Below are 66,903 nucleotides of genomic sequence, written 5' to 3'. Positions count from 1 at the left end.
ATTCAAAGAGTAAACATTTCAGCTGCTCAGTTTGTAAAAAAGCTTTTCATCAAAGAGCTGCGGTTGTGATACACATGAGAGTCCACACAGGGGAGAAACCCTTCAGTTGCCCTTTCTGTGGTATGACATTTGCACAAAACTCAAATTTGACCAAACACATGAGAGTTCATACAGGAGAAAAACGATTCAGTTGTTCAGTTTGTGGTAAAGGATTCTCACGAAAAGCACATTTAAGAGGACACCTAACTGTTCACACAGGAGAGAAACCATTTAGTTGTTCAATTTGTGGGAAAGGGTTCACACGAAAGGGTTGTCTGACGCGACACTCAACTCTCCACACAGGGGAGAAACCCTTTGTTTGCTCTGTTTGTGGCGTAGGATTTGCACGCAATGCACATTTGAGACAACATTCGACTGTCCACACAGGGGAGAAACCCTTTAGTTGCTCAATTTGTGGTAAAGAATTTGCACAAAGGGGTCATTTAAAACAACACTTGACTGTTCATACAGGGGAGAAACCCTTTACTTGCTCAGTTTGTGGCAAAGGATTTGCACGAAAGGAGCACCTGAAACTACACTCAACTGTCCACAGAAGGGAGACGCCATTTAGTTGCAGTGTTTGTGATGAAGGATTCACTCAACTCAACCAGTTCAACAATCACAAGTGTGCTGGTGAGACCAGCAAAAATAAATGAAGCTGCAGAGATGCTTGATGAGTCAATTTCATCTAGCAGGACTGAAGTACTAACAACATGACTTGGCTCAACACTCATCACTTCAAAACTCTGACAAGGAGTCCAGAATGAGTTGCACTTCTTTTCAGCTAAGGATGGTTTTATTTGTGAGGACAATGGTTGTGTCTAAAATCATTTACCTTTCAGTGGATTCCACTTAAAAATTACTTTGACTGAAAACACAAAACATTTAAAGTCACTCTACTGTACAAAGTTTCAGGGAAATTAAAGCTACTACAAGGAACTTCCATATTTTGTTGATTTTGGAGCCCCCTGTGGACAAATGCAGCTATCTTTCCACTGTAATAATCAAAAAATATATCAAAAATAAATTTGTATTAAAAAATCTTTCAAACGTTTTCAAAAACTCCTTGTAGTAGCTTTAAGGTAAAATCAGCTCAAATGTCAAAATGTAATTGAGGAAATGCTCATATCGGACTTCTCATGTATACTTTTAATTTAGAAGTTTTCTGATATTTTTGGTGAATTCCTGCTCAGGATGACCATTACTGTAACCTCATAAACTCTGTTGTTCTCATTTACACTTTTGAAAGATGTTTTGAATAGAGGTTAAATATTACAATGCACTGTTAAACATAGTTCTGTCATATGTGAACTCTCCATGAAACCTTTTCCTGTAAAATGTGGAGTTCTCATACAGAGTTGATAAAAGATTAAAGTAAAGCTACTTGCAGTGTCATAATGTATCATAAAACACAGCCAACTCTGTCCCATATTTTTTGAAGTGTAGTTGTATGAGGTACACCCCCAGTCTGGAGAAGCAGCAGGAGTACTGGTGTAGGAACCTAAATGATGTACTGTTGTAAACAACATCAGCAGCAAAAAGTACTTTAGGCACTTAAAAAATCAACATCAGTATAAGTGTACACCATGTAAATAATGTTTTTCACTGCTTTACCTTGCTGTCAGACAGCCCTCTCTGAACGGAAACCACCTTTATATAAGCCAAATGTCACTTTCCCCAAACTAACCAGACTCCTTTGGCAAAAACAGTCATTTTACCTTGTATGACACAAGAGTTAGTGTTCTTGTGTTACCTCGATCTGTTAGTTTGTGTGTGTTGTTGTGTGGCCTCAGTGTTTTGAAGGGTTAGTTTGGATTCACTAAAGTCACAGCAACACAAAAGAAAAGGCTGTCTGACAGCAAGGTAAAGCAGAATATTCAAAATATAGCAATACACTGAAGCTGATATTGACTTTTTTTAGGCGTCTAAAATCCATTTTACTGTTGACCCTGTCCACAGCAGTACACCACTTAGCTTCCTACACTGGTACACCTGCTGTTTCTTCAAACCGTTGGTGTGCCCACCACCCTCTACTGTAGGTAATACACTGGCTATGGATAAGCACCTCATACAAGCCCACTTTTAATAATCCAAACTATCCCTTTAACATCTCATAAAAATGTATTCTCAACATTTTTGCTGTAAAGTCCAATGGATCCCTCTGCAGTCTGACTTTGACAGGAATGATATAATTTGTGAAGTCATGTTCCTGCACACCTTTCAGAAAATAGTGGAAAAATAAACTTCCACTCTAAGAACATTTTGTAATATTGTAATGTAAAATTACCGCAATGTAACTACATTTTATAGAAATAAAGAGTGCTCTAATATGTGAGGTCCCATGAAGAACTGTTTAATGCTGTTCTGTATGTTCTAGTGACCATAACTTCTCTTTAGCACGTCACATAAAATTTGTACTTTCCAGTTCAAGACTAATGTTAAGACCTTTTGCTTTGTCCAGATTGAATCACATGTGTGATGTATGACTTTTGACTTTATATATAAACTTGTCTTATGTTCTTATCTCAGCCTCAGATCTAATTATTCTGTGTGTGAGAGCTGGTGTCGCTCAGAGAGTCTTGATAACTCAGCTCACCAGTTGATTTGGCCACAAAACCTCTGCAACCTGTCGCAAGTTTTCAGACCTGTCAGGAAGTTAGCTTAGCAACACAGCTGCTGGTCAGACTGACTGTCAGAGACCAAAACTGTTTTTAACTGAGTCAGTCTGGAGAAAATACAGTTGGTGTAGCTATTATAAAACATCTTCAGTCCAAACGCTGAGACTTTTTGTCAACCAGTGACTTATGACAGATGCTGAAGAGATATTTGAGCTGTTTGAAAGAACAATGGCAGAGTACAAGGAGGATATTAAATATAGAATATTGATATATTGCCTAGTCCTTATGTAATTATGTAATTAATAGGGGTTTGTTAAAAATAAATGTCTCATGTTTTTAGTTGGTAGTAATATATTAAGTAGAATAGTAGCAAATTATGACATTTTTCTCTCTTTCATAATTGTACATTAGCTGCTTTTAACAGTAACAAGTATACAGTTCAACAATGATAGCCCATGTTTTCAGCGGCTCTGGTTCTAGAGATGAATTTCATGTTTATTCACTTCATTGATGTTTCAGAAAATCATTGTGTAAAGAGTTTTGAGCCTGAAACCAAACCAATGGAAATGAAAATAGTTAAATGACTGCACATATGACAGGTGTCATCAATTTCCAGATGACTTGAGCGTTATAGATCACAGGGCCGTTGCAGAGGTCCACCTTGTTAACATGTATAAACATTTATTTTGATAATCAACTAATAGTTATAAATGCAGGTTCAAATTTGAGGATCAGCTGTTTTATTGACTTTATTGACATGTAATCAGTAATGTAAAAACAGCAGCTCAATTCTGCAGCTTCATTTCCCGCCAATCTTCTCAACAACATGAATTGTTTCTCCTGTGTGTGAAGTTAGGTGTCGCATTTCACATGGTTTCTCTTCAGTATCTTGTCAGACTTTGCAGGCACGTTGTTAAGTCACATTGTGGCCGACCATGAGACATTGCATAGTTGCTTTATGTGCATATTTTTACAACAAACTGGGCAATGACAATGGTTTCTCTCCTGTACGAGCTCTGATATGTATTTTCAGATGAGACTTATAACTACATCTGACCAAAAACAGGACAAAGAATTGTTTCTTTGTCTCCCTGCTCTTTTTTCTGAGTGAAGTCTCATGTGGTATGTCAAATGGTGAAACTGGGGAAACTTCTGACCACACTCAGAGCAGCTGTGTGGTCTGTTGTCTATCTATACCATTGTCACTCTCAGGTTCAAGAGACTCTGAAGCATCTTGCCAGAATCACATCCATTAACACTTTGAGAGATTTCATCATTTTTTAAACCTGATGGCTGTTCTCTGGTCTCCTTCCAAAAATCACTGTCAACACTGTCATCAGTATTGGGTTGTAAATGTGTATCTGGATGACAGTTCCTGGCTGATTCTGGTCCTCGACAGTCCTCTCCATCAGCTTCTGTTTTAATTTGTTCAGATGAGCTGCTGGTTTGAGGGTCTTTGTTTTTCTCAGTTGGACTCTGAGCAGTTACCAAACAAAAAGACCACAACAAAATTCAGTTTTATAGGTCTAAATTATTACATCAAACAAGCAAAGCAATATTTATATTTTTGTGTGTTGGGGGGGACCCACCACAATAAGAACATCTGCCACAAATTGGTTGTGTCTACAAGGGAACCCTTGATTTGTAAATGTCTTTTGAGATGTACTTAAAATTTTTTTTATCCCTCTGAAAAGTGAAACCATGTGCAATTGTTTAGTGCACAATAACCCCTCAGTCTACCCCTCCCTCACCTGTTCGCTGTTCTGTGAAGATATTGAACAAAGGTTAAAAGCAAAAAAATAAATGCTTCACTGTAACTCTGGTCTATATGAATAGAACATATATAAACTTAAGCTATGCTTGTACAAAATACCATCAATAATTAAATTTTCCAAGACTTCAGAGACTACTATCATTACAATATATTCCTAAAAACAAGTTATGACGGTTTTATTGTGAAGGTCCTGATTGTAGCGGAAGTTGTAGGTTTGCTTCCGGGTCGTGGCTGCTCGTTCTGGCGAACAGTCAGCAGTCGGTCTCCGTGTTGTGATGTGTGTATATGTATGTTCATCAGCAGGGTGAATCTGTCCTCTCAGTGTCCACTTTGACTCTGTCCAGAGTGTAAAATGTCCTCCAGACTTCAGGAGCGGACAGATTCATTCAAACAGCAGCTGCTGACGGCACAGAGACGACATCTGATTGGACACTTGGAGACAACAATATCCGGTTATGAGGAGCAGATCGATCGACAACAGAAGCTGCTGGATGTGATTTTACAGCCTAAAATCAAACTGAGAGGAGCTGCAGGTTTGTTCTCTTTAGTTCTGCTGCTGGAAACATGTTGACTGAACTGATGCTAAGCTAACGTTAGCACAACAATCCATACTCTGTCTGTTAGCCGCAGCAGCTAGCTCTTGTTTCATTTGATGAATGATTGAATGTTTGTGATAAACTGAAGGATCCTTTATGTGTTTCTTTAAAAACTACACTCATGAATGATTTAAACATGGTTTATAATTAAGCTGTTGATTAGGTTGTAAAAACTGTAATAAAAAGTTAAAGATAGTTATGAACAAGTTAAAACTAGGGCTGAACACTTAATCGCAATATCAGTGAAATTACACTTTGGCCAAGTGCAATGTCCAAATCTAGAGAAATCTTGGTCTAAAAAGACGTTTTTTAAAAAAAAAAAAATCATATCGGCTTCACGGTATTTGATGGTATTTATTTTTTTTCATGCAACAGTGTTCTTACCCACATTTTCTTCTAATGAGAACAGAATTACTGCAGTTGATTGGCTTTAAACAGCCCATTTTACTGTCATAAGGACTGTATCATGTTTTTTTTTTTTCATTTTCCAGACACAGGTAAAAGCATGACCCCTTCAGAGTATGGCTGCCATCACATGGCGGGGACAACTATACGATTAAACGTCCTCACACACACTAGTCGGCACCAGAAATACTAGTAGTTTAAAATATTTAAAAATAAAATCTTTTAAATATTTATCAATATTTCATTAATGCACGATGCCAGTTATCTGTTGCTTCTAAGGTTTTATGCAGCTGCAGACAGCAGCTCCTCTCACACAGCGGGTATGAACCGATCACCCTGGTAACACCGGATGTTTACATCAGCGAAGTCGGACAGATGAATGTAGACTGTGACAGAATAAGCTGATATATATTCACCTGACTGGAGAAACATACACACACACAGACGTAAATCTGCAAGCGGAGCCTCTGCTGCTGCTGCTGCTGCTAGCACTGCTAACGTTAGCCACATTGTGTGTCAGGCTGGCGGCTAACATTAGCTCTGGGTCACTTACCTGCAGACACTGAGACCCTCTTCAGCCTGAAAAGGTGAAGCGTTTAGTGAGTTGTTGTCATGTTTTGTACATTAATGTGTAAGGCTTGTATTGCACAGCGCAAAGTAGCGCGCATCTCAGCAGCATTTAAAGTATGATTTGGCGATTGTAGACTGTGATTAACGTCTGCAAATGGCTCTTAATACACACACTACTTTTTTTCTGACAGTGTTTAACATTATAGATTGTCTGTGAATATTCTCATTCATCCCGGTCATAGTATTCGTATCAAGGTTTGTAGGAGGCAACTGGACTTGTAAGTGCCATTTATCATTTAGTGAGTTTATTACTGTTAAATGGTATTATTAATGTTGAACACAGTAAGATAATATTTAGATTTAAAGTCAGGGAATAGTAATGAATATTTGTAGGACTTAATTCCTGTTTGTTTTTACCCCTGAGTTTTATTTTGTTATTCTCTGCAGTTTCTGTTGACCTGTGTCGAATTCATAGGAAGTAGAATTTTATTGTGAAAGGTCTGTTCTGTAAATAAATGAGGATGGCGGAGCCACACGGTTGTTTTACCGTTGGCGTTGGCGTTGCCACCGACCCGACTCAACACGTAAAGCAGTCTCCTGTCGTCAGTGTCGTCCAGAAGTGTGGTTATATGTAGAAATAAGTAGAGATAAAAGTGAAGAAATGTTTAGACCAAAGATAGCCACTACAGGACTTGATAGAGTTCTTGCGAAACGTCTTCAAGAACTCCAGTTGCCTCCTACAAACCTTGATACAAACATTATAGATTAATAAATTCTGCTAAATTTTAACGGCTTTCTGAGTGTCTTTAGTGTTAGACTAGAATAAATTAAATTTTGCGTTTAATCGACAGGGAATTTAGTCGCCAGCAACATCTCTAGTGCACATGCTCAAGCAAGCACACCTGTAGTGTTGGTGTGTAGCAGTGAAATGGGTCCCCGCTGAAACACTTCCCCGCCGTGCATGTTCCGGAAGTTGTTTGGGCTAGTATAGCGGTATATGAACGAAAATAAAGACCGGTTTTCGGTACGAACCGGTATACCGCACAGGCCTAATCACATCATCACAATTTCAATCTTTTTTTCAGTGAAAATTAAAATTGTCATGAAGTATCAAAATTTCAGTTAAAACAGTAGCAATAGGGGCACCTCTGTAGCTCAGCAGTGCATGTGCCCCATTTACTGAGTCTGTCAGTCCTCTGCAGCAGCCACCAGTGGTACCAGTGGTGGTAAAGTGGTACTGAAGATTTTCCTCCTACTGCTAAATACATTCTTTAAAAACCCTCTGAGATCAGCTGGGAAATGAAAACAGGCTGTTTTCCTGACTTTTTGAGATACGTGGTTCTCACAGGTCAACCACGATTATTTCAAGATATGATGATCTTATAGACCATAGTGCTTTGCAGTAGATTAAACAATCCAACAGGATATAAAGTAGTTAAGAAGAGCTCAACCTTAAACATCTACAGCAGTAAAATGTAACATACACATTAATGCAGCAAGGCTTTTAATGCAGTAATTCTACTTGTAGTGGAAGATTTTCATAGTGAGACAAGGTGTTTGCAGTCTGCAAGGTCACCACTACATGCCACTAAATCCTGCACACTGGTCCTTTAAATTTGGTTATCTCTTGTATGTCTCAGCAGATATAATACTGATATTATGTTTACATTATGAAATCCAAGTGAACAGCTGTTTATGGTTTGTCCTGTCAAATTATTACCTGCAAAAAATCAAATATCACTGTTTCAAGCTTTAACAAAAACTCACCATTTTCTTATATGTGTGTGTTTCTGTATTTCACTGTTTCCTGCAGACGTCCAGCAGCTGTCTGTGATTAAAGATGAGGTTCTCCCTGAGCAGCAGGACTGGAGTCACAGTCAGTTTCAGGATCTTAAAGATTCATTCAAACAGCAGCTGCTAACTGCGCCTCGAGAAGATCTGATTGGACACTTTGAGACAACAATATCCAGATATAAGAAGGAGATTGATCGCCAACAAAAACTGCTGGATGTGATTCTACAGCCAGAAATAAAGCTGACAAGAACAGGTTTGTTTTGCTTTTGCTGCTGGAAGCATGTTGACTGAGCTGCTTATGTTGAAGGGCGCTAATGCCAAGCTAATGTTAGCTAAACCATCCATATGTTGTGTCAGTCCACAGAGCAACATCTCCATCAAACACTAACAGGAGATGAAGAAAATGTTCCTCCCACCAATAGCTGAAGTTTGTCCACTTTGTTGTTTAATGGTTAGACAGAAATATTCCCAGTTAGGGTGTCCAAAGTCCACGCTGGCAGAGACACATGAGCACACAAGCATTTCCTTTAAAAGATGACATAAAACAATTCAGTGATGATGAATAAGCTGCCAGTCCATTGTGAAACTGATCTATCTCCTGATCATTTCAGGTTTAAAATAATCATTTACAGAACAAAAGCAGTGACTTTGAGGAACTTTGTGCAGTTGTGGAAATTACAGCTCCAGCAGAGCCCAAATTCTTCAACAATCAACCAATGGCTCCATCTAGTGGATAAAATATGTCACTCAAAAGTTGATGTTAACAGAGCTGAAATAAAATATTTTGATAATCGCTTTATTGTTAACATTGTTTTTCTAGCAATGAGTTTCAGAGAAGAAATATGTAATCTTTTACTTCAGCTTGTGAAAAATAGGAGCAAAAACAAAGGTTTTGCTTTATATTTTGGTTCAGTGTAGATATGAGACTTTGTAAATCTCCAAATCTGCTGATATTAAAAAAAGAAAAGTGTGAGGCAGGGACATAAGTTTGGGTTGGTTTCTGGTTGTACTGGTCCAATATCGTGTACACACCTAAACTGGCCTAATTTTACTTTAATCTGCTGCACCAGAATTTATTTAAATTAAATTTTCTGGTAATATCCAGGCTATTAAAAGAAGCTTTTTACATCAGTAGCCTTAACATGACATTCAGTGCAGGAGCTATACTCACAATCATGTTTGCAAAATACAGCTTTCTTCAAGAAATGTAACACCACCACCTCAATCATGATTAAAACTGTAATAAAGCACAGAAATGACAATTATAGACAACAGCGTTTTGAACAGACACAAACAAAATGTAACATTTGCATTTTGGAACATAAAACAGCAAACTTTAAAAGCTGAAATGTAGTTTTGTTAAGTTTACTGATGTGTTCCAGCAGAAATGTCGGCGGTCTCTGCAGAGCTTGTTGCAGAGTAACATCACAGCTGAGCAGACAGTGCTAACTATTTAGTGAAATACATTGCTGGCAAGTTAAACAATGACCTCATCATTTTCTCTTTTCAATATGATTCTAATATAACCCTTCTTTCCCTAATTATTAGCTGTTTCATTGAGGTCGCTACAGTTTGTCAAATGGAAAGGAGAGCATGACACCTTGTTTTGATTTGGTTTGATCTGTTACACTTATTGCATCATGCTGATAATACAAACTCAAAACTTCCTGTTTTCATTTCATATTAAAAGCCCTTTAGCATTTCAGTGGACAGAACCTGTTCATTTCTTAACAAGTTGTGAAAATTTATATGAACACAATGTAGTAAACCTACTGTCTTCCAGCCCCACTAAGACCAGCCTAGTTCATGGCCTCCCTTGTTTGTATTTCAGTGGTTCCTGCAGCTGTCCAGCAGCTGTTTATGATTAAGGAAGAGGTTTCCCCTCAGCAGCAGGAGTGGAGCCCCAGTCTCAACCAGGAAGACCCAGAGCCCCCATTCATTAAAGAGGAACAAGAGGAAGTCTGGATCACCAAGTTATCACTCACCCCTGTCCCTGTGAAGACTGAAAATGAAGATGAAGAGAAGCCTCAGCCCTCACAGCTTTGTCAACTACAAACTGAACACATGGAGACAGAAGCTGATGGAGAGGACTGTGGAGGACCAGAACCAGAAGAGAAGCTATTTAGCTGCTCTGTGTGTGGTAAACAATTTCACAGAACCTCACATCTGAAGAGACACATGAGAATGCACACAGGAGAAAAACCTTTCAGCTGTTCACTTTGTGACAAATGTTTTTCACGGTATGAACATTTACAGTTACACATGAGAACACACACTGGAGAAAAATCTTACAGCTGTTCACTTTGTGATAAATGTTTTTCACAGCGTGGCAGTTTACAATTACACATGAGAACTCATACAGGGCAGAAACCATACAGCTACAACAGTCATAATGAAAGGTTCACTTGGAGTTGTCCACTCAAAAGACACAAATGTGATGGTGAGTCCACACAGCTTCATGAGCTCTCAAGCAGTCTGGGCCAGGAGGACCCGGAGACCCCACACATTAAAGATGAACAAGAGGAAGTCTGGACCAGTCAGGAGGGAAACCAGCTTCAAGAGCTGGAAGAGGCTGATATCAAAAAGTTCGCATTCAGTCCTGTCTCTGTTAAGAATGAAGATGATGATGATGATGTTGAGGAGGAGAAACCTCAGTCCTTACAGCTTCATCAAATACAAATTGAACAAATCGAAACAGAATCTGATGGAAAGCATTGTGGAGGACCAGAACCAGTCAGGAACTCCGATCTAGATACATGTTTACAACTAGTTAGTGAAGATAGTGATGGTGATGATTTGAAGGAGACCAGAGAATCTCAGTCAGGTTTGACATGTATCAAAAATAAGGGATATGATTCTAATGAGAAAGGATTCAGCTGCTCTGAGTGTGGTAAACAATTTCGCAATGGTAGAGATCTGAAGGTACACATGAGATTTCACACAGGCGAAAAACCATTCAGCTGTCAAGTTTGTAGTAAAAAATTTGCCCACAAGGCAACTTTGCAGAATCATTTTAGATGCCATACAGGAGAAAAACCATTCATCTGCTCAATTTGTGGTAAAGGGTTTGCCCAGAAGGCAACACTGCAGAATCATTTTAGTTGTCATACAAGAGAAAAACGTTTCAGCTGTTCACACTGTAATAAATGTTTTTCACGGTCCTACATTTTAGTGTCACACATGAGAATCCACACAGGAGAAAAACCATACAGCTGTTCATTTTGCGATAAAAGTTTTTCACAGTATCACCATTTTAAGCTACACACGAGAACCCATACAGAAGAAAAACCTTACAGCTGTTCACTTTGTGATAAATGTTTCTCATGTTCTGAACATTTACAGTCACACATGAGAACTCACACAGGAGAGAAACCGTTTGGGTGCTCAGTTTGTGGCAAAACATTTGCCAGGCAAGAAATGTTAAGTCGTCACATGACATGTCACACAGCAGAAAAGCCTTTCCACTGCACAGTTTGTAACACAAGTTTCATTGACAGTGAGTCTTTAATTCAACACATGAGAATCCACACAAGACAGACACAGTTTAGTTGCTCAATTTGTGGTGAAGAATTTGCATGGAGAAGATATTTGACTAAACATATGGAAATCCATGTAAAGGAGGGTCTCTACAGATGCAGTGTTTGTGACAGAGGATTCACGGAGAGATGTCAGCTCGATTACCATCAGTGTGTTGGTCATTCTTCGTCACAGCTTCATCAGAGTCCAACTAAGGAGAAAAGAGAGCCTCAAACCAGCAGCCCAACTGAACAGATGGAAACAGATGCTGATGGAGAGGACTGTGGAGGAGCAGAACCAGCCAGGAGCTTGCATCCAGATAAACATTTTCAGCCAGATACTGATGACAGTGTTGACAGTGATTTTTGGAAGGACACCAGAGAATGTCCATCGGGTTTAAACTCTTTGAAAAATGATAAAATCTCTGAAAGTATTAATGGATCTGACTCCAGCTGGGCCGTTTTGGAGTCTCTTGAACCTAAGAGTGACGACAGTGTTGATAGTGATTTTTGGAAAGACAAAAGACCATATAGCTGCTCTGAGTGTGGTCAGAGTTTTCCCCAGATTCACCATTTGGAGAACCACATGAGATTTCACCCAGAAAAAGAACAGAGAGAAAAAGAAGCATTTGTTTGTTCTGTTTGTGGTCAGACATATCTTTATAAGTCCCATCTGAAGATGCATATGAGAACGCATACAGGAGAGAAACCATTGCCACTGCCCAGCTTGTAGTAAAAATGTGCACATAAAGCAAATATTCAATGTTGAATTAACTGATTATTCTGTCAACTATTTTCAAATGTTTCAACCAACAGTCCAAAAAATATCCAACACATGTCAATAAACTCAATAAAGCAACGGCTTCTCTACTTCGAACCTGCATTTTTTTTGGCCATTTTGTTTCAATGACTGAAACTATTAGTTGATTGTCAATATAGATGCAGATTATTTTTCTTGTCTTTCTATGTATGAAGTGGTTTTGTTTTTGATTGTACCAAACTGATTTTAAACCTAAATTAAGCTTTTCATTTTTGCACATGCTTCCCCTTAAACTTATTATGTTCAAGTGTTAATTTTTGGAAAGCAGTGTTCCATCCATGTTTATGCATTGGACTGCCATGTGCAATCAGTCATCTTTGTGTTATATTTAATGTTGTTAAATGTTTTCATCTCTGTAATACACATATAATAATTACATGTAAACAAGGTGGACCTCAGCAAGACAAGATTCAGTTGACAATAAAAATTAAAACTTGAAACTAATTTTTTTGACTGTTAAAGACTTTATTGGAAAACCTATCCTGCCTATCTCTGCTTTATGCTGTTTATAACTACTGTCACACTGCATCATCCAGAGACATATCTAATCTATTGAAAATAGAATTTCTTGCTATGGATTCTGGGGCCTCATTTATAAAAATGTTCTTTGCTTTACACTCAGACTTAATCTTCATATCATTTCTGACTTACATTGCTTATGTTCGATTCATAAAACATACCAACCAGAAAAAAACTTTGCTTATATAGGTTCTATAAAGCTATTTGTAGCTTAACTTAAAACTGATGACACCTGCCTTACAGTCAGGCACCTAACATAATGCTGCACAAACAACCATGGACCAAACGAGAAAAAAGGAGAAAAAGAAAAGGCCAAACATGGGATTGTTGCAATTACTTTTTCTGAAGATTATCTGATTTGATCACAACTATGCTTGCTACTGTGAGCAAGGGCTTCACCCAATGAATTAGTTTTTAATCAATTAATCTAACAATTATTAATGACTAATTTATCAATTATTCTTAAGGTTGTTTTTAATTCCCTTAATATACAGTCATTTACTAAAAACAAATATCAAAAACTTGTCTCATTAAAATTTCAGTGTTTTATTAAGTCAGCATTCAACACAAACTGTAACAACAATCTGTAGCAGTAGCATAAGAAATTTTCTCACTCATACATTGTTATTAAAGTTAACAGAAACTGTAAAATTAATGAATATCATCATTAGATGATGCATGGTGTAAACACTAAACATTATGGTATTAACATGTCAGAAGTGAGTACTACAAACAGAAACACGTTCAGTATGTTGATGATCCTGAAATATCATGCTTGGGTGCTGACAAAAAGTAAACAGGATGGTGCTCTCTTGTTAGTACTACCATTTTAACAAAACACTCTGCTTTAACATCCAGTGTCTGTGCAGAGCCTACTGCTGAGATTACTTTAAGCCATGTCCATTTTGCAGAGCACCACATTGTTATGTTTTCTACAATTTAGATTTGTTTCCAGTGAGATGTTAGCATGCGAACAACAAATTATCATGGACAAAACTAAATACAGAAATAAAATAATCATGTGGATTCATTTAGTTGAAAACATGGAGCATAACATTTTTTGGAGTCAGTTTTGTACTGATCAGTGCTGAACTAATCCCTAATTTCCACTAGGTGCGGCTGCCCCGCGTCACTGCTGAGCCGTGGCACTCCGGCCAATTCACGGCCATTCTAGCTCTAACTCTAGCTTGTGTTTCCATCAGAAGTGCCGCGGCGTGTTTCAGACGCTTCCCAGAAGGGGCTCAGCGCTCCACTCCACGGAGAATGCATGCCAAGTCTATTTTTGACAGATGCCGCGTCAATTAGCACAGAGCAGGTCGAACGGGTAGGAAGTCAGGCAAGGAAAAGGCAGGGAGAGTCCGGTTAATTTTCAAAATGCAAGACCCCGTGCAGACTCACGATCATAAAGACAGACAGAAAATAAACAATTTAACTTCGTAGCCTGCTTATCCATGGTAGAAGCACAAAGAGCAAAGAAAGAGGACTCAATCAACAAAATCATAGCAAGTAAACATAATCAGACAGGCAAAACGCTCCGCTGCTGAAACGCTGCTGGTGGAAACTGCAGTTGCTCGTATGACGGAACAAAACCGTGGCACACACGCGACGTCACAAAGCTGCATCTGGTGGAAATCCCCAGTAAGTATTACCCTACATACTTCAATCTAACTGAAAAAAAAAATGTCTCAACAAGCATCTCTGTTGGTTCTTTCACTTCTGCTGCGTCATGTGGATTCTCATGTGACGTGTCAGATATCCTCTTTCTCCAAATACTTTACTACAAACTGAGCAACTGAATGGCTTTTCCCCTGTGTGGATTCTCATGTGTCGTCTCAGACATATCCTTTCTCCAAATACTTTACTACAAACTGAGCAACTGAATGGCTTTTCCCCTGTGTGGATTCTCATGTGTCGTCTTAGATTTCTCCTATCTCCAATTCCTCTACCACAAACTGGACAGCTAAATGGTTTATCATCTGTGTGGATTCCCATGTGTTGTGTCAGATAGACCCTTTCTCCAAATACTTTACCACAAACTGAACAACTGAATGGTTTCTCCCCTGTGTGGATTCTCATGTGTCGTCTTAGATTTCTCCCATCTACAAATTCTCTACCACAAACCGAACAACTGAATGGTTTATCATCTGTGTGGATTACCATGTGTTGTCTAAGATATCGGCTTTCAACAAATTCTTTACCACAAACTGAGCATTTGAATGGTTTATCATCTGTGTGGACACTCATGTGCTGTCTTAAATATCGCCTTTCTGCAAATTCTTTACCACAAACTGAACAATTGAATAGTTTATCATCTGTGTGGATTTTCATGTGTCGTCTCAGATATCGCCTTTCTCCAAATTCTTTACCACAAATTGAACAACTAAATGGCTTATCAGCTGTGTGGATTACCATGTGCTGTCTCAGATATCCTCTTTCTACAAATACTTTACCACAATCTGAACAACTGAATGGTTTCTCCCCTGTGTGGATTCTCATATGTCGTCTTAGATTTCTCCCATTTCTAAATCCTCCTCCACAAACTGAACAACTAAATGGTTTATCATCTGTGTGGAGAGTGAAGTGGTCAATCAGTTGTCCCTTTTGTGCAAATCTTTTATCACAAACACTGCAACTAAATGGTCTCTCCCCTGTGTGGAGAATCAAATGTCGTCTCAGATTTGACTTTTGTGTAAAGCCTTTACCACAAACTGAGCAACTAAATGGTTTCCTTCCTGTTAGGATTCCTTTGTGTTTCTGTAGATGTACGTTGTCGCCAGAGGTTGCAGTGCATTCAGATGAGCTAACTGATGTTTTTCCAGTATTACATAAACCTGACCGAGTCTCCCTGTTCTTCTCCCAATCACAACTGTCATCAGTCTCAGGGTCAGAGCAGTGTGAAGTCTTGTCATGAGTAGCTGATTGTAAATGAATATCTGGTTCTGATTCTCTACAGTCCTCTCCATCAGCTGCTTTTTTCAAATGTTTAGTATCTCTGCTGTGTTCAGTTTGGTTTTGAAGAAGATGTGAAAACTGAGGTTTCTCTTCATCATCTTCTTCACTCTTTACAGTTACAGGAGTGAATGAGAACTTGGTGATATCAGCCCCCTCCAGTCTTTGAAGCTGTTCTTCCTCCTGACTAGTCCAGAGTTCCTCCTGTTCCTCTTTAATGTGTGGCAGCTGCGGTGGCTTCTTGCAGTCCTGAATAGGGCTCCACTCCTGCTGCTTAGGTGGATCCTCTACTTTACTCACCAACAGCTGCTGGACGTCTGTGGAGTACAGTGAAATACACAGACATTTGAGAAAACATTCATTTGAAACCAGCATTTAAACCACTGAGACAGCTTCTTTCATCAAAGTGAAGATAAATGCGTTACATTTTGTATAAAATATTTGGAAGTCATTCAGACTAAAACAAACATGCACTCTGCATTTCATGAAACTGGAGATGCTATAAAATGACAATGAGATCAAAGCAGCTGCAATTCCATGCTCATTTTAGTCTCAACCAGAAGTCAAATAACATGGTACAAAGTTTATTTAGAATTCTACAACACAGAGTTGTAGTGTGATTATACTGCTCACTAAACAAAAAAGATATAAATAATAAAATAATAACACAATGATAATAATAATAATAACAAATATGGTTGGGTAACATGCACATTTGAACCAATGCTGAACTGATACCAGTACCAGTACCCAACAGGCCCTTTTTTCTGTACATTATTCTCTCTGTAATAACAAAAATGTAATTTCTATTGTATTAAAATAAGTCCAAATATCCCAACTGAAACACTGTTTTTCATTTCAAATATTTTATTTATTGAGAAAATTTTACACACCACACTAAATAAAATCCCTTCCTTTCCCCTCTCAATCTGTCTCTATGACCTGTAGCCTGTCAGGTTGTTACCAGGGCAACACTGTTGTTTCTGTTGCGGAGAAAGCATATTCTTTGTGTGCTGTTGTTGTCATTAGCATCACTGTGCTTGCATACTGTAATATTTCCTTTTTAATAGTTTTTTAAGGTTTTGGACATAAATCTCATACTGTTATCGTGTACTAAATATCATGTTGGTGAGGAGTCTAAGATGCAGCCAGTGAGAAATGGCTAATGCTGGAAAAATGCTAAGCCAACTGAGACACTTGAAGCAGCCAAGTTTTCTCCACCAACAACTTATCCAACAAGCTATTTCATCACTTGAAGATGATGATGATGATGCCTCACTTAAAGTTTTGTTGACCATGGAGGGTTATCAGTTACACTGTTAAGGCACTTGCTGTTAACTGTGACTGCTGTAGGTGATTTAATAATGAAACTATACAAACCTGCTTTGTGTAAATGGACTTCAGGGCTGAAAACAGGTTCTGATCCTCCACAACCCTCTCCATCAGCTTCTGTTTTCAAGTGTTCTGCAGCTCTGTTTTCTTCAGTTTGACTGTGATGAAGCTGTGAGGACTGAGGTTTCTCTTCATTGTCTTCACTCTTCACAGGGACAGGAGTGAATAAGGACTGAGGTTTCTCTTCATCATCATCTTCAGTCTTCACAGGGACAGGAGTGAATAAGGACTGAGCTTTCTCTTCATCATCATCTTCACTCTTCACAGGGACAGGAGTGAATGTGATCTTGGTGATATCAGCCTCCTCCAGTCTTTGAAGCTGCTCTCCCTCCTGACTTCTCCAGATTTCCTCCTGTTCCTCTTTAATGTGCTCTTGACTTGTTGAGAATTCATGAAGCTGCAGCAACTCACCACCACAATTGTGTCTTTTGAGCTGATAACGCCAAGCGAATCTTTCATCACAAATGTTGCAACTGAGTGGTTTCTCCCCTGTGTGGGTCCTCATATGTCTGTGTAAACTGTCAGGCCGTGAAAAACATTTATCACAGAGTGAACAGCTGGGAAGTTTTTCTTCTGTATGGGATCTGAAATGATCCTGCAGATGTGCCTTACGGGCATATCTCTTGCCACAAACTGAGCAGCTGAATGGGTTTTCTCCTGTATGGAATCTAAAATGATCCTGTAGATGTGCCTTTCGGGCATATCTTTTACCACAAACTGAGCAGCTGAATGGTTTTTCTTCTGTGTGCGTCCTCATGTGTCTCTTCAGATTTGAGGTTTTGTTAAATTGTTTACCACACTCAGAGCAGCTGAATAGCTTTTCACAAGATTTATGTCTGTCAGGTGTTAAATGTGCTTCAGGTCCTCCGCAGTCCTCTCCATTGGCTTCTGTTTCCATCTGTTCAGTTTGTCTTTCATAAAGCTGTGAGGACTGAGGTTTCGCTTCATCTTCACTCTTCACAGGGACAGGAGTGAATGGGATCTCGGTGGTCCAGACTTCCTCTCGTTCCTCTTTAATGTTTGGGGGCTCTGGCTCCTCCTGGTCCACACTGGGGCTCCACTCCTGCTGCTCAGGGAGAATCTCATCTTTATGCATCAACAGCTGCTGGACATCTGCAGGAACCACTGAAATACAAACACACACATTTAAGAAAACTGTGAGTTGGTGTTAATACCCGAAATGCAGATATTTTGATTTCCATTAGATTTTTTTCATACTAATTTGGTAAATGTACTATATCATAGTATCACCGCATTAAATTATAATTAAATCTGCTAAGACATACAAAAGATGACTGTATATTCCAAGGCTTTGCACAATGTCAGCTATCATCGCCAGGACTATAGTCACTCAATTCAAGACACATATTTGAGGGTAAACCCAGTGGAACCAAATTATATGTCCCTATAAATATACAGATATTACTTTCAGGGCAGCTGTTGGCCGTTTGTGTGCCCTTAGCATAAGGCAGTCTTCTTTAATCCGAATCAAGATGAAACATAAACATGATAGACCAATTTAAAATGTCTACAAATGAGCAGCAATTCAATTAAGCAATTATGTATATCTTGTGTATGCAATACAACCACCATGTTGGTCTGTATCAACACATTTCACTAAATTTAAATGTAAATTTACATTTAAGCCAATTCAAATGATTACGACTAGAATAGTTGAAATCGTAAGTAACATTATCAGATATTACAGCAGTAATGTGATTACTTTGAAGTGATTTTATTTAAGATACAGTTCTTTAAAGGACCAGTGTGTAGGATTTAATGGCATCTAGTGGTGAGCTTGCAGACTGTAAACACCTCGTCTCACTATGAAAATGCATAACTGTAGAATGTGATCATGAACTTGTGTTTTAATGTTTGAATGTTTGTCATCTTTGCTGGAAAAATGACCAGAATGATTAACTTTATGACTGACACTTCAGTTCTATTAATTTGAACTTTTGAGTGACAGATGTTATCCACTAGATGGAGCCATCGGTTTACTGTTGAAGATTTTGGGCTCTATGTTGGAGGTATAATTTGAACTACTGCACAAAGTTCCTCAAAGTCACTGTTTTGGTTCTTGGATGAGTGTGAATCATCATCAATCTAAAATGTTCTGTGCTCAGTCAAAGTGATGGAATCAATTATCAATTAATCATCAATCATAGATCATCAGACATCCGTCACTGACAACGATTCAGATATAATTTCTATGACAAACAGCTGAATTCAAACCAGCACAGAAGAAATAAAGTATAATTTTCACTTTTGGCAAACAAACCTGTTCTTGTCAGTTTTATTTCAGGCTGTAGAATCACATCCAGCAATTTTTGTTGCCGATCAATCTCCTTCTGATATCTGGATATTGTTGTCTCAAAGTGTCCAATCAGATCTTCTCGAGGTGCAGTTAGCAGCTGCTGTTTGAATAAATCTTTAAGATCCTGAAACTGACTGCTGCTCCACTCCTGCTGCTCAGGGAGAACCCGTTCTTTAATCACAGACAGCTGCTGGACGTCTGCAGGAAACACTGAAATACACAAACACACACATATAAGAAATTGTTTTTTGTGTCAAGGTTTGAAATGGCGATATTTGATTTCTGTGTGACTGTTTTACAGGTAATAAATATATCTTATATTATTTATTTATTATATCTTTGTATAATTGTGGCTATACTGTGAGAACCACGAATTTCTAAAAAGTCAGGAAATAAAGCCTGCTTTCATTTTCCAGCTGATCTCAGAGGGTTTTTAAGGAATTTATTTAGCAGTAGAAGGAGGAGAATCTTCAATATCACTTTAGTATAAGATCACCTTATAAATTATGTATAAATGGTTTATAATTAGATTATGAATTAGGTTGCACATGCATTATGAAGCATTAATAAGTTGCTACGTTACATTAGGTAAAAAGGCCATAAGTGACCTGTTGCTTGGCAAACTGAGCCCACATTTATCTCTTCTGTGAAGCCTCAGATCTGATTGGTTACTGAGCTCACTTTGTCTTCTCCATCAGCAGGATTTATACCTGTCAACTTCATCATAGATTTGTTAAGTTACTGTATTTACCCACCGTCAGAATATGTTAAGTTTCGTTTGGCATCAAATTAACATATTAAAGTAACAGATTCAGACACTAAAGCATTGTTTACATTTCCAGTTGCACACTTTACACTAAATCTCCTTCTGCCAGTTTTAAATGTTAGTAACTCATTAGTGAGATATAACTAGTAGTAAGCAGTAACCAAAACTTGGGTTCTGGTTCAGTGATTTGGATACTGCACTTGGCCATAGTGCAATTTCGATGATGTTAGGGTTAATTGTACACGTCTAGTTTTATCATGGTTATAACTGTTACAAATGATTTATGAAGTGTTAATAACCTAACCTTAATAGGCTCATTATAAGCCATTTATAAATCACATATAAGTGTAGTCTTATTGTGAAGTGGTACCAAATTTCCTCAACACATAAAGGATCCTTCAGTTCAGCTCCGCATCAGTTCAATCAACATGTGAAGAGAACAAACCTGCAGCTCCTCTCAGTTTGATTTTAGGCTGTAAAATCACATCCAGCAGCTTCTGTTGTCGATCGATCTGCTCCTCATAACCGGATATTGTTGTCTCCAAGTGTCCAATCAGATGTCGCCTCTGTGCCGTCAGCAGCTGCTGTTTGAATGAATCTGCCCGCTCCTGCAGTCTGGAGGACATTTTACACTCTGGACAGAGTCAAAGTGGACACTGAGAGGACAGATTCACCCTGCTGATGAACACACAACCACACATAACAGAAGTCTGACTGCTGACTGTCCGCCAGAGTGACCCGCCACTACCCGGAAACAAACGTACAACTTCCGCTACAATCCTGACCTTCACAATAAAACACCGATCTTTTGTTTTTTTAGAAATTAACTGTAACGACAGTTGTTTAAGAGGAGTCCTGATTATTACTACACTTTTATTTTATTTAGGACGTCTAATTCACAGATGAAGACATTTCTTCTCCAATCTGATAACAGAGTGTCATCATGACAATCTCAGCTGAATGAATGAAGCTGCTCTCTGAAGCCCCACTGACGTTTGAAGCGGCCGACGTCACAAGTCACGTGGTATTCTTCGTTTGACACAAACAGTGCGCTTCTTCACAGGAGAGAAACGGTGTCATCTCTGGTACCGGTATTTAGTTTCTCTCTGTGACAGTGTGATGAAGATGAAGATGAGTGTGAGCGTGTCTCGGCTGCAGAGTCTGAAGGTTGTGGTTGAGCAGCGGCTCACTGCGGCTGTCGACGACATCTTTGGACATTTTGAAAGAACAATCAGAGAGTTTGAAGAGGAGCTGGAGCTCCGGCATCACACACTGAACACACACACACCTGAGAGACAGAGGACAGGTGAGTCTCTGCACTTCTCATCATGATAATGTCACTGTGCGAAGCTAACGTTAGCTAAACCACCCGTACTCTGCAGCTCGCTGTTAGCCGCAGCAGCTAACTGTTAGCTCAGACTGCTAAAGAGAACAGGCCCAGTTTAAACAGTCACACCTGAACACACCTGACAGTTATAAAGAGCTCTGAACTAAATGAACTAAACTGAACCTCTATGAAGTTAGAACTGCTCTGTTAGTTAAGATTCAGGGCTTTAATTTCACCCCACATTATCAACAGTAACCATAGAATTATTTAATAGTTACTGATCTAATTATCACTATAGTTTGTACATAATTATTAAAACATTAGAAATAAATTGTTAGTTTTTGTAGCAGCATAATTAACCAGTATGTAAATATAATTAGGGAGAGGTATCATTAGGGTTTTATCAATCTGGTAATTTAACTGTAGTGTTATCAGTTCTTTTTCATTACTAATTAATGGCTTCTTCAAAAAAAAGAATTATTAGAATTTTGGTATGTTGTAAATGTTGTAGAGCTGCAATAGTAATGTTTATGACAGCAAAGTCACTCAGTAATATCTCCCTGGTAACAAAGCTAAATTGTCAATAAATTAAATCATGTTAAGAAAAGGAGAAGGTTGCTTTGTATATTCAGAAAAAATAAATCATTTTCCTGACATCACAATACTGACTGAAGAACACAGACATCAGTCAGTCTCAGTCCTTCATCCTGTCCTGTCCTCCTCCCTCACTGCCTGCAGGTACAGCTGGTAGAGGAGGGGCTACTTTCTCTCAGCCAGCAGTATGTTTACAGTAAATTGAAAAATTTTAAGATATGTGGCCAACTAAGCTTAACATTTATACTACATACAGACAGCTTTTATTTTAGCTTGTCACTGTTAGCTGAGCTATTGCCTTGTGCTTTTGTAAAACATGACAGTCTGCAGACAGAGCACACTGAAATATTTCACTGTTTCTGTCTTTTTTGATAAAGTATTGGCTTTTTACTCACATAGTTTTATTGCACTTAGGCTGCAGCGTGATCCTAAATTACACCAAAGCCTTATGAAGTACTTCTGAAAGGGCTGCTAACGTTGGAGCTTATCAATACTCCAATCTTTAATTATTTAGCCCTGTTTAATAAGTTTTCCATACCCATTCCTATAACTATTGTATGTGTGTGTTTCTCAGTCGTGTCTAGAAGGGCACAGTTGAAAATTTCTCTTGAGATATGTATTTAATTGAAAATTAAATGAAATTGTCACTCACACGCAACCGTTGATGGGTCTGGGGTTACCGTCTGGACATGACCATCTGTCTCTGTCTCTCACAAACACATGACAACAGACCTGTCTGTGCAGAGCATGATGTCTCACACTGCAATATTTCCCACAGGTGTATTTTGTGACTATTTAAATTCTTTTTATCCCTCTGAAGGAGAGAAACCATGTGCGATTTATTTGTGGACAGTCACCCCTCAGTCTACCCCTTCCTCACCTGTTCGCTGTGTTGTGTGAGAACAGTCTACAGTTACATACAGACTGAATGCAGAAAAACACAGAGAGATACTCCTGTTTAACATATGTACAAACATGCTGTTGTTCTGCAAAGGCTTGTAAGGTCACCTGGTTGCTTTCTAGATGTCATTCCCTACCCAGCAATGCTCTGCAGCCCCTCCTCCTTTCTTTTGTCTAATTGATAGAAAGTGTTGTTATACTTTGCTCCGTCATAAACTTATGGTTTTCCACAATGTGTCTGTCTGTCAGTGAATAAAGAAGAAGTTCCTCCTAAACAGCAGGAGTGGAGCTCCAGTCTGGACAAGTGGAACCCAGAGCCCCCACACATTAAAAAAGAAGAGGAAGAAGTAAGGAATGCCACATTCACATTCACCCCTGTCCCTGTGAAGAGAGAAGATGATGATGATGAACAGAACCCACAGTCCTCACAGCTTCATCAAAGACAAACAGAACAGATGGAAACAGGAACTGATGGAGAGGACTGCGGAGGACCAGACCCAGACAGGAGCTCAGATACACATTTAACACCAGATACAGAAGACAAGACCAGTGACTCTTCCAGACCTAAGAGTGATGAAAGGGATGGTGATTGGACACAGATCGGGCAACCTCAGTCAAGTTTAAACTCTCCGAAAAGTAACATAGTCCCTGTTGGTGAAGTATGTAACACTGACATGAAATCATTCAGCTGCTCTGAGTGTGGGAAGACATTCTGTCGCAGGGATCATCTGATGGGCCACATGAGAACCCACACAGGAGAGAAACCATTTGGTTGCTCATTTTGTGGTAGAGGATTTGGTGATATGTCAAATCTGCAGAAGCATTTGAAATACCATACAGGAGAGAGACCTTATAGCTGTTCGCTTTGTAATAAATGTTTTCCACGGCGCGACAGTTTACAGGCACACTTGAGAATCCACACTGGAGAAAAACCTTACAGCTGTTCACATTGCAAGAAAGGTTTTTCACAGTATGCACATTTAAAGACACACATGAGAACCCATACAGAAGAAAAACCTGACAGATGTTCTTCTTGTAATAAATATTTTTCATCGAGTTCAAATTTACAGAAACACATGAGAATCCACACAGGCCAGAAACCTTACAGCTGCAAAGTTTGTGACATAAGATTCACTTGGCACGTTCAGCTCAAAAGACATAAGTGTGGTGGTGAGACCTCACAGGTAGAGCAGCTTCAAGGGCTAGGGAAGGCTGATATCACTAAGTTTCCATTCACTCCTCTCCCTGTTAAGAGTGAGGCTGATGCTGAAGAGAAACCTCAGTCCTCACAGCTTAATCAAAGACAGACTAAACAGATGGAAACGGAAGCTGATGAAGAGCACTTTGGAGGATCAAAACCACCCAGGAACTCAGATACAGATACACATTTGCATCCTAGTACTGAAGACAAGACTGAAGACTCTTCTGAGACTGATGTCAGTGATGGTGATTGGGAGGAGAGCAGTAAACCTCAGTCAGATTTAAACTGTCTGAAACATAATGTCCCCATCAGCAACATAGGATGTAAAACTAGCAGAGACCACCTACTGAGCTACATGAAAACACACACAGATGAGAAGCCATTTAGGTGCTCTGAGTGGGGGAAAAGTTATTCAAAGAAATCCACTTTGAAGAGACACATGAGAATTCATACGGGAGAGAAACTACTTAGTTGTTCATTTTGTGGTAAAGAATTTGGTGAGAAAGAAACTCTACAGAAGCATTTGAAATACCATACAGTAAAGAGACCTTACAGCTGCTCACTTTGTAATAAATATTTTTCAAGGTGTTCACATTTCAAGTCACACATAAGAACCCATACAGGAGAAAAACCTTACAGATGTTCACTTTGTAATAAACGTTTTTCACGGCGTTCAAATTTAAAGTCACATTTAAGAACCCACACAGGCGAGAAACCTTATAGCTGCAATGTTTGTAACAAAAGATTCACTTGGCCTTCTCAGCTCAAAAGACACAAATGTGGTGAGTCCTCATAGCTTCATGAACTCTGGTCCTCTAAGGAGGGAAAGCAGCATCAGGGACTGGACCAAGTTCACATTCACTATGAAGAGTGAAGATGATGATGAAGAGAAACCTCAGTCCCCACAGCTTCATCAAAGACAAACAGAACAGATGGAAACTGAAGCTGAAGGAGAGGACTGTGGAGGACCAGACCCAGTCAGGAACTCAGACCCAGATACACATTAAACACCTGATATTGATGGCGAGACTAAAGGCTCTCCTGAGACTTAGATTATGGAAATTAAGACTGGAAGGATCCTGAGAGAAAATCATTTCCCTGCTCTTTGTGTGTAAAACATTTACACATATGGAAAGTCTGAATACACACATGAGAACTCATACAAGAGCTGAACCTGTTTGCAGCTCTTTTTGTAGAACAAAATTTACTCAGAAATCAGGTCCAGACTGCCACATGAGAACCTGTTTTTGCAATGAAAGATTCACTTAGCATCATCAGTTCAAAAATCATAAGTGTGGTGGTGAGACTTCCCTCTGTTTCAGATTGTAGTAAAGGATTTGTCAGTTAGCAGGTTAGTTAGTAATTAGCAGATTGATTGACCCTTCACTAAGTTCCCTCTTTAAACAGCAACTGTCCAATCATAGATCAGCAACCGGCACTAAGCCGTGCAGGCCTGACAAGCATTGCATGTCTCTCTGCTTTGAAGTGGTGTGGATGGAGCTCTTAAACGAGTCATATTCTGTGTCTCATGAGTTTGGAAGGTGGTGCCTTTTTTTGTCATCTTTCAAAAGCCTACAGCACAAGAGTAAATGTAAAGAATGGATTAAACTTTCTCTTAATCTGTGTAATGTTAGCTGTAAATGTGAGCATTTCCAGCTAACTAGCTTACAAGCTGCATTAATAGTAGCTCCAGAAAAACTTGTTACTTGTAACAAATTGCATTTTTCCCATGTTACACAGGGATTATAGGTGCGGTGATTAATCAATTAATCCATATTAACCAATTACAAATTAATTGCCTAATACTTTGATAATCGATTAGTCAGTGTGGCTAATTTTTTTAAGAAAATAAGTCAAAATTCTATGACTTCGGCTTCCTAAATGTGAATAATTTATTCTTTCTCCAGATAAAAAAATAAAAAAGTAGCAAAATATTAAATGCAATAGTTTATATATTTATAATGAAAAGTAATACTGCACATGACATTAAAACATGATATTAAATGTAAAAAACAAGTATTGGACATAACATAATATACATTAATGTGCCATACTTCACTTCCCAGCCAATTCTAGCTGGAATGTAGCTTTAGCTTCAGTCTGTTTGCATTAATGTTATATCACGTATACAGCCATTGTGTAACTTTACATATTTCAAAGCCTTTTCCGGGCTTCTCATGTTAAAATGCGTCTGGTTAAAAAGTCCGCTGGAGACGAACTTCTCAGCTTACTCAACAAGTATAAACATTACCATTAGCATACATTAGTTAGCTTCACTTATGAAATCTGCTCGTGGGAGTTATCATTTTAGAGTCAGTGGTTGTCAACTGGAAATGAGAAGCAGCTTCTGTTTACTTCTCTGTGGAATCAGACCGAGTGCTTCAAAACTTAAATCTGCCTTTAAACTGCACATGTGCAATGAGAGAGTGGAAAGCTTGCCAGACATAGCAGCAGTAACCAAGAAGGGCAGGACTTACCAAAGGGTCAGTTTGACGGCCAGTTAGCAGTTCTCGGGTCCAGAAAATATTATAAATATTAGCAGGTCACTTAGCTGGTCAATAAGGTCATATAGCACTAAAGGGCCAAATGCACTAGAAATATCATTGCATGTTTTGAAGTACACTTATTGTCTTGAATAGCTAAATGTGACCTTAAGAGTAGTTCCTGGGCAGTTCTGGTCATTGAGTGCAATAATATTTGAATTTCCATAACATGCGTCAAAGTGTCGCAATGAACTGCTGTGCCTGCTGGTGGATTCACCTGCAGGACAGGTGAATGGAATGACACCATGCATCACAAAACTGAGTTACTTGGCTGTGTTTTATTTTCTGTGTAAGTGTCACAGTCAAGTATTTTTCTAGCCCTGCACTTATGCAAAAATGCATTGCCAGTTATTATCTTAACTGCATATTACTCCAACAATGAAATAAATCTATGTCATGTACTTCAGTAAAAATACTGATTGTCCAGTTCTGGGAAAGGGTTGACAGTGATTATGTTAATATAGGTTGCAACCAGGCTATGGAGGGTTACCTTAAAGATGTATTCTGACACAGTTACTAGTTACCTACTAAAACATGTAGTCAGTAACGTAATTTAAGTATCATTATATTAAAGTAATGTAACCTGATTACTTTCCATTACTTTTGGATTACCTCAATACCAAATATGTTTGAATAGTTGTGCTTAATATGTTGCTAAGTTTATTGTCTGTCCAGCTGTTCCTTCCTGTGTTACTTGTAAATGAAAAATTAGACTAACAGGAATAATTATGCACATTTAAATGTTCTTTGTTAAGTAGTTTTTCACATTCAAACTTAAAGTAAATGGACAGAAATTCAATCTGCAGCTTGTATTTTAACCCACATACATCCCGGTCATGAGCATCACCTCAGTACCTCAGTCCCAGAATACTTTTAAGTAGTGATAGTATTGACTGTACTGATTGGTCCTACCTGTTAAATTAAATGTTCATTTAAATTAAATGCCCAGTCTTGGATGATGGCAGCATTTTCACAGCTTAAGGTAGAACTGTTACTGTACTGTGATGATGTTACTCTTTTCTGATTTAAAGAAAAAAAAATATATTGAAATTTCCACCCAGTGAAGCTTTTTTCATCACTAGAGGCCATGATAATGATCTGACTGTAAGATTAGCTGGTTTCACTCAGACCAGGGTGGTGTTATGAAACTTGTGAAGTGTTGTACTGTATGAACACTGTGTATGGTAGTATCTCATTCTAGATTTTAAAATGTATGTAAAATTGTAATCCTGCTAAGTAATCCCAATTTTTACTATATGTAACTGTAATCTGATTATGGCCTTTTTTTCTGTAACTGTAATGGAATACAGTTGAGAATGAACATTGCCTCTTTGGAATCGTTAATAGCGAGGCCTGTATTTACCAAGACACCTTTTATGATGCCTGGTCTAATGTTGTTATGCACATAAAGAAAGAAACATTAAGGACTGAAAATATTGCTGCATTTTTATTTGGAGATGTTCTTTGTACCGTCTTTTCCCCTTCTTTTTCTATCTCTCATTTTATATTTTTATTTTTTTTATTAGATCTTATTATTTATTATTATTTTTAGATTGTCCAGTGCCAAGATCAGTTGTTTGTTGTGTTTTACTTTACTTTGTTGTGTTTACTGTAATATGTTGTATTGTGCTGCTCTACATCTTTTGTAAAATAGAAACGTCAATAAAGAACCTGAACAATAAAGAAAATATGTTGATGTACATTAGAAAGACTATGATAACTTTCTTCAGCATTGTTTTTTATGTACACCGTTGTACTGTAGTGTGTAGCAGGGTGGGAGATGTAAACGTATTTCTAATTGTTTTGTTTAGGTTTTTGAATTCTTAAAAATCACAGCCTCTCATTAGAAGTTATTGGAGACAGGGTGATGATAGTAGAACTTGTTAAAATTCCTTTGAAGGGATAGTTCACCCAAAAATAAAAATTCAGTTATTATCTACTGTTATGTGCCAGTCAAGAAAAGAGCTTGTTTCTTGTTTTTCCCTCCTGTTTGCCCTTTTTCTCCCCCCTCCCCTCATTTGTCTCCAGGTGATAATGGTTTCATGGAGATTCACCTGTGAAGACATGGACAGGCTCCTCATTGGTCCCCTAAGCTTGGAGGTGTCCACTGGCTTACATGGGAGGGTCATCAGCTGATTGAGCTCACCTGGGCCTCTGAGCTTAAAATCTGGGCCCTCTGTTCACTTTTTCTCTCCCTTCCTCCAGCTGGCATCCACCTTTTTTTTTTGTGTGTGTGTTATGATCTGTGTTAGCTTTAGGTTAATAAATTATTCTTGTTTTTACATCAACCCCTTGTGTGAACTCCCCTTCTTGTTGCATTCTTTGAGCCCGTTTGTAAAATCTACTAACACTCATGACAATTGAAGGTCAGATTTAGTTTTTTAGTCCACAAAACACTGCTGGAGTTTCACAGCAGAATTTCTCAAGTACGATTGGACTGAATGGTGAACAGTTTTCTAATTTGTTTGTTTGTTTTTGTTTTGTTTTTTTTGGGGGGGGGGGGGGTGTTCTTTCCTTTTTGAAAACTGGTCACCATTCACTTACATTGTTTGGGATATTGCCACACTATTTTAAAAGTATAATATAATTTGAATTGCTGTATTTTCAGAAGGTCAGAAGTGTAGCAGAAGTTGTGTGTTTTCTTTTCCAGTGACATTTAATGTGATTAGTAATGTTTGTACATTTAGTCACAAAGATATTGAACCTCAGAAACATCTTTTATACACCTGTATCAATGTTAAACTAAAGACAGAATATATGAGTGGTTAGTGATTAGCTGTTGGCTGTTTTGAATTAAATATTTTTAAATTTGGTGTTTTTATGCAAAAAGATGAATTTTGTAATAGTATTTTGAATATAGATACATTTTAGATATTTTTCAGGACTTCAGAGACAATTCTGACATATTTGTCTAAAACCAGTCAGTGTTTTATTGTGAAGGTCAGAATTGCAGCGGAAGTTGTACGTTTGTTTCCGGGTCATGGTGGCTTGTTTTGGTGGAAAGCTAGTTGTTTGCCTGCGTGACGTGAAGTGTGCATGTGTGTATGTGTGTTCATCAGCAGGGTGAATCTGTCCTCTCAGTGTCCACTTTGACTCTGTCCAGAGTGTAAAATGTCCTCCAGACTTCAGGAGCGGACAGATTCATTCAAACAGCAGCTGCTGACGGCACAGAGACGACATCTGATTGGACACTTGGAAACAACAATATCCGGATATGAGGAGCAGATCGATCGACAACAGAAGCTGCTGGATGTGATTTTACAGCCTAAAATCAAACTGAGAGGAGCTGCAGGTTTGTTCTCTTTAGTTCTGCTGCTGGAAACATGTTGACTGAACTGATGCTAAGCTAACATTAGCACAACAATCCATACTTCTGCTAATTAGTTCCATTTAGTTCACTTGACTGCGTGTTGTGTATTGAATTAACTACAAATTAAGGTACTTGTACTTTACTTGAATATTTCCATTCATTTAATGTAACTTTGTACTTCTGCTCTGCTACATTTGACAATAATACTACACCTAATGATTTATAAATGGATTATAATCAGGCTGTTTATTAGGTTGTAAACACTTATTTTCACAATCATTACTTGAAAGAAATATGCACAAGTTAAAACTAGGACTACACAATTAGTCTAAGTATTAAATGGCAATATGGCCAAGTGCAACATTCTAAATCTAAGAACCGCAAAGTTTTTAAAAAAGAAAATATGCATGAGAAACAGTGTTATAGTACTGCAGAGATGGTCCTGGTCTAAAAATATTGTTTGTCAGATGGAGGAAACACACAGAGACCCCAACAAATGTCACATCATCATGAGTTTCATTTTTTCTTTTTCAGTAAAGATTAAAATTGCACTGCAAAAATGATCATTCCCATTAATCATATCACATATTGCAATATCAGTCCAAATGATTTCAATATGATTTTTTACCATATGGTGGAGCCCTAGTTAAAACAAAGTTCTCATGCATCAGTGTTTACTCACTATTTGACAAGATCCAATTTCTGCTCACTACTAATTATATCTTACTAATGAGTTGCTAACATTTGTAACTGGCAGGAGGAGCCTTATTGTAAAGTGTAAAAGAGTGCAGCTTACAATATTTAAGCTTTAGTGTATGAATCTGCTTATTTATTATGTTAATTTAATGCTAAATTAAACAATGTAGCTGTATATTCTGATAGTGGATAAATGCAGTAACTTATAAACAAGTCTGTGATGAAGCTGACAGGTCAGGCCTTTTTTCCTGACTTTTTAGAGATGTGTGGTTCTCACAGGGCACCCATGATTATTCAGAGATATGATGATCTAATAGACCATGATGCAATGCAGTGAATTAAACAAGCCAACATTGTCTAAAGTAGTTCAAATGAGCTCAATCTTAAATATCTACAGCATAAAATACAACAACAGACGAATAGAAACACTGCAACATGAGTATCATTATGACTTTAATCATATTTACATCCTTTTACTTAAACAAGCTTTTTAATGCAGTACTTCTACTTACGGTGGAGTATTTGCATAGTGAGACAAGGTACAAGATGACTAGATACCACCAAATCCTACACACTGGTCCTTTAAATTTGGTCATCTCTTGTATGTCCTAGCAGATATAATACTGATATATGCTACAGTACATTCTATAAAAATCCAAGTCACAAGCTGTTTATGGTTTGTCCTGATAAATTATTATCTGCAAACACATCACATAAAAATCAGAAATCACCATTTCAAGTTTTAACAAACTCAGTTTTCTTAAATGTGTGTGTTTCTGTATTTCAGTGTTTCCTGCAGACGTCCAGCAGCTGTCTGTGATTAAAGATGAGGTTCTCCCTGAGCAGCAGGACTGGAGTCACAGTCAGTTTCAGGATCTCAAAGATTTATTCAAACAGCAGCTGCTAACTGCGCCTCGAGAAAATCTGATTGGACACTTCGAGACAACAATATCCAGATATCAGAAGAAGATTGATCACCAACAAAAACTGCTGGATGTGATTCTACAGCCAGAAATAAAGCTGACAAGAGCAGGTTGGTTTTCTTTCTGCTGCTGGAAAGATGCTGACTGAGCTGCTTATGTTGCAGGGAGCTGTTGCTAAGCTAACATTCACTAAACCATCCAAATCAAGTATTGATCCACACAGCCATGCCTCCATGAAACACAAAACTGAAGATGAAAAAAATTCTCTGTTTTTTCCATCACTAGCTGACGTTCGATGTCCAAAGTCCACACTGGCAGAGGCATGACCAAACTGTAATTTTCTTTAAAAGATACATAAACATAAAACAATTCAGCGATGATGAAAATAGTTGCTCGTTGTCTGTCGTGTCCTGTCTGCTTTGTGGATTTAGATTCTGTTTCTTTGTGAGGTCTTAAGTTACTGATTAATACAATTTATAATAAAATTTTCTGATGAAGTTGAAAAAGTTACAGAGTTATAGGGTTCAATGGACAAAAGTTCAAAGGTGCAAGAGGAAGCTCACACATTTTCATTGAGGCAATGCAACACAGTAGAGCAATCTTGTGGGTGAAAAAAAAGATCCTGTAATTTATTATAATGAGGAATGTTCTCAAAATAATGAGTTAAAATCTCAAAATAGCAATTTAGTATCTCAAAATAATGACTTGACATCCCAAATTGCTGAGAAACTTTCTAAAAAGGATTTACATATGAAGTCATTATTTTGAGATGGGGGAGACTGAGGGCAATTGTGACTTTTTTATGTTTTTCTTCATAACTTATACTTCTTAAAATACACTATAGTCATCTTTTGGTGTGAGAAACATATATGTATGTACACTAATTAATACAAAATACAACCAACTGATATATTTTCACCAATACGGAGTGGTCTGTAACATTAAATTTAATGCAAGAAGTCAGAGTGATACCATTGTACCCATGGTGGGCACAGTTGTTACAGTGGTAACACTGAAAAAATACATCATATTAACCCACTGTATCTAAAATAAAAGCACACATCTAAGTAACCACCTAGTATCTAATAATGTTACTTGGATTTTTTTGTTTTGTTTTTGGTTATGCATTGGCAAAAAAATGAAAATGGAATGAAAATCCAAATATCTCAGTTTCAGGCATTGACACAAACTCAAGACTTTTCTTAAATGTGTGTGTTTGTATTTCAGTGGTTCCTGGAGATGTCCAGCAGCAGTTGGTGTTTAAAGATGAGGTTCTCCCTGAGCAGCAGGAGTGGAGCCCCACTGTTGACCAGAAGGAGCCAGGGCCCCCACACATTAAAGAGGAACAGGAAGAAGTCTGGACCACCAAGATCCCATTCACTCCTGTCCCTGTGAAGAGTGAAGATGATAGCGATGAAGCGAAACCTCAGTCCTCACAGCTTAATCAAAGACAAACTGAACAGATGGAAACAGAAGCCAATAGAGAGAACTGTGGAAGAGCAGAAGCAGTCAGAAACTCATATCCAGCTACATGTTTAACACCTGATAGTGATGACAAAACTGGGGACTGTTCTGAACTGAAGGTTCAAGTCAGTTATAATGACGAAAATACCAGGGAAGCTCATTTGGGTGGAAGCTTTAAGAACAATGACAGCTACAATTCTTTTGAGAAGCTGTTCAGCTGTTCTGAGTGTGGTAGACAGTTTAAGCAAAACTCAAATTTGAAGAGACACATGAGGTCACACAGAAAGGAAAAACCATTCAACTGCTCACTTTGTGGTAAAAGATTTACTCAGAGGTCACGCCTGCAGGATCATTTTGGATGCCATACAGGAATAAAACCTCACAGCTGTTCACTTTGTGGTAAACGTTTTTCACGGCGTGACAGTTTACCGATGCATATGAGGACCCACACAGGAGAGAAACCATTTTGCTGCCAAGTTTGTGACGAAAAATTCACTTGGCGTGGCCAGCTCAAAAAACACAAGTGTGGTGTTGAGTCATCACAGCTTCATGAACTCCAGACCAGTCAAGACCAGGAGGACCCAGAGCCCCCACACATTGAGGAGGAACAGGAGGAAGTCTGGAAAAGTCAGGAGGGAGAGCAGCGTCAAAGGCTGGAGGAAGCTGATATCACCAAGTTCAAATTCACTCCTGTTCCTGTTAGGAGTGAAGGTGATGATGAAGAGAAACAACAGTCCTTACAGTTTCATCAAAGTCAAACAGAAAGGAACAAAGATGCAAAACATGACAAGATTTCAGACTCCTCTGACTCTGACACTAGTAACAGTTGTGATTGGAAAAAGAACAGGGACACTCAGTCAGGTTTATCTAATACTGGGAAAACATCAGTTACCTCATCTGAATGCACTGCAACCTCTTGTGACAAGGTACATCTGCAGAAACATGAAGAAATCCAAACAGGAGGGAAATCATTTAGTTGCTCACTTTGTGGTAAAAGATTCACCCAGAAGTCACGTCTGCAGGATCATTTTGGATGCCATACAGGAATAAAACGTCACAGTTGTTCACTTTGTGGTAAACGCTTTTCACGGCGTGACAGTTTACCAATGCATATGAGGACCCACACAGGGGAGAAACCATTCTGCTGCAATGTTTGTGACGAAAGGTTCACTTGGCGTGGTCAGCTCAAAAAACACAAGTGTGGTGTTGAGTCATCACAGCTTCATGAACTCCAGACCAGTCAGAACCAGGAGGACCCAGAGCCCCCACACATTGAAGAGGAACAGGAGGAAGTCCGGAGAAGTCAGGAGGGAGAGCAGCATCAAAGGCTGGAGGAAGCTGAGATTGCCAAGTTTACATTCACTGCTGTCCCTGTAAAGACTGAAGATGATAATAAAGAGAAACTTCAGTCCTCACAGTCTCATCAAAGTCAAACAGAAGAGGACAGTGATGCTAAACATTTAAAAACAGCAGCCGATGGAGAGAACCCTGGAAGATCAGAATCAGACTTTCATTTACAATCAGCTACTCATGACAAGACTTCAGACTCCTCTGACCCAGAGACTGATGACAGTCGTGATTGGGAGACAAACAGAGAGACTCAGTCAGGTTTATGTAATACTGGGAAAACACCAGTTATCTCATCCGAATGCTCTGAAACCTCTGGTGACAAGGTACATCTGCAGAAACACAAAGAAATCCAATCAGGAGGAAAATCATTTAGTTGCTCAGTTTGTGGTAACAGATTTGGAACCAATCAGACTCTGAGACGACACATGACCGTTCACACAGGGGAGAAGCCATTTAGTTGTTCAGTTTGTGGTAAGAGGTACACACAGCAGGGATCTCTAAATCGACACTTGACTCGTCACACCAGGGAGAAACCATTTAGTTGCAGTGTTTGTGATAAAAGACTTGCACAAAAGGGAGAATTGAATGAACACTCCATTGTCCACACAGATGATAAATCACTTAGTTGTTCAATTTGTGGTAAAAGCTTTACCCACAAGTCACGTCTGCAGGATCATTTTGGATGCCATACAGGAATAAAACGTCACAGCTGTTCACTTTGTAGTAAACGCTTTTCACGGCGTGACAGTTTACTGATCCATATGAGGGCCCACACAGGGGAAAAACCATTCCACTGCAATGTTTGTGATGAAAAATTTGCTTGGTGTGGTCAGCTCAAAAAACACAAGTGTGGTGTTGAGTCATCACAGCTTCATGAACTTCAGACCAGTCAGAACGAGGAGGACCCAGAGCCCCCACACATTGAAGAGGAACAGGAGGAAGTCCGGAGAAGTCAGGAGGGAGAGCAGCATCAAAGGCTGGAGGAAGCTGAGATTGCCAAGTTCACATTCACTCCTGTCCCTGTGAAGACTGAAGATGATGATAAAGAGAAACTTCAGTCCTCACAGTTTTATCAAAGTCAAACAAAAGAGAACAAAAATGCTAAACATTTGAAAACAGTAGCTGATGGGAAGAACTGTGGAAGATCAGAATCAGACGTTCATTTACATGACAAGACTTCAGACTCCTCTGACCCAGAGACTGATGACAGTTGTAACTGGGAGACAAACAGAGAGACTCAGTCAGGTTTATGTAATACTGAGAAAACATCAGTTATCTCATCTGAATGCACTGCAACCTCTGGTGACAAGGTACATCTGAAGAAACACAAAGAAATCCAATCAGGAGGAAAATTAGTTAGTTGCTCAGTTTGTGGTAACAGATTTGGAACCAATCAGACTCTGAGACGACACATGACTGTCCACACAGGGGAGAAGCCATTTAGTTGTTCAGTTTGTGGTAAAAGGTACACTCAGCAGGCATCTCTGAATCGACACTTGACTCGTCACACCAGTGAGAAACCATTTAGTTGCAGTGTTTGCGATAAAAGACTTGCACAAAAGGGAGAACTGAGCAAACACGTTACTGTCCATGCAGATGATAAATCATTTAGTTGTTCAGTTTGTGGTAAAGAATTTGCAGAAAGGCGATATCTGAGACGGCATGTGGGAATCCACACAAATGATAAACCATTCACTTGTTCAGTTTGTGGTACAGGATTTCGAGATGGGAATAATCTAAGACGACACATGAAAATCCACACAGGAGAGAAACCCTTCAGTTGTTCAGATTGTGGAAGAGTATTTGCAGAAAAGGGACATCTGAAACAACACATCAGAACCCACACAAATGATAAGCCATTTAGTTGTTCAGTTTGTGATAAAGAATTTGCAGAAAAACGATATCTGAAACGACACATTAGAATCCACACAGATGAAAAATCATTTAGTTGTTCAGTTTGTGATAAAGAATTTACAGAAAGGCAATGTTTAAGACAACACATGAGCATCCACACAGATGATAAATCCTTCAAATGCTCAGTTTGTGGTAAAGTATTTGTTGAGAAGCGATATCTGAGACGACACGTGAGAATCCATATAGATGATAAGCCATTCAGTTGTTCAGTTTGCGGTAGAGAATTTGTAGATGGGAGAAATATAAGACGACACATGAGAATCCACACAAGGGACAAATCATTTAGTTCAGTTTGTGAGAAACCATATAGAGAAAAGGGATGTCTGACACAACACATGGGAAACCACACACATGATAAACCATTCAGTTGTTCAATTTGTGGTAAAGGTATTAGAGATAGGCGAAATCTAAGACGACACATGAGAATCCACACGGGGGAGAAACCCTTTAGTTGTTCTGTTTGTGGTAAAGTCTTTAGAGAAAAACCAAATCTGGCACGACACATCAGAATCCACACCACATAACTTTTGAAGATTCACCCAAGAGGAGCATCCGAGACAATACTGCTCTTTTAAAAAAAAAAAAAACACCAGCATGCTGGTGAGAGCAGCAGAAGTGAATGAACCAGTAGAGATGCTTGTCAAGCCAATTTATTTGAGCTAGATTGAAGTACCAAATATAAGACTTGGTTCAACATGTGGTGCTCTCTAAGCTTTGTAAACTGGACATAAAGTCATCTCATCAGTAAGTGACAACTGCTCTGCATGGATACTTGTAGTGAAAACAATATAGGACTTTGTAAAGATGATAGTAACATTAAGGCAGCACTGCCCTGTTTGCTTTTTGTTGGTTTGGACTGTAGTTTACTTACATGAAAAATAGAATAATGTAAAACATTTAAATGTGAAAACATGGCTTGGTTTAGAATATACTTTGTGATGAAAGAAAGAATATCTTGAATGATGTACCAGTACAGACATTTGTCAGTACATTCACTGTTGGTTTTGTGTTGTTGACAAGAAAATATTGAATATTACTAGACTTGCATCAACTTCCTCTTCAGAGAATAATTAAAAATAAATATTTTTTAAAATTTCATAATGCATATCATAATAATAAAGCAGACACAACATATGTGTGAATGTATATATTTGAGAGCACTTTTGTGAATCAAAGAGCAGGTTGTCTTTTAAAATGAAAACTGTTTGACACTGTTCAGTTGTGCTCTTAGCTGTTTCTGAATGTAATTTTTTAAAACTAAAAGTTTTAATATCTTATCTCAACATGTGTTATTTCTAATGTAGCATTAGTTATGCACATATAATACCTTATTCTCTGCAATGTGAGAGAAATACAATATACTACAGGAACTGTAGGAATGATGATGTTTTCTCAGTTGCCCACTGGATGGCAGCAGTGCCTCACTGAACTACACTCAGAAATGGTGAAATTCAACTTTTCTACTTTTTTTTCCCCCAAACATTTCTTTTCTCATTTGCAAAAAAATCTGGATTTCATACAAGACAGTACTTATCCTGCCCCAAATAAATAGTTGCATTTATATGAATGTATAATAACAATAATCAAAGAATAGATTTTGTATGCTCTAATACCCAGAAATTAGTAAAACACTACTAACCACTTTAAATGTGACAGTCCAATAAAAATGCCTAAGCAGACAACCAACTATGTGTTCCCGTACTCTATGCAATTATTTTTTTTTTTAATTATTGTTATAATTATTATTAAATTATTATTATTATTATTTAAGTTAGTGTTTTTCTTGAGCTCTGCTTTTGAGTTGTAGTACCTGTCCTGTTTTTTATTGTTTTTATTTGGTGATCACTTGCACTTTCTCTTTGTCACTATTGTATAAACCAAACGTTACTGTATTGTTTGTATTGTTGCTCAATTTTGAAAATATGAATAAACAGATTGTGAAAAAAGGGTTTTGTAGAACTGTTTAAGCAAAGTTTTTTATGCTCTGTATCTTTTATGAATCAAACAAAAACAGCGTTAATCAGAAATGATCCTAAGACTAAGTTCAAGTATAAATCAAAGAGTATTTTTAGAAATGAGACCCGAAATCCATTGTAAGAAATTCAGTTTTTAATAGAATAGATATGCCCCTGAATGATGTAGTGTGACAGTAGTTGGAAAATGCATAAAACTAAGATAGACAGGAAGTTTTTCAATAATATCTTTAACAATGAAAAGCTCCAAGTTTTAAGTTTTAGTTTTACTGTCATCTGCAGAAGCAGTACCAGAAATCATCTGAATCCTCCTCCGAAGTCTTGCTGAGGTCGACCTTGTTAACATATAAATTAGAGATAAATACATGATACAACATTCTGTAAAATGCACAGATGAATGTTAGACTGTTAGACTGAAGTCCACATAGCAATCCCATAAAGTATGAACATGGATGCAACATTATTATCAATATTTAAAAAACAAAATAAGGATGCTCCCATAGCTCAGTTGGTAGAGCGTTTGTCCCGTATACTGAGGCTATTGGTCCTCTGCAGTGGTCACTGGTTCAATTCCTGCCTGTGACCCATTTGCTGCATGTAATCCCCCCCCCCCCCTTTCCTGACATATCTTCAGCTGTCCCTATCCAAATAAAGGCAAAAACTCCAAAAAATAATCTTTAAAAAAAACTAAATAACTTTAAGGGTAAACATCCTTTTACGTAACAAAAAGCTTGATTTTGCTTTAAAATCTCTTTGGTATATTAAAAAACAAAATCACTTTATATAATGAAAGACAAGAAAAATTATCTTCTATTATTTTGATAATCAACTAATAATTTGTCATTGTAGCAAAATGCCCCCCACCCCACCCCCCCACCCCAAAAAAAAAATTGCAGGTTCAAATTTAAGGATCTGCTACTTTATTGATTTTATTGACATTACAGTAATGTAAAAACTTGTTTTTGTAGCTCAGCTCTTCTCAACATGAACATACATAATTTCTCTTCTATGTGAAGCGATGTGGCATTTCACATGGTTTCTCTTCAGTATGGTTTTTCAGGAGAACTCACCAACACACTGGTGGTATTTATGCCGTTATGCTTTTGTCACAAGCTTTGCAGGCACATTGTTTATTTACACTGTGAATGATCATGTTAGATTGAATACTTGTTTTACGTACAAACTGCAACAGAATGGTTTCTCTTTTGTATGAGTTATATGTATCTTCAAATGGGACTTACAGTACAAAGACAAGTATTATCAAACCAGTTTCAGCGTAAGACATATTAAACTCCTGTGTACTTCCTCCTTTTGATGTATGGGCAAAAAGATAAAATCTATGACATAAAGGTGTATCAGGATGTGAGTTCTTGGCTGGTTCTGGTTCTGGTTCTCCATGGTCCTCTCCATCTGTGAACATGGTGATACCAGCCTCCTCCTGCCTGTGAAGCAGCTGTCACTCCAGCTGGTCCAGAGTTAATGAAGTTGTGAGGACTCACCACCACACTTGTGTCTTGTGAGCTGACGACGCCAAGTAAATATTTTGTCACAAATGTTACAGCTGAATGGTTTCTCCCCTGTGTGGATTCTCATGTGAGACTGTAAGGAGTAACACCGTGAAAAACATTTATTACACCGTGAACAGCTGAATGGTTTTTCTCCTGTGTGGGTCCTCATGTGTAACTGCAAATGTACATGCTGTGAAAAACATTTATCACAAACTGAGCAGCTGTAAGGCTTTTCTCCTGTATGGCATCTAAAATGATTCTGCAGATGTGCCTTCCGGGCAAATCTTTTACCACAAACTGAGCAACAGAATGGTTTTTCTCCTGTGTGAATTCTCATGTGTATCTTCAGATGAACCCTGTGGCAGAATGTCTTCCCACACTCAGAGCAGCTGAATGGTTTTGTGTCATTGTTACGTCCTTCACTAACAGAAACTTTATTTTTCATTGCATTTAAACCTGACTGAGGTTGTCTGTTCTCTGTCCACTCATCATCACTGTCATCAGTCTCAGGATCAGAGGAGTCTCCAGTCTTGTCTTCTGTATCTGGTGTTAAATGTGTTTTTGGATCTGTGTTTCTGGCTGGGGCTGGTCCTCCACATTTCTCTCCATCAGCTTCTGTTTCCATCTGTTCAATTTGTCTTCGGTGAAGCTGTGAGGACTGAGGTTTCTCTTCATCATCATCTTCACTCTTCACATGGACAGGGGTGAATGGGAATGTGGTGACCTTGACTTCATCCTGTTCCTCTTTGATCTGTGGGGGTTCTGGGTCCTCCTGGTCCAGACTGGGGCTCCACCCCTGCTGCTCAGGGGGAATCTCTTTTTTAATCACTGACAGCTGCTGGACATCTGCATACATACAGAGACAGACACATTGTGGAAAACAATTAGTTTATGATTGAGCCAAGCTTGATAACATTTTATATCAGAGAGAGAAGAAAAAAAAAAACAATCAGTGTTAGTGTGTTAGCATACACTTTATAAGTGGTAGAGCCCCAAAACCGGGGCCCGGGTTTTGAAATTTGGTATCCAATGACAAGGTGTTTTTCAATACTCGGTGGTACTGAAGTGATTCAGTTGGTATCATAAAAGTATATAATTTCCATATCCTGCCCTAATTATGGATGATGATTATGCTGCAACTCATGATTGTGTTGATTATTAATTGATTAATTTGCTGATTATTTTCACAATTAATTGATTAAAGATTTAGTCTATGAAATGTCAAAAAAGTGTGAATAATCCTCATCACAATATTTCAGAGCCCAGCGCAGCATCTTTAAATGTTTTCTTTTATCCAATCGAATGTCCAAAATCCAAATACTCTTCATTTACTCTCCTAACATTTAAGAAACTGGAAACTGACTGGCTTGAAATAGAGATGTTAAAGGTTAATTTTAAATCAGTTAACTGCCAAGAATGTTTTTGACCAGTTACACATGTCAGCAATTTTGCATACAGACACTGTGCAAGACTCTAAAAGGAATCCCTAGATTTACAAATCTGTATGTCTTGTTTTTTCATTGTGTGCAGGTCAACAACAAATAAGATTAGGCACAGTAATACCCTAAAGATGTGGACTAGTATTCTGTTAAAACTCACTGTTACTATATGAAGGGAAGAAAGAGGAACAGAGAAGGAGCAAAGGCGAGATACTACACACATCATGTCTTTAACAAAGGTTTACTTGTTTCACTGCTATTTAACAATGAGCATCACATTTGGAACTACTTGTGTGTTTATTTAACTTAAATCTTCCCAACTTTATGCATTATAGCAGCACAGCTGCCAGGATGGTGATGCACTCTGTGCTCTCCAGTAGACTGACTCTGCTGCTGGAGCAGAGAAGCTGACAGAGTATGCTGCTTCTACCAAACGCACAGTAATTCAGTAAACACACAAATTGTTTCAAATGTGCTCTTGATTCTTGTATAGCAGCTAAAAAGTAATACTTCATCAAAGACATTGAGTCTATACGTCACTTTTCTTCCCTCTTGTTCCCTCCCTCTTTCATAACAGTGAATTTCATTTTATTTGAGTAGAATTCCACATGTGTAGGTCTACACTGGATTTTTTAATCTGATATTTGGCTGCACTGTGTAGAAAAAGAGCAGAGTTTAAAGTTTTAGGATTTAACCTGTTTTGCTATGCTCTCCACACCGATCAGCTGAGCAGACGGAGCAAACTGGATGTGGTGCCATGTGCACAGAGAGACAGAGACACACAGAGCCACCAGCAAAAATATAGGGAAAACATTTAAAACACAGAATACTAAAGGATTATGCTTCAACATGCCAACAATTTCATACAAACGTTAGTAATTAAAAACAAACTATTAAGTAATCTGATAGTTACAGTTGCTAACTTTGGGTGAAATTACAGCTCTGAATCTTAACTAACAGAGCAGTTCTAACTTCATAGAGGTTCAGTTTAGTTCATTTAGTTCAGAGCTCTTTATAACTGTCAGGTGTGTTCAGGTGTGACTGTTTAAACTGGGCCTGTTCTCTTTAGCAGTCTGAGCTAACAGTTAGCTGCTGCGGCTAACAGCGAGCTGCAGAGTACGGGTGGTTTAGCTAACGTTAGCTTCGCACAGTGACATTATCATGATGAGAAGTGCAGAGACTCACCTGTCCTCTGTCTCTCAGGTGTGTGTGTGTTCAGTGTGTGATGCCGGAGCTCCAGCTCCTCTTCAAACTCTCTGATTGTTCTTTCAAAATGTCCAAAGATGTCGTCGACAGCCGCAGTGAGCCGCTGCTCAACCACAACCTTCAGACTCTGCAGCCGAGACACGCTCACACTCATCTTCATCTTCATCACACTGTCACAGAGAGAAACTAAATACCGGTACCAGAGATGACACAGTTTCTCTCCTGTGAAGAAGCGCACTGTTTGTGTCAAACGAAGAATACCACGTGACTTGTGACGTCGGCCGCTTCAGTGGGGCTTCAGAGAGCAGCTTCATTCATTCAGCTGAGATTCTCACTTTGTCATCAAATCTGAGAAGAGATGTCCTTATCTGTGAGTGAGACGTCGTAAGTAAGAAGAAGTAAGAATTAAGAAGTAGTAATACACCAATCAGGACCTCCCAGAGTCAACTGTCGTTACAGTTAATTGCTTAAACCAACCATCAGTGTCTTATTGTGAAGGTTAGAATTGTAGCGGAAGTTGAAGGTCTGTTTCCGGGTCGCGGCGACTCGTTCTGGCGGACAGTCAGCAGTTAGTGTTGTGATGTTTGTGTGTTCATCAGCAGAGTGAATCTGTCCTCTCAGTGTCCACTTTGACTCTGTCCAGAGTGTAAAATGTCCTCCAGACTTCAGGAGCGGACAGATTCATTCAAACAGCAGCTGCTGACGGCACAGAGACGACATCTGATTGGACACTTGGAGACAACAATATCCGGATATGAGGAGCAGATCGATCGACAACAGAAGCTGCTGGATGTGATTTTACAGCCTAAAATCAAACTGAGAGGAGCTGCAGGTTTGTTCTCTTTAGTTCTACTGCTGGAAACATGTTGACTGAACTGATGCTAAGCTAACGTTAGCCCAACAATCCATAGTCTGTCTGTTAGCCGCAGCAGCTAGCTCTGGTTAACAAGTTGCATGTTTTTCTGACTGCGTGTTGTATATTGATTACTGATTATTGATTATTTATCATGCGTACGAGGCCTCTTGAAGGTGCCTGTAAGTATGTAATGTAACTAAGTAAAGTTTTTAAAAAATATTTCCATTCATTGTATGTTACTTTATACTTCTACTTCACTACATCTCAGAGGTAATATCAAAAACATTGTACTTTTTAGTCCACTATATTTGTCTGATGGCTTTAGTTATTAGATACTTTTGAAACTGCAGTTCCTGCACCCTTCCTGTCCAGTGAAAACCATGTATCTCCAACTGTGTTGAATGTTTGTGACAATCTGAAGATTGAAATACACCTAAGAATAATTTATAAATGGTTTATAATGAAGCTAAATCATTACTGTTAAATTCTAAATAAGTTCAGACTATGGCTGCACAATTAATTGAAATATCATCGTAACTGTGATTTGGTCAAGTGCAATATTCCAATCACTGAATCATAACTTAATTGCATTTTCTTGAAAAAGGAAAAATGTGCAAGAAACGGTATTATACTGAAGTACTGTAGTGCTGCCTCTCGGATCAGCTGGAAAGTGAAAGTAAGCTATTTTTCTGACTTTGTAGACATGTAGTTCTCATAGAACAGTTTCAATGCTAAAAACATACAATCATCTTACAGATCATGAAGCATTGCAGTAGATTAAACAGGCCACCAGATGCCACTAAATCTTACACACTGTTCCTTTAAATTTGATCATCTCTTGTATGTCTTAGCAGATATAATACTGATGTTACACTACAGTACATTCTATATGAATCCAAGTGAAAAGCTGTCCTGTCAGATCTTTACCTGCAAAAACAATCACATACAAATCAAATATCACTGTTTGAAGTTTTAACAAACTTGCAGTTTGCTTAAATGTGTGTGTTTGTGTATTTCAGTGTTTCCTGCAGACGTCCAGCAGCTGTCTGTGATTAAAGATGAGGTTCTCCCTGAGCAGCAGGAATGGAGCCACACTCAGTTTCAGGATCTTAAAGATTTATTCAAACAGCAGCTGTTAACAGCACCTCGAGAAGATCTGATTGGACACTTTGAGACCACAATATCCAGATATCAGAAGGAGATCGATCGCCAACAAAAATTGCTGGATGTGGTTCTACAGCCTGAAATAAAGCTGAGAAGAGCAGGTTTGTTTTCTTTCTGCAGCTGGAAACATGTTAATTGAGCCTGTTTTGTTGCAGGGAGCTAATGCTAATTTAACGTTGGCTAAATCAGCAGTCCACAGAGCCACATCTCCATCAAACTCTAAACTAAAGATGAAGAAGTTTCTCTGTTCTTCCCACCAGCAGCTGAAGTTAATCAATTTTATTATACAGTGAATGCACGTTAGAAAAGTCTACACTCTCAGAGACACACAAACACACTTACTAAACATTTATTTTCTTAAAAAGACAATATAAAACAATTCAGCAGTGATGGAAATTGTTGCCAGTTGATCAGCAGACTGATTGATCTGCTGATCATTTCAGCTCTGGTATAAATGCAGAAAGACTGCAGACATTTCACACAGTCCAAATGTGCTGAGCTCAAAAATGAAAATTATATTTAATTTCCACTGTGGTGGTTTGAATTCAACTGTCTGTCATTTAAGTAATATTTTAACTGTTGTTATAGACATCTACGATTTGATCTAAAAATAGATGCCCGCCTCAAGGTCCATCACTTTTGCATTTATCTTGAACAATGTAGTTGTGTTACACATCCAAAAACCAGCTGAGGCAGGTGCTGGACCAACAAAAAGTAGTAATGGCTTCCTTCATCATATAATTTATTTAGTATATCCATAAGTGACATTTTGAGCCCATGCACCTTGTCCCATGTGGTTTTCTAGCAAGCTGGCTAAGGCAACCATGCTAACTTCGCTAACAGCTGTGTTATCATTGGCCACATAGTCTTTTTAAGTCTGCTTTGTGAGTTTTGAGGTCTTAATTTTTTTATGAAGTTATCATATTTGACTGTTTGTCTCTCTTGCACAAAAACATCTGAGGTAATCAGCTTCTGCTCTAGGATATTGTGATCAGCATTTCTTCATTAATTTCTGATGTCTCATAACAGAAATGGTTGATCAAGAAAATAACTATCAATACTGGAAATAATCAGTTGCAGCCATGGTGGCAAGATCAGCAAAGTAATAGGGGACATTGGACAAAAGGATTTCATGTTAAAGGGGTAGCAACAGCTGTTTTAGCCTCAGGATACCTCTCTGTTGCCAGATGTTACTATAATTAAATGCAGTCATCTTTTGGGTGTCTTAGCAGATATAATTACACTTTTATACTGTGGTATATTTTAACATGCTACAGTACATTTAGCAAATTATTACATGCAAAATCTCAATTTCAGGTTTTAACACAAACTCACAGTGTTCTTAAATGTGTGTGTTTATATTTCAGTGGTTCCTGCAGATATCCAGCAGCTGTTGGTGATTAAAGATGAGGTTCTCCCTGAGCGGCAAGACTGGAGCCCCAGTCTGGATCAAGATTATTCAGAGCCCCCACACATTAAAGTGGAACAAGAAGAAATCTGGATCACCAAGTTCACATTCACTCCTGTCCCTGTGAAGAGTGAAGATGAAGATGAAGAGAAACCTCAGTCCTCACAGCTTCATCAAAGACTATCTGAACAGATGGAAATAGAAGCTGATGGAGAGGACTGTGGAGGACCAGAACTGGCCAGGAACTCACATCCAGGTACACATTTAACACCTGATACTGATGACAAGACTGAAGACTGTTTTGAACTGGAGATTCAAGTTGATAATGATGATGAAAATACCAGAGGTGGTCAGTTAGGTTTAAACGTTTTAAATAATGACAGATATAATTTTTGTGAGGAGCTATTTAGCTGCTCTGTGTGTGGTAAACAATTTAACAAAACCTCAAATCTGAAGAGACACATGAAAACGCATACAGGAGAAAAACCATTCAGTTGCTCTGTTTGTGGTAAAAGATTTGCCCTCAAGGCACATCTGCAGAATCATTTTAGATTCCATACAGGAGAAAAACCATTCTGTTGCTCCGTTTGTGGTAAAAGATTTGCCCAGAATGCACATCTGCAGGGTCATTTTAGATGCCATACAGGAGAAAAACCATTTAGCTGCACAGTTTGCGGTCAAAAGTTTGCCCTCAAGACAACTCTGCAGAATCATTTTCGATGCCATACAGGAGAAAAACCCTTCAGTTGTTCACATTGTGATAAATGTTTTTCACGATATGCACATTTACAGTCTCACTTGAGAACCCACACAGGAGACAAACCATTTAGCTGCAGTGTTTGTGAGGAAAGATTCACTTGGCGCCATCAGATCAAAAGTCACAAGTGTGGTACTAAGTCATCACAGCTTCATGAAGTCTGGACCGATCTGGACAAGGAGGACCCAGAGCCCCCTTACATTAAAGAGGAACAGGAGGGAGAGCAGGTTCGAGGGCTGGAGGAGGCTAATATCACCCAGTTCACATTCGGTCCTAATCCTGTGAAGAGTGAAGATGATAATGAAGAGAAACCTCAGTCCTCACAGTTTCATCAAAGACAAACTGAACAGATGGAAACAGATGATGATGGAGAGGCCTGTGGAGGACCAGAACCAGCTAGGAACTCACATACAGATACACATTCACAATTCAGTAGTGATGAAAAGGCTTCAGACTCTGCTGAGACTGATGTCAGTGATGGTGACTGGGAGGAGAACAGAGAACCTCAGTCCTCACAGCTTCAGCAACCACAAACTGAACAAATGGAAACAGAAATGGATGGAGGGCCAGAACTATCTAGGAACTCACATCCAGATACACATTTAACACTTGATACTGAAGACAAGACTGGAGACTCTTCTGAGCCCAAGAGAAATAAGTGTGATAAAGACTGGAAGAATCATGACAGAAAATCGTTCCTGTGCTTTGTGTGCGGTAAAACATTTAAACAAAAGGGAAATCTGACCACACACACAAGAACTCATACGGGAGAGAAACCATTTAGTTGCTTGTTCTGTAGCGAAAGGTTTAGTCAAAAATCAGGTCTGGATTACCACTCAAGAATTCACACAGGAGACAAACCATTCAGCTGCTCAGTTTGTTGTAAAAGATTTGCTCACAAGGCACATCTGCAGAATCATTTTAGATGTCATACAGGAGAAAACCCATTCAGCTGCTCAGTCTGTGGTAAACAATTTAAGCAAAACTCAAATCTGAAAAGACATATGAGGACGCATACAGGAGAAAAACCTTACACCTGTTCACTTTGTAATAAATCATTTTTAGAGCGTGCATATTTACAGGTACACATGAGAACCCACACAGGTGAGAAACCATACAGCTGCAACGTTTGTAGTGAAAGCTTCACTTGGCGTCGTCAGTTCAAAAGACACAAGTGTGGGAGTGAGTGCTCACAGCTTCAAAGGCTGGAAGAGGCTGATATCATCAAGTTCACATTCACTCCTGTTCCTGTCAAGAGTGAAGATGATTATAAAGAGAGATCTCAGTTCCCACAGCTTCATCAAAGACAAACTGAACAGATGAAAACAGAAGCTGATGGAGAAGACTGTGGAGGACCAGAACCAGCCAGGAATTCTCATCCAGATACACATTTAGAGTCTGATACTGATGACAGAATTGATAGTGATTTTTGGAAGGAGACCAGAGAATGGCCATCAGAATTAAACTATTTGAAAAAAGATAAACTCTCTGAAAGTGTTAATGGATGTAATTCTGGACAGAACACTTAAGAGCTTCTTTAGCCTAACAGTGATGACAGTGTTGAGACTGATTTTTGGAAAGACAACAAACTGTATAGTTCCTCTGAGTATGGTCAAAGATTTCCCCAGATCCACCACATGTCGAACTACATGAGGTTTCCCTTAGAAAAAGAGCAAAGAGAGAAAGAAGCATTAGTTTCATCTGTTTGTGGTCAAACGTCTTTTTAAGTTTTACTTAAGATACATATGATAACTCATACAGAAGAGAAACCATTCAGTTGCAGTTGGTGGTTAAAACAACACAATCTCACATGGTCATCTACAGTTTGAAAAAAACGTGAAATGCCACATCACTTCACTCACAAGAGAAATTATCCATGTTCTTGTTGAGATCAGCTAGAAATAAAGCTATGGAGTTGAATTGCAAAAAACATGTTTTTACTTTACTGATTAATCTGTGGACTATTGTCTAATGTTTTCACCAACAGTCCCAAACCCAAAAATATGCAGTTTACTGTCACACATGTCAATAGAGTCAGTAAAGCAGCAGATCCTGAAACTTGAGCCGGCATTTTTGCTTCACGTACTTACACTATTAGTTGATTATGAAAATAGTTGCAGATTATGTTCTGTTTCTTTCATTATATAAAGTGACTTTGTTTTTGTTTGTACCAAAGTTATTTAACTATAATCAAGCGTTCAGTTTTTGTAAGAGATCCATTCCCTTAAACCTATTTAATCTATGTTTTTATGTTTTAAATATTGATAACAATGTTCCATGTACACTCATTGGACTGCTATGTAGACCTGATCCTATCTACCACTTATCTTTGTATTTTATTGAATGCTGTATTGTGTATTCATCTCTGTAATTTATACATGTTGACAATGTGGACCTCGTTAAAACTTAAGAAAAGGTTTCAGATAACTTATGGTGCTTCTTTTGCAGATAAAAATAAAACTAAAACTTGAAACTTGGAGCTTTTCATTGTTGAAGAAATTATTTGAAAACGTCCTGCCTATCTCTGGTTCATGCGGGTTCTGAATTAATTTCTTACTACAGATCTTAGGCCTCATTTATAAAATGTTTTTAGATTTGTACTTGAACTTAGTCTTCAGATCATTTCTGACAGTGTGCTTCAGTTCAGAAAAGATACTGAGCATAAGACACAGGTTCTATGAAGCCCATTTGTAACTTATGTACCTGTGATCTATAAATCTCAAATTAAATTGAAATTGATGGCAGCTGCCTTAGAGTTCTCAATGTTGCCCTTGCATATTGCTGCACAAATGAGGGTAAAGCCAGAAATAGCCATGGACCAAAAGAGAAAAGCAGACTTTATGGATAATGAGATTATGGGTATGGAAAAGGAGAATAAACCAGGCAATATGTATTATTCTTTAAATAATAGACTTACACGTAAATCCAACCATGTAACTTGGAAATGTTGCATTTGATTTCTTATTTCTATCACATTGTTCAAAAAGCTAATGCAAAGTTGACCACAGCCTTGGTTCCCAAACTGCAATACTTGTACATAACCAGCAGGGAAGTCACATATTTCAAGTCTAGACTTTGCTTAGAGATGAGCTCATTTCCATGTCAAAGTAATACTCGTGCTTTCCAGCCTCATTGCCCTGCCTCACTTGCTACTTAAATGTACTTCAGCTTTTTCCACTCATATGCTTCACCCAGAGGTGGTGGACTTATCATTAGACAAAGGTCAACAATTGTCTTGGGCCCCGAGCTACCAAGGGCCCCATAAAACAAAGTAGTTTCCAATTAAAGTGAAATGAGCATGCAACCTGTTTTGACCCAACCACTCAAAGAATCAGAATCGAGAATCGTGAAGACTTGGAATCGATATGAAGAACAGGAATGAAAATTGTTAAAATCCAAACGAAACCCAGTCCTATGCAGGAATGTCCAAAATATTGCCCACCAATAACGATCATCTGTAAGATAATATTGGCTGACACCAATAATTTTTGGATTTGTTATAGCAGTTGTTATAGCAGTTTTCAGTTTGATATCAACATGGCTGTAACTCAGTTGTAGGCAAGAGGCTGCAGGAGTGTCAAAGATAATCACACAGTTCTACAAAGACCATTTATTAGTCAACAGTCATAATTGACAACAGATTATAATTGATTTTATTTTATTATTATTATTATTTTTTTTTTTTTTTTTTTTTGGCTCTACCCACAAAATGGATGATGGATCCATAAAACTGCCATTAGACTGTATTTAGTTTGGACTTCTGAAGAGACTATGTTAAATTTTTGAGACTCACTCTGGTGTACACCAAACAACAGGACTGAGACCATGTGAAAAGGTGGGTCTCGGTCTGCTTCTAAACAGACTCTGCTGGCTATCTTAGCAGTAGGTTACAACTGCTCTGCACAATACTATACTACAATACTTGAAGTGAAAGCTCCAAGTGTTTTGTCAAGATGGTAGCAACAACAAGAGAGCACCATCCTGTTTACTTTTTGTCAACAACCAAGCATGATACATTAGCATTAAGGCACTGATTGATTCGATGTCAACTGGTATGTGGCAGTACTGGCAAAAATCAGTCAGTAATATTAAGTAAAATGAAATTAATGTGTTTCCAAAAAAACTCTTAAGTTTAACAGTTTTAGCATTAAGTGTCTTGTCTTCTTACTTTATTTGTATGGTATTCAATTAACTAAAAGTCGAAAAGGATTTGTTAATCATTGCATTCTGTTTTTATTTACTTTTTTCACAGTGTCCCAACTTTTGGGAATTGGGGTTGTATAAGTACAATTTATAGCACTAGGTGGCAGCAGTGTCTCAGGGAAATCCAATGTTTTTCTTTCATTTTAACATTTCTGCAGATTTTTGTGGTGTTCTTTAGTTTCTGTGCAAGAAAATTCAGGACTTACTAACAGACACCTCTAACCACATTAAATGTGCCTTACTGAGATTGACAGTTCAATAAAAATGGTTATAAGACTATAATGTTTTAATAGATTTATTCAGGGGTTAATTCATAGTTATAGTTACTAAGTAATGTTTAATATTTTTTCATGTTTTTTGGGGTTGTTGGACTGATTATTTATTTGAACTGTCTGGGGTGGGTGCCTTCAATTCACTTCTGTTTCTACTTTCCTTTATCTGACAGAAATACTGTGTCACTTAATTGCAAATTTACTTTTTTTTTTACTACTTGTTTCTGGTAATTATAGTACTGTTTCTGAGTTGCTGTATTCACCTCCATTTATACTTGAGTTGTTTTGGCCAATGATGTTATTTTTACTTTGTAAAGTAACTTGTGACTGTTTTGTAAAAAGTTATATAAATCAAATATATATTATAATCTGTCTCTCCCTGCTTTCAGAAAAATTGTCTGTCACTTGAAGAGCTGAATGGCTGGTTTGAGACAAATTTGACCTGAACATAGACACAAACCAGGTGAGACATGACTGTAAACTCACAATCCAATCCAGTAATAATGTGTTTATTGACTTGCACTTGAAGCACTGTCAAGGTTAAAACAGATTTTTAATATTTAGATGTCTATTTTGAACTTGGCTCAACAGCATTCAGTGACTTCAACAATGTAATAAATATTCAACACTGGTGTAAAGAGTACTGAAAATCTGTATTCAAGTACAATTACTGTTGCATTACTAAAATATTACTCAATTACAAGTAAACATACTGGTGTTTAAAAACTACTTAAGTAAATTTATTCCTCATAAAACTACTCAGAGTATTATTTACTTTTTGACAGTTGATGCATTATCAAGAGCAGCCATTCAGTTGAACAAGGTTTCTGTTTCAGTCTAAATTACTCCAAACTCCTGCCCTTTTCTGTTAGTTTAATGCAGTCATGGTTAATCTGCTAAATTGTGTGTCAAATGAGAGAATGTCCAGTACCTGTACATGCAATAGTCTGAAGACATTATTACACTCTATACCAGTGGTTTTCACACCTTTTGTGGTCAAGACACCCCAGCAGATGAACCAAAATGTATTCATATCCATACAGTAAATTAAAAATTAATTCTTAACTTTTTGTGTACCTGTATATCTCTATAATAATATAATGTAGGGTTGTCAAAAAATCTCAAGGTACACCTGGACTTGCCTCACAGCATACCAGTCTGTATCAACACACCATTTAGGAACCAATGCTTTATATCAGTGGTTCTGAACCTGGGCATCCCAACCCCACTAGCAATCATATGGGAGTATGATTGCTATTTTGAAACTTGAATGTCGGCAGGTATGATTCATCATTCACCAATAATCATCACCTTTTAATTCATTAATACAGAGTGGCTCATCACTATCTACAGCAAAATCCTCGAATCACAGTATTCAGGAATTCATCCTTCAATTAATTCTTCTTCATATTTGTTGGGGTCTGTCCAAGATGATTTCTTTCATCTGAAGAACAAGAATTTTTAGACCAGGTCATCTCTGTAGCACTATAGTTCTTCATTATAATGTAGTTTCTTACACATTTTTCCTTTCTCAACAAATTGTGTGTTCGTGGCTGTGCGATTTGGATATTTGCAATTTCAGTGATACTGCAATTAATTGTGCAGCCCTAGTTTGAGCTTGCATCAGTTTCTTTTAGTAATAATTTATGACATGTTTGCAACCTAATTATAAACCATTTATAAATCATTTTTAAGTGTAATCTTATAGTGAAGTGCTACTGAATTTCTTCAACACATACAGGATCCTTCAATTTATCACAAACAGTTTTGCCTGGACAGGAAGGGAGTGATCACTGCAATCTGAAAAGTAACTAGTAACTAAAGCTGGCAGATAAATGTAGTGGAGTAGAAAGTACAATAGTTACCTCAGAGATGCAGGAGTAGAAACAAGTACAAAGTTACAAAATGAATTATAATATTGAAGTGAAGTATAAAAATCTTGAATTTGTGCTTAAGTAAATGTACTTAGTTACATTCCATACTTAGGGACATTTTCAAGAGGCCTTATTCACATGACCAATAATCAATAATCAAAATACAACTCAGAGTCAGACAACTTCTGTTGTCGATCGATCTGCTCCTCATATCCGGATATTGTTGTCTCCAAGTGTCCAATCAGATGTCGTCTCTGTGCCGTCAGCAGCTGCTGTTTGAATGAATCTGTCCGCTCCTGAAGTCTGGAGGACATTTTACACTCTGGACAGAGTCAAAGTGGACACTGAGAGGACAGATTCACCCTGCTGCTGAACACACATACATACACACACACACACACACACACACACACACACACACACACACACACACACATCACAACTAAGTGCCGACTGTCCGCGACGACCCAGAAACAAACACATTTCAAAATAAAACGCATAATTAGTTTTAGGAATAAGTGAGAAAGTCCTGAAAATATTATTACTGTCATTATTTTTGAATAAAATATTATCTTATCTAAGTTTTCTTCATATAAACAATTATTTCACTGAATCTTTATTCAGCATCTTCAAATAACAAAGTCATCTTAAACACATCTGATAATAAATCCAAGCAGCATAAATCAAAACACTAAACAAAAAACAAAACAAATAGAAATAATAAATATCTAAAAAGACAAATAACATGTAAACAAAAACAAATTTAATTAATTTAATTAACTTCAAGGGGAGTTTCATCCATTTATAATGCAAGTAAATCAAACAATCTTAAGGCACTTTTCTTCACTTTCTTAAGGATGACAGAAAATTAAAATAATTTCTAAATGCCATAAAACGTAGAGATACTCTGAAAAAAACAGCTACAATCCTGACATCTGTAATGAAAAACTGATAAATGGTTTTAGGTATTTAAATTATATAAATTATATAAATTGCCTGAGGTGCTGAAAAATATATCCATTTATGTATATAAAATTAACCTATAATCAAAATATTATTACATCAAAATTCACCATCGTTGCTTTACATGCAAACACCAAACTTAATAATAGGTGCGTTCGAGATGATCCAGGCCTCCGCAGAATCGATCAGCGGCGGTCAGCGCACAATGCATGCAGGTTAGATTTGTGTCCGACTTGATCCCGACTTGCTCTGACGTCATGCACACGTGGGCAACGATAACCTCACGAGATCGAGGCGGCCACAGTTTGTAGAGCCAGATGCCGCAGCTGCCCTCCATCGACTGCAAACGCCTGGCTGTCACCAGATTGACAAGCTGATAGGCTCTGATTGGCTCTTAACTTTGACAACAAACACCACGTGTTGTATAAAATACTAATTTTCTGTGTAATTGTAATATTTAATGCCCGACATATCCGTCTTCTGTTCTGCAATGAAGTTTTAATCTGTCAGAAAGCAGATATTTAGTGTCTGATAATAATAAAGGTTATATATATAGGACTTATCAAAAGAACAGTTTAGTGCTTTACAAGGCAGATAAAAGAACAGATGTTACATGCGTCAAAAGGAGGATCTCTTCTATTTTAACTTAAATTTACGATCAAGAACGCACTTTATTTCTTCAGGCATGATCATGATCTGCAGACTACAGGTAACCTACAGGTGATCTGACAGGATGTTCGTGTCTCTTCCTCTAGTCTCTCCTAAATCTGTTGAAAACTGTCCGACTTGACTGCAGCTTTTTGTCTCCACCTCCTGCTGTGGCCGCCTGATCTCGTCTACTCTCCAGGCGAGGCGCAGTTCATCTCGAACGAACCTAATGTGGTATTCAGGCACAGACATCACGTTCCTCCTAGTTTGTTTCCGGGTCGCGGCAGGCAGTTTGCAGTTAGCCTGCGTTTTACGATGCGTGCTTGTGTGTTCAGCAGGGTGAATCTGTCCTCTCAGTGTCCACTGTCCACTTGACTCTGTCCAGAGTGTAAAATGTCCTCCAGACTTCAGGAGCGGACAGATTCATTCAAACAGCAGCTGCTGACGGCACAGAGACGACATCTGATTGGACACTTGGAGACAACAATATCCGGATATGAGGAGCAGATCGATCGACAACAGAAGCTGCTGGATGTGATTTTACAGCCTAAAATCAAACTGAGAGGAGCTGCAGGTTTGTTCTCTTTAGTTCTGCTGCTGGAAACATGTTGACTGAACTGATGCTAAGCTAACGTTAGCACAACAATCCATACTCTTGTTTGTTAGCCGCAGCAGCTAGCTCCTGTTAACAAGTTTGATTTAGTTCTCTGACTTTGAGTTGAGTTTTCATTATTGATCACGTAAATTAGGTACCTTTAGGTATTGAAAGTACATCTGCTTATATACAAATTCATGGTACTTATGCCTAAACGTTTCCATTCATTTTATGTAACTTCATACTTCTACTCTACTACATCTCAGAGGTAAATGTACTTTTCACTCCACTACATTTATCTGACAGCTTTAGTTACTAGTTACTTTTCAAATTACTGAAGCTAAAGGATTCTTTATGTGTTGAGAAAATTCGGTACCACTTCAAAATAAGTCTAAACCTAAAAATTATTTATTGCAAGGCTATTAATTTGGTTGTAAACAATTTAAAAAGCATGACTAAAAAATAAAAACAAGTTAAATCTAGGGCTGCACAATTAATCACAATATCACCCAGGGTTCTTACACATGTTGCACTGAATTTTAATGTCAAGTTTTTCAAGGTTTGAAAAGTGTTTGGATTTTAGTTGAAGTGCTTTGAATTGCTTGAAATGAAGCCAGTCAAGCCTCACTTGCTACTGAACACCCACAACCTGCTCGGAGGTCGCTGTACTCCAACAATTAATCAATTATCAAAACAGTTAATGATTAATCGAATAATCAATTAATAACGGATTAATTGTTGCAGCTCCAATGGGGTGCTAAATCTACTTACAGACAAGTGTCACATTTTGAAACATGAAACTTTGTTGTGTTTTTCATTAATTTGTTACCTTTCTGTTGGAGCCACAGTACTATTTTTGTTTTATTTCTTTTGTTTCTTGGTTAATTAATTAGAGGTAATTATATGGAAAATGCAGAAATGCAGTTTTGTTGTTTGTACACGGGGTGGAGCACAAGGGCAGAAACACAGGTAATATAAGGTGAAGCTGATGAGCAGCAGGTGTGTGAACAGGGGCAAGCAAACAGTTTTTTGACTGCGTGTGTGGCAGCATGGAAGTTTGTTGGACAATGTATTGGAACTGAAACTGTTAAATGGATACTTGCCTGTGATGGAAACCTGTCAGAGAAAGAATAATTGACGTATAATGGTTTACCTGTGTGAAGGTGAGCACATGTGAAAATAAATGGCTCACCACATCCAAAGAGACCGGCGTATTGGACATTGGTTTATTGTAGTTGCCAAGAACACACGTCCGAGTAAGTTCTCCCTGTCCACCCCTCAGTGGACTTAAACGTAAATGTTTGAGTTTTTATTGAAAGACTCCACACTTTCTGTGCTTTTACTTAAGTGAGTTTTTTAGCGCAGTATTCTTCTTGTAGTGGAGGACTTTCATAGTGAGATGAGATCTTTGCAATCTGCAAGCTCACCACTAGATGCCACTAAATCCTACACACTGGTCCTTTAAATTTGATCATCTTTTGTATGTCTAAGCATAAATATTTCTGATGTTATCCTTAACTAAATTGTATATAAATTCAAGTGAAAAGCTTTGACCTGACAAATTATTGCTAGCAAAAAAACAAAAACAAAACTCTAATCCAAAAATCAAATATTACCATTTAAAACTTTAACACAAACTCATGGTTTTCTTAACTGTGTTTCTGTATTTCAGTGGTTCCTGCAGACGTCCAGCAGCTGTCTGTGATTAAAGATGAGGTTCTCCCTGAGCAGCAGGAGTGGAGCCACACTCAGTTTCAGGATCTTAAAGATTCATTCAAACATCAGCTGCTAACTGCACCTCGAGAAGATCTGATTGCACACTTCGAGACAACAATTTCCAAATATCAGAGGGAGATCGATCGCCAACAAAAACTGCTGGATGTGATTCTACAGCCGGAAATAAAGCTGAGAAGAGCAGGTTTGTTTTCTTTCTGCTGCTGTAAACATGTTGACTGAGCTGCTTATGTTGCAGGAAGCTGATGCTAAGCTAATAGGGGTGTAACGATTCACTCATGCATCCGATGCATCGGACTTTAATGTGTGAGATTCGAGTGCATCGGTCCGGACGGCCCTGCATCGATAAATAGCTGAACATGAATCGGAAACAAATCGATGCAGCACTAGTGTATCAATACATCTCATTGGGATGCGCATACGTTTAATTTTGGCATCAGGGAGCTGCAACTGTTAATTTCACTCCGTCTTCTCTCTCCTGCTGTCTCAGGCTGCACCACTCTCACTGGACGCCCGCTACTGCGCTCACAAAACAAGCGCTCCCTCCTTCCTCTCCTGTGTCTCCTCTTCATTTACTTAAAACAGACAGCACTGAAAACAGCAACAGAAGTGACATTGTACCGCGTCGCACCACCAAACTTTCATAACGCTCGAGTGTAGAATAAGTTTGGGTTTTATAAGAAAGATGAGAAACGCTGCTGCAGATCATTTATGCAAAACATGTCAGACAGTGGGGAACAGAGACACAAGTCTGACCCACAGAGACGTCATGTGACTGTGAGAGCAGGTAACACTTCACTGTTCCTCTACACTGATCTAAACCACAGCACTCTTCATATGAAACAGAGCAGTAGATCATCTTACTGCAAAAATACTGATTTTAAATAATAAAATAAATTTTCTCATTTATCTCATTTACACGAGACTCATAATAAGATATAAACATCACTGTTATGTCTTCTTCTCTCTGTCTCTACTGTTACTATATTTAGTAAAACTATCAGGATTTTTTGGCAACTAACAGCACTCTACAAATGTAGCATTAGTTGAATCAAAATGTAAAGACTGACCCATTGCATTGTCTTGTATTGCATCGTATTGTATCGTATCATATCGTATCGTGACAGAGCTGAATTGTATCGAACTGAATTGTTGGCCACTTAAAGATTTATAAAAGATATCGTATCGTTGAACATGTATTGAGATGTGTATCCAATCGTCTCAGTCAGTGAGATACACACCCCTATAAGCTAACTTTAGCTAAACTATCCAAATCCCATGTCAATCCACAGAGCCATGTCTCCATGAAACACAAAACAGTCACAGCCTAATGGTGGTTGTACATACCCACTGGATAACCTGTGTGTAATTGTGCATCACTTCCTGCAGACTTCAGAAACCCTTTCTGACTCTGGTCCCTTCTCACTTCAAAAGCTTCTCTTTTTTCCTCATGGTAATTCCAACATCATTCTGCGAACACTTGCACTCTGGGCACACATGCTTCTTAGAGGTGATGATAGCTTACAACATAAAGCACAAAATCTTCAACAATCAACTAATGGCTTTATCTAGTGGATAAAATCTGTCACTCAAAAGTTGAAGTTAATAGAACTGAATCAAAGATGAGAAACGGATATCTTATGCCAAATGTCCTGCCAAATGAGCTGCTATGCTAATTTCATTAATGCCTGTGTCACCCTTGGGCAAGTCTTTCTCACTACTATGTTTTTGTTTTAAAATGCATATGTTTTGCTAAATTTCCACCTAGTGTCCACACTACCCCAGCCTTTAAGGACACTTAAAATGGAGATGCTTGAAAACGCTGCTGGACCCGTTTCAGTTTAAAACTCCTGGGTTGCACTTTAGCCTGGACTGGCAGAAATGGAGACCTTTGGAAACAATAGATAATAGAAACTTCTTGATTGGGTCTGTCAGTGACTGTGTGTCATTCCCTGATTCATCACAACAAGAGCTTACAGATGCTGTGAGCCTGGCTGTCACTTGAACACGTCACTCTTTCACTCTTTTATTTAGTTTTAATGCTCTTTAAAAGTTAACGGGCCCTATTTTACACCCAGCACACACCAGATGACGTGGGTTATGCAAGCTCTCAAATAGTCCTCGCTAGATCAGTCACATGACTACTGGCGCAACCATAGTGTTTGTGCCAGTATGTTCATTGGGATCCAGAAAAACAAGATTAAACAATTATTATCTATAACATACAAAATGAACAAGAGCTTATGTCTGATCGTTAGTCTGGCCTGACCTCTAGTTCTGTTCTGTTCAGCCTGATGGTGGTTGTGTGCAACTGCATATCACTTCCCACAAACTTCAGAAACACCCTCTGACTGTGGGCACCCAAGCTTCTTAGAGGTGATGATAGCTGACTCTCTGATTGGTTTATTCCATGTTATGCCCCAAACACATCCAGAAATTAACCAAGGCATTTGGGTGCAGTTGATAACGCATGCAGGGGACACCCCTGTGCACCTCTAGCACAAGATGGCAAAGGTGAATTTGGACATGCCTTGAATAAATTAAAACCCTTGATCTTTAAACCATGCACTTTAGATCGCTTTAAGATTGGGCTCGGTGTCTCTGGATGTCTGATCTTCATCTGTCTTTTAATCTGTGCCTCGATATCCATACTGGACTTTACCGTCAGCCGAGTCACCAGCCATGAAAGCCAGTGTGCATTATAGCTAATCATACCACTGCTGGTGTTTTACTGAGAAAAGAGACATTCATCCATTCTATGGTGAAGGCGAATACCAGCCTACAATTCAGCATCACGCGTTGAGTTACTGGGTCTGATTCTGGCACAACATGGCTAATAGAACTAACACTTATTTACAAAGTTAGTTAGCATGTTTGCTGTGTTCCCTGAGTGACAAGGGAATACCCCCCATCTCGACAAGTTGTTTCAGTCATAAATGTGTGTGTGTGTGTGTCGATAATGGAATCATTTTGATGCACCATTGTTTTAAAGATGACTTCTATATGTTACCTGCTAGCTTTAGTTAGCCTGCTGTTAGTGTGTCCAACCACCGTCTTCAGACAGAAATGGACATTTTAAATATGATGGGAAAGAGAGACAAAGAACACTATGTCATTGACAATGCTTTAATATAAAAAAAAGTGGCATGAGACAGCTGCTGAAGACATTTATTGCCTACTCACCTTTTTTTTTTTTTTACCACTCAAGCCACGGCAATGACTGCTGTCATGATGCAAAGCCACAGGTTATGCAGTCATCTTTTATATGTCTTAGGATATTTAATTATAATTATACTGTGATATCATGCTACAGCACATTTACCTGCAAAAAACAAGCAAATAAAAATCAAGGCATTAACACAAACATTTAAATGTGTGCGTTTGTATTTCAGTGGTTCCTGCAGACATCCAGCAGCTGTGGGTGAATAAAGAAGAAGTTGCCCCTGAGCCACAGGAGTGGAGCCCTATTCTGGACCAGAAGGACCCAGAGCCTTCACACATTAAAGAGGAACAGGAGGAAGTGTGGACTAAGTTCACATTCATTCCTGTCAATGTGAAGAGTGAAGATGATGATTCAAAACCTCAGTCCTCACAGTTTCATCAAAGACGGACTGAACAGATGGAAATGGAAGTTTATGGGGAGGACTATGGAGGACCAGAACCAGCCAAGAACTCAGATCCAGATATACATTTAACACTTGATACTGAAGACAAGACTGAAGACTGTTTTGAACTAGAGATTCAAGTCAGTAATGATGATGAAAATACCAGGGAAGCTCATTTAGGTTTAAGCTTTCTGAATAATGCCAGATATAGTTCTTGTGAGAAGCTATTCAGCTGCTGTGAGTGTGGTAAACAATTTAACCAAAACTCAAATCTGAAGAGACACATGAGGACACACACAGAAGAAAAACCATTCAGCTGCTCAGTTTGTGGTAAAAGATATGCCCGGAATGCAGATCTGCAGGATCATTTTAGGTTCCATACAGGTGAAAACCCTTTCAGCTGCTCAGTTTGTGGTAAGACATATGCTCGGACAGCTTGTCTGCAGGATCATTTTAGATGCCATACAGGAGAAAAACCATTCAGCTGCTCAGTTTGCAGTAAAAGATTTGCCCAGAAGGTAACTCTGCAGGATCACATCAGATCTCATACAGGAGCAAAAGCTCCCAGCTGTTCACTTTGCAGTAAATGTTTTTCACGGCGTGACAGTTTACAGATACATATGAGGTCCCACACAGGAGAGAAACCATTCAGCTGCAATGTTTGTGATGCAAGATTCACTTGGCGTTGTCAACTCAAAAGACATAAGTGTGGTGGTGAGTTGCCACGGCTTCATGAACTCTCGACCAGTCAGGAGCCAGAGGACCCAGAGACCCAACACATTAAAGAGGAACAGGAGGACGCCTGGAGCAGCCAGGATGGACAGCAGCTTAAACTCTGGACCATTCAGGAGGGAGAGCAGCTTCCAAGGCCGGAGGAGGCTGATATCACCAAGTTCACATTCACTCCTGTCCCTGTGAAGAGTGAAGATGATGAAGAGAAACCTCAGTCCTCACAGCTTCATCAGAGTCAAACTGAAGAAAACACAGCTGCAGAACACTTGAAAATAGAGCCTGACAGAGAAGACTGTGGAGGATCAGAACCTGTTTTCAACCCTGAAGTTCAGTTACACAAAGCCGGTTTGTACAATATCATTTTTATTCTTACTTTTGACTGCTGGGAAACCAGCTGCCACTAAAAGAGCTCAAGGTCTTTACTGTCACATGATCAACAATAACAGTGAAACAGTCACTGTCAATGAATTCTTAGTTCTCAGCTCTGTCCAGCAATACTTATACATAATCATGCAAATAAAAATAAATAAAATAACTAATTGAAAAAAATAAAAATAAGAGATAAATGACATAGGACCATTACTGTATACTCCACCCACTCCATTACTGTGTAACGCTCTCTGAAAATGTGTATTCTGATTTGTAAGAATAAAACTCAGAATCTATTTTTAAATATGCAGCTGCTGATCTATAAATGTATATATTGGTATGTCAATGTGTAGCCTATACAGCTACCCCCAATCAAAACCTTAAGCTACTAGTCGCTCTTTTAAGCCATTACTGGACCAGTCGTTGCATGTTTATGATTTTAATTTAATTATTTAAATATTTCGGGGGCATCAGAAAATGGTTCAAGTTCCAGTAGGAGTGGACGGAATACTGCTGACATCACCATCACTGGTGCCACGCATGCCCACAGCACAGATTTTGCTATACTGTCATTATCTTGATAAAGGTTTTAGCATATTAAAATTAACATGCTTTACTGTGGCATGGAGGTAGAGGTGTACACACTAGGAATTAGACATTTAGAAATTAGACATTTTCTAACCCTGACACAGAAGCACCTCTTAAGGTAAAGCCTCAGCTACAGTCAAAATGCACTGGTAATATTTGATAGCTGCAATGATGAAATGCCAAGTTTACTGCCGGTGATCTGTTGCTGTCTGACTGAACAGCCTCATGTAAGTGATATTTCGCAACTGTTCATACTATAACCACATTTGTTAGTGTAACTCATTTGGTGTTTTCAAAATCATTAGATTAAGCTGAGATCAATCCCACATTCTGTTCATGCTCAGGGATTACTGTTATGTTGCAGCTGAGAGCTCGCAGTGTGCATGCAGCATATTAGATTTAGTAATTCTAATAAGTGATCATAAAGTTAAAAAGCAATGCTTGGTGATGGTATTGTTAGATTAAATGTTAACTTGAAGTTTACAGTTTTCTAAAACTTGTGTATGTATTTCACTAGTCTCAACAGACGTCCAGCAGCTGTTGGAGAATAAAGAAGACGTTTCCCCTGAGCAGCAGGAGTGGAGCCCCAGTCTGGACCAGGAGGACCCACCAGAGCTGCCACACATTAAGGAGGAACAGGAGGAACTCCAGACCAGACAGGAGGGCGAGCAGCTTGGAGAGCTGGAGGAGGTTGATATCACAAAGTTCACATTCACTCCTGTAACTGTAAAGAGTGAAGAGGGTGATGAAGAGAAACATCAGTCCTTACAGCTTCATCAAAGCCAAACACAAGAGAACAAAGATACAAAACATTTGAAAACAGCAGCTGATGAACAAGACTGTGGAGAATCAGAACCAGACATTGCTTTACCAGCTACAAATGACAAGACTTCAGACTCCTCTGAACCTGAGACTGATGACAGTTGTGATTGGGAGAAGAAAAGGGAGACTTGCACAGGTTTATGTAATACTGGAAAAACATCAGTTAGCTCATCTGAATGCACTGCAACCTCTTGTGACAAAGTACATTGGCAGAAACACAAAGAAATCCAGACAGGAAGGAAACCATTTAGTTGCTTGGGTTGTGGTAAAGAATTTACACTTAAGTCAAGTCTGAAACGACACATGAAAATCCACACAGGGGAGAAACCATTCAGTTGTTCAGTTTGTGGTAAAGCATTTGTAGAAAGGGCATATCTGAGACAACACATGGCAATCCACACAGATGATAAACCATTCAGTTGTTCAGTTTGTGGCAAAGGATTTGCACAAAAGGGACAACTGACTGAACACTCCTCTGTCCACAGAGATGATAAACCATTCAGTTGTTCAGTTTGTGGTAAAAGATTTGGAAATGGGGGAATTCTGAGACGACACATGAAAATCCACACAGGGGAGAAACCATTCAGTTGTTCAGTTTGTGGTAAAGTATTTGTGGACAGGGGATATCTGAGACAACACATGGTAATCCACACAGATGATAAACCATTTAGTTGTTCAGTTTGTGGCAGAGGATTTGCAGAAGGGCGATATCTGAGACGACACATGAAAATCCACACCAGACAGAAGGGAGAGCAGCTTCCAGGGCTGAAGAAGGTTCGTATCACAAAGTTCACATTAATTCCTGTAACTGTAAAGAGTGAAGAGGATGATGAAGAGAACCCTCAATCCTCACAGCTTCATCAAAGCCAAACAGAAGAGAATAGAGATACAAAACAGTTGAAAACAGCAGCTGATGTCGGATCAGAACCCAGCATTGTTTTACCAGCTACAAATGACAAAACCTCAGACTCCTCTGAACCTGAGACTGATGACAGTTTTGATTGTGAGAAGAGGGAGACTCAGACAGGTTTCTGTAATACTGGAAAAACATCAGTTAGCTCATCTGAATGCACTGCAACCTCTGCTGACAAAGTACATCTACAGAGACACAAAGAAATCCAGACAGGAAGGAAACCATTTAGTTGCTCAGGTTGTGGTAAAGGATTTACACTAAAGTCAAGTCTGAAACGACATATGAGAATCCACACAGGGGAGAAACCATTCAGATGTTCAGTTTGTGGTAAAACATTTGTAGAAAGGGGATATCTGAGACAACACATGTTAATCCACACAGATGATAAACCATTCAGTTGTTCAGTTTGTGGTAAAGGATTTGCACAAAAGGGACAACTGACTGAACACTCCTCTGTCCACAGAGATGACAAACCATTCAGTTGTTCAGTTTGTGGTAAAAGATTTGGAAATGGGGGGATAATGAGACGACACATGAAAATCCATACAGGGGAGAAACCATTCAATTGTTCAGTTTGTGGTAAAGTATTTGTAGACAGGGGATATCTGAGACAACACATGAAAATCCACACAGATGATAAACCATTCAGTTGTTCAGTTTGTGGTAAAGGATTTGGAGAAGGGCGATATCTGAGGCGTCACATGAAAATCCACACAGATACTAAACCATTAAGCTGTTCAGTTTGTGGTAAAGGATTTCGAGATTGGGGAAATCTAAGGCGACATGTGAGAATCCACACAGGGGAGAAGCCATTCAGTTGTACAGTTTGTGGTAAAGTATTTGGGGAAAAGATATATCTTACACAACACATGGGAGTCCACACAAATGATAAACCATTCAGTTGTTCAGTTTGTGGCAGAGGATTCGGAGATGGGAGAAATCTAAGACGACATATGAGAATCCACACAGGGCAGAAGCCATTCAGTTGTTCAGTCTGTGGTAAAAGATTTGCAGAAAGGGTATATCTGACACAGCACATGGGAATCCACACAAATGATAAACCATTTAGTTGTTCAGTTTGTGGTAGAGGATTTGTAGACAGGAGAAATCTGCAACGACACATGAGAATCCACACAGGTGAGAAACCATTTAGTTGTTCAGTTTGTGGTAAAGTATTTGGAGAAAGGATATATCTGAAACGACATATGGGAATCCACACAGATGATAAACCATTCAGTTGTTCAGTTTGTGGCAAAGGATTTGTAGAGAGGGGATATCTGACACGACACATGAGAATCCACACCACTTAACTTGCAGTATTTGAAAATATACTCAAAAGGAACATTTGAGACAAGACTGCGCTTAGCCAAAAACACAAGTGCTTAATGTGTCTCCTTTTTAGGATGATGATTGAATAAAATATAAGTTTTTTTTATGTTTGTTCTGGGTAAACTGTTACATATTAATCAAGTAAAAACAAATCCTCAGAATAATTGATAAATTAATCATTATAAATAATGGTTTGATTAATCAAAACTATTAATTAGGTGCAGTCATAGCACTTTCAGTAATGCCATACTTGTGATTGAATCAAGTAATCTTTGGGTTATTTGAACTGATTGACTTTACTGTGTCCACTAGCGACCTCTCTGCTCTGGTGTTTGCTGATTTCTCTTTGTACAGTGTGATGGTAAATTCAACCAAAACATTGAAAAGAACCAATCATGTCAGAGCTTTTCAATACTCATTGTCCTAAAATAGTCACACCCCGTGTCCTGTTTAATACTGACGGACTTAATTACACATCCAGAGGTTGATTAGTCATAATTTAGTTTGGAATGACATTTGTTAACATAAAAACTAGATTGATGTCAAACACTTAACCATGAAAACATGGCTTTGCTTAGACTATATTTTGTGATAAAATAACATCTTGAATAACACATGCCAATGCACACAATATATATCTCAAAATGTGTTATTTCTACTATAGTGTCACTTACGCACATATAATACCTGTCAGTATGCATATTTTAAATATATTTATTCTCTACATTGTGAGAGAAATGGAATTTAGCACAATATACTGCATGAACATCTCCAGTTTAACTGGTATGATGATGTTGTCCCTGATGTCAACTGGATGGCAGCAGTATCGAAAAAGAAAAACATTTCTTCTGCTTTTTTGTGTTCAAGAAACATTTGAAAAGAAAAATCATTCAATCAAATTCAACAGTATGTTAAAGTCATTCAAGAATATATTTTGCATTTTGGTAATAAAACCAGGAAATTAATAAAATACACTACTAACTGCTTTAAATGTGACAGTTCAATAAAGATGCATAAAAGACTATCATGTTTTTAATGGGGTTATTCAGGGGTTGATTCATAATTACTATAGTTACTAAATAATGTTTGATGTGTTGTTTGCATGTTTTATGGGTTGTTGGGCTGTTAGTAAGTAGAGATTATTTTTTTATTATTTGAATGGTCTGTGATGGTCACATTTTCTTGGCTTCTGTTTCTGCTCTCAGGTATCTGTAATGTCATTTAAAAACAGATTGACCTGGGATTTTACTTTTATCTTTTTCTACTTCTTGTTTTCGGGTCATTTTGGCCCTGTTTCTGTGTTACCTTGGTGTAGCCTGTTTGAATCCATGATATTTTTTGTAAACCATGGAGAGTTGAACAACAAGAAATTCCCACTATATTTTATTCATATTTTAATGCTATATTTTATGTTATACTTTAATATGTTATTTCTTTCATTCTGTGGTTTCACAATAGCAGTTATATAATATTTCAGAACTACCCTAACCCCTAACCCCTAACCCCTTTTACTTGAGTAAAAGTACTAAAAACCATTATGGAGAAGTACTCCACTTGAAAATTCCTACATTAAAAGTTGAACTCAGTGCAAACACATTTTATCAAGAGTATTGAAAGTAAACGTATTTGAGTGTAGAATGAGAGCTGTA

General features: G+C 38.3%; 9 protein-coding genes across 9 annotated transcripts in view; 7 read left to right on the top strand and 2 right to left on the bottom strand.

Annotated features, from left to right (window-relative positions):
* LOC146313604 (uncharacterized) overlaps positions 1-2,562 on the top strand; it is a 5,719-nt gene extending 3,157 nt beyond the window's left edge. The window contains exon 2 of the mRNA XM_084739615.1: positions 1-2,562. This exon is cut by the window's left edge and continues 483 nt beyond it. Coding sequence (XP_084595741.1) covers positions 1-695 — 695 coding nt within the window. The 3' untranslated portion in view covers positions 696-2,562.
* Positions 2,563-9,095: 6,533 nt separating this feature from the next.
* Positions 9,096-12,344, top strand: LOC146313603 (uncharacterized). Its single transcript, XM_084739577.1, has one exon. The coding sequence runs from the start codon at positions 9,603-9,605 to the stop codon at positions 12,042-12,044; it is 2,442 nt and encodes an 813-aa protein (XP_084595703.1). The 5' UTR covers positions 9,096-9,602; the 3' UTR covers positions 12,045-12,344.
* Positions 12,345-14,002: 1,658 nt separating this feature from the next.
* Positions 14,003-18,589, bottom strand: LOC146313602 (uncharacterized). The gene is made up of 2 exons (XM_084739572.1): positions 16,980-18,589; positions 14,003-15,916 (listed from the first exon to the last, which is right to left on the bottom strand). Exons 1-2 carry the CDS (start codon positions 18,085-18,087, stop codon positions 14,361-14,363), a joined length of 2,664 nt encoding a protein of 887 aa, XP_084595698.1. The 5' UTR covers positions 18,088-18,589; the 3' UTR covers positions 14,003-14,360.
* Positions 18,590-20,977: 2,388 nt separating this feature from the next.
* On the top strand, positions 20,978-25,695 carry LOC146313601 (uncharacterized). Its single transcript, XM_084739587.1, has 2 exons — positions 20,978-21,380; positions 23,145-25,695. The coding sequence occupies exons 1-2, from the start codon at positions 21,194-21,196 to the stop codon at positions 24,890-24,892; spliced, it is 1,935 nt and encodes a 644-aa protein (XP_084595713.1). The 5' UTR covers positions 20,978-21,193; the 3' UTR covers positions 24,893-25,695.
* A 3,974-nt stretch (positions 25,696-29,669) lies between these two features.
* LOC146313600 (uncharacterized) lies at positions 29,670-33,978 on the top strand. Its single transcript, XM_084738393.1, has 4 exons — positions 29,670-29,931; positions 31,433-31,678; positions 32,796-33,851; positions 33,971-33,978. Exons 1-4 carry the CDS (start codon positions 29,751-29,753, stop codon positions 33,976-33,978), a joined length of 1,491 nt encoding a protein of 496 aa, XP_084594519.1. The 5' UTR covers positions 29,670-29,750.
* Positions 33,588-37,769, top strand: LOC146313599 (uncharacterized). Its single transcript, XM_084739571.1, has one exon. It carries the CDS (start codon positions 34,139-34,141, stop codon positions 36,818-36,820), a length of 2,682 nt encoding a protein of 893 aa, XP_084595697.1. The 5' UTR covers positions 33,588-34,138; the 3' UTR covers positions 36,821-37,769.
* Positions 37,770-39,720: 1,951 nt separating this feature from the next.
* Positions 39,721-42,685, bottom strand: LOC146313598 (uncharacterized). The gene is made up of 2 exons (XM_084739630.1): positions 42,402-42,685; positions 39,721-40,623 (listed from the first exon to the last, which is right to left on the bottom strand). The coding sequence occupies exons 1-2, from the start codon at positions 42,586-42,588 to the stop codon at positions 39,746-39,748; spliced, it is 1,065 nt and encodes a 354-aa protein (XP_084595756.1). The 5' UTR covers positions 42,589-42,685; the 3' UTR covers positions 39,721-39,745.
* A 296-nt stretch (positions 42,686-42,981) lies between these two features.
* LOC146313597 (uncharacterized) lies at positions 42,982-49,086 on the top strand. Its single transcript, XM_084739570.1, has 3 exons — positions 42,982-43,254; positions 44,298-44,543; positions 45,810-49,086. The coding sequence occupies exons 1-3, from the start codon at positions 43,074-43,076 to the stop codon at positions 48,134-48,136; spliced, it is 2,754 nt and encodes a 917-aa protein (XP_084595696.1). The 5' UTR covers positions 42,982-43,073; the 3' UTR covers positions 48,137-49,086.
* A 5,858-nt stretch (positions 49,087-54,944) lies between these two features.
* On the top strand, positions 54,945-66,276 carry LOC146313596 (uncharacterized). Its single transcript, XM_084739558.1, is given in 5 exon segments — positions 54,945-55,141; positions 56,835-57,080; positions 60,289-61,578; positions 62,708-65,054; positions 65,056-66,276. Coding segments are annotated over 5 exon segments (4,131 nt in total). The 5' UTR covers positions 54,945-54,960; the 3' UTR covers positions 65,123-66,276.
* The last annotated feature ends 627 nt before the right edge of the window (positions 66,277-66,903 follow it).

This window comes from Lutjanus erythropterus, chromosome 16 (genome assembly GCF_056507025.1).
Source record: "Lutjanus erythropterus isolate fLutEry1 chromosome 16, fLutEry1.hap2, whole genome shotgun sequence".
Classification (NCBI taxonomy): Eukaryota; Metazoa; Chordata; class Actinopteri; order Lutjaniformes; family Lutjanidae; genus Lutjanus; species Lutjanus erythropterus.
Note: the sequence above shows the minus strand (reverse complement) of the source record. Positions and strands in the feature narration are given on the sequence as shown.

Coding starts and splice junctions, on each gene's coding strand:
- LOC146313603 (XM_084739577.1), top strand. CDS start 9,603: ATGGCCTCCCTTGTTTGTATTTCAGTGGTTCCTGCAGCTGTCCAGCAG.
- LOC146313602 (XM_084739572.1), bottom strand. CDS start 18,087: ATGCATAAAGATGAGATTCTCCCTGAGCAGCAGGAGTGGAGCCCCAGT. Junction 15,917..16,979: donor AGTCCATTTACACAAAGCAG/GTTTGTATAGTT, acceptor TGTACTCCACAG/ACGTCCAGCAGCTGTTGGTG.
- LOC146313601 (XM_084739587.1), top strand. CDS start 21,194: ATGAAGATGAAGATGAGTGTGAGCGTGTCTCGGCTGCAGAGTCTGAAG. Junction 21,381..23,144: donor ACCTGAGAGACAGAGGACAG/GTGAGTCTCTGC, acceptor TCTGTCTGTCAG/TGAATAAAGAAGAAGTTCCT.
- LOC146313600 (XM_084738393.1), top strand. CDS start 29,751: ATGTCCTCCAGACTTCAGGAGCGGACAGATTCATTCAAACAGCAGCTG. Junction 29,932..31,432: donor CAAACTGAGAGGAGCTGCAG/GTTTGTTCTCTT, acceptor TCTGTATTTCAG/TGTTTCCTGCAGACGTCCAG. Junction 31,679..32,795: donor AATAAAGCTGACAAGAGCAG/GTTGGTTTTCTT, acceptor TTTGTATTTCAG/TGGTTCCTGGAGATGTCCAG.
- LOC146313599 (XM_084739571.1), top strand. CDS start 34,139: ATGCATATGAGGACCCACACAGGGGAGAAACCATTCTGCTGCAATGTT.
- LOC146313598 (XM_084739630.1), bottom strand. CDS start 42,588: ATGAAGATGAAGATGAGTGTGAGCGTGTCTCGGCTGCAGAGTCTGAAG. Junction 40,624..42,401: donor ACCTGAGAGACAGAGGACAG/GTGAGTCTCTGC, acceptor GTATGTATGCAG/ATGTCCAGCAGCTGTCAGTG.
- LOC146313597 (XM_084739570.1), top strand. CDS start 43,074: ATGTCCTCCAGACTTCAGGAGCGGACAGATTCATTCAAACAGCAGCTG. Junction 43,255..44,297: donor CAAACTGAGAGGAGCTGCAG/GTTTGTTCTCTT, acceptor TGTGTATTTCAG/TGTTTCCTGCAGACGTCCAG. Junction 44,544..45,809: donor AATAAAGCTGAGAAGAGCAG/GTTTGTTTTCTT, acceptor TTTATATTTCAG/TGGTTCCTGCAGATATCCAG.